We start from the raw sequence: 60,948 nt of genomic DNA on the forward strand, positions 1-60,948 counted from the left end.
TTACAGGCCTGGCATACATTTTGCAGCGTTTTCATGCATTCGTGTGGTCGATCACATTTATTTTACGTCTCCGTCTTTACGACAAACGTTCTGGAAAATATTAGCGTTTCGTGTTCGTTTTGACTTCGTGTGGACGGGGTCTAAATAACCCAGTCCTTCTTTTCACTGTAGACAAGCCATGATCTGCTTATCTGTTCTCCATTTTTCATTTGGATGAAATAATAGCTGCATGAATCATGACAGCAGACAAGATAGAGGAGAGCAGGAGGCGGGGTTACCAATCTACTCGCTCTGGAGAGCAGAGTTCGCTGCTTTTAGATGTTGTCTCCAAAGTCTCCAGTAGCAGAAAAAAGTCTCTAGATTTGGCGCTAGGAGCTTTTTAGAAATCAAAGTGCTAGAGGGGTCTGAAAAGTGGCTAAATATAGCGACTAAAGCGCTAAGTTGGCAACACTGCTCTTTGCATCGTTTTGTTTTCAAATGGTTTGCTGCTGTCTGTTTGGACCTTTCTGAACATGTGCAGCAGATCAACATATTCTCATTATCAGTTCGTATGAAATCGTACGAAAACTTATGCACAGTATTTCGTACGTTTTTTGACGTTTTTCCTCGAAAAAAATATCAGTGCGCATGCGCAGCCAGACAGACGAAAAAATCAGATCGGCGGACGGACGTAAAACTGCGACGGACAGTGCAGTAATTACTTCATGATGTCTCTCACTAGGTTGCTTGCTGTTTTGTATGTTAGGCGTTAGACACTCTCTCGATGACCCCCCCCACCCAGTCCGACGACTAGAGCAGTTGGTTAGGGGATCAAAGGCATTGCACGGGCCGGCGCACGTTTGTTGGTATCTCTCAGATCCATAACAAAGCCAGTTTGTAGAACTTGGATAATTAGGGTTAGCTTTTAAAGTAATGGCTAGGTTTTAGGATTAGAGCAAGGCTTAAAATTAGGTTTTAGGGCAAGTGTCAGGGTTAGGGATCGGCTAAGTGTAATTTTAAGGCAAGGGTCAGGTGTAGGGATGGGAATCGAAAACCGGTTCCTGTTCAGAACCGGTTCCGTATTTTCCGATTCCATGGCATCATTTGGCAGCTCGCTGAACGATTCTTTTTTCGATTCCCGCAGCACCAGAGCCTAAAGCGCCGGCTCTGGGGAGCACGACTTACGTCACGTTTTTTACGTAAGTTACGCAAGTTACGCAAGTTACGCAAGTTGGAAGAACTATTCGAGGAGGAAGACAACGAGCTGCGGTCACTTTGTGAATCAAAGCCCCGTCTTTCCTTAGCCCAGAGGGTAGATCAGGAAATACAGCTCTGTAAAAGCTTGCCCTCCATCCCCTGCAGGGATAGCGCCACACTGTGGTGGTGGAAGAAGCAAGATACGCTGCCCTTGCTATCTGGACTGGCTGAAAACTACCCCTGTGTGCAGGCTTCCTCCACCCCATCTGAGAGGGTATTTTCCACGGCTGGAGACACCTTAAGCCCTGAAAGATCCTGTATCCTTCCAGAAAAAGCAGATATGCTCATCTTTCTGCAAAATAACTGTTCATTTTCCCTACTACTGTTTTATAATTAGTATTTTTTGTTATTTAAAATAGGCTATTATCCCATCATTTGTTATTAGACATTTTTGGTTAATAAGTTTGTTTCTTGTATTCATTTTTCATTTAAACACGGATGTTACTCCAGTTTCACATTTCCTGTGGACATCTTGATCTTGTTGATTTTGTAAGATTGTGCAATAGTTAAGTAAACAAAGTTGATGCTGATAATCAAACTGTTTGTTCTCCTTTTTTCCCCAAATTGGAATCGAAAAAAGAATCCATAAAGAATCGAATCGTTTCATAGAATCGAAAAGGGAATCGGAATCGTGAAAATCTTTTCAATTCCCAACCCTAGTCAGGTGTTAGGTTTAGTTATGGATTCCACTAATATTAGGGTCAGTAGCTAATTGATCTGGTAAGTCGATAGTAAGGGCTAAAGTTAGATTTAGGGCAAGTTTCAGGGTTAGGGGTCGGCTAAGTGTAATTTTAAGGCAAGGGTCAGGTGTTAGGTTTAGGTATGGACTCCACTAATATTAGGGTCAGTAGCTAATTGATCTGGTAAGTCGATAGTAAGGGCTAAAGTTAGATTTAGGGCAAGTGTCAGGGTTAGGGATCGGCTAAGTGTAATTTTAAGGCAAGGGTCAGGTGTTAGGTTTAGGTATGAATTCCACTAATATTAGGGTCAGTAGCTAATTGATCTGGTAAGTCGATAGTAAGGGCTAAAGTTAGATTTAGGGCAAGTTTCAGGGTTAGGGATCGGCTAAGTGTAATTTTAAGGCAAGGGTCAGGTGTTAGGTTTAGGTATGGACTCCACTAATATTAGGGTCAGTAGCTAATTGATCTGGTAAGTCGATAGTAAGGGCTAAAGTTAGATTTAGGGCAAGTGTCAGGGTTAGGGATCGGCTAAGTGTAATTTTAAGGCAAGGGTCAGGTGTTAGGTTTAGGTATGAATTCCACTAATATTAGGGTCAGTAGCTAATTGATCTGGTAAGTCGATAGTAAGGGCTAAAGTTAGATTTAGGGCAAGTGTCAGGGTTATAGATCGGCTAAGTGTAATTTTAAGGCAAGGGTCAGGTGTTAGGTTAAGGTATGGATTCCACTAATATTAGGGTCAGTAGCTAATTGATCTGGTAAGTCGATAGTAAGGGCTAAAGTTAGATTTAGGGCAAGTTTCAGGGTTAGGGGTCGGCTAAGTGTAATTTTAAGGCAAGGGTCAGGTGTTAGGTTTAGGTATGGACTCCACTAATATTAGGGTCAGTAGCTAATTGATCTGGTAAGTCGATAGTAAGGGCTAAAGTTAGATTTAGGGCAAGTGTCAGGGTTAGGGATCGGCTAAGTGTAATTTTAAGGCAAGGGTCAGGTGTTAGGTTTAGGTATGAATTCCACTAATATTAGGGTCAGTAGCTAATTGATCTGGTAAGTCGATAGTAAGGGCTAAAGTTAGATTTAGGGCAAGTTTCAGGGTTAGGGATCGGCTAAGTGTAATTTTAAGGCAAGGGTCAGGTGTTAGGTTTAGGTATGGACTCCACTAATATTAGGGTCAGTAGCTAATTGATCTGGTAAGTCGATAGTAAGGGCTAAAGTTAGATTTAGGGCAAGTGTCAGGGTTAGGGATCGGCTAAGGGTAATTTTAAGGCAAGGGTCAGGTGTTAGGTTTAGGTATGAATTCCACTAATATTAGGGTCAGTAGCTAATTGATCTGGTAAGTCGATAGTAAGGGCTAAAGTTAGATTTAGGGCAAGTGTCAGGGTTATAGATCGGCTAAGTGTAATTTTAAGGCAAGGGTCAGGTGTTAGGTTAAGGTATGGATTCCACTAATATTAGGGTCAGTAGCTAATTGATCTGGTAAGTTGATAGTAAGGGCTAAAGTTAGATTTAGGGCAAGTGTCAGGGTTAGAGATCGGCTAAGTGTAATTTTAAGGCAAGGGTCAGGTGTTAGGTTAAGGTATGGATTCCACTAATATTAGGGTAAGTAGCTAATTGATCTGGTAAGTTGATAGTAAGGGCTAAAGTTAGATTTAGGGCAAGTGTCAGGGTTAGGGGTCGGCTAAGTGTAATTTTAAGGCAAGGGTCAGGTGTTAGGTTTAGGTATGGATTCCAGGGTTAGGGTCAGGGTTAGGTACAGGTTTAAATTGTATGTTATTGAATGTAACATGCGCACGGATATCTTGTCTCGAGGCAAGACGTAAAAATACGACGAAATACGACGAAAAAAACGTCAAAAACGTACGAAATACTGTGCATAACTTTTCATACGATTTCATACGCACTGATAATGAGAATACACTGAGCAAATGGACTGATCCAATATGGTGGACAATGAAGGGGGGGGGGGGGGGGGCTGAGACACACTTAATAATATAAGCGTTCTGATGGAATTTTACTGAAAGGATTTTTATCAAAAACATCACAAAAATAAGGGATTGTTGAATAAACCATACACGTAAACAGTTTTATGGGATTAGCAGGAACTTGGGGCCCTAGGCAACTGCCTGGTATTGCCTAATGGTAAATCCTCCCTCCCAACATGTGCAAAGAAATGAACAAAGTTTTGAAATAAAGCTCAATTCTCCCTTGATTCGACCGATTTTTACCATCTGATTGTGTGGTCTTATTGTTTGTGAAAGGTAAAAATAAAATTCTTTATTTTCTGCGTTAGGCAGTGAGTATGTAAGAAAAGGGGGGGGGGGGGGGGGGGGGCATAAACCCATCCGATGCGCTGGACAGCTCTGGTCGCTCTAAGGAGCTTTAGGTGGAGAGGCGCTGAGAAGAAAACTCTTTCTCGCTTTAATTGCTTTAGAGACGGTGCTCACAAAGAGACAGTGGCCAGATTTACCTCCCGTTTAAGTTCTTATTTCCATTGGTTCACAAGTTAATCCTCTTTCTCTCTAAGAGGCTCGGAGAAAACCCCGAGTGATAGGAGCGCAATGCCGGAGCGACAGAACCAGAGAGGCGCACCACTTTGGGGGTTTTTCCTCATTTTTTTGAAAGACTTTGAAGCAAACATAGAGCAAGCTGCAGATAATATAACGATAAAACTAAAAAAGGAAATATTTTAATTTTTGCATCAACCCAATACGAGAAAAAAAATATTATTTGTGATTTTCACAAAGACATTTATTAAAAGCATAATTATAAATCAAAATATGTTCCAACAATTAAAAAATACAATTTTCTAAATTATCTTAACAGAGTTTTGCCTGAAAATAATTGACTTATAATTAACAATAGATGAATAAATCCACAATATTCCATCAGCATTTTAACTTTTTATAAAGATGTGCGCTTTGACGCACAAGAACTAATTGGATTGCTTTTAATAAATGTTTTAGCTTCTGCTGAGAATGATTGAACATTGGTGGATATTTGAAACTAAAGGTCGATGCACGTTCTCAGGGAATCTCTCACCAAAAAAGAAAAAAATATGCAAGCTTTACATTGAAAGGCTGCTGCGCTGCCCTTAATTCTCCACCTAAACGGTTTTGCTCCGGGAGAAGAAATCCTCTCTAAAAAAACCCTTCAAGAAGAGAAGAGTATTATTGCCCTAATCCTCTTACCCGCAGTCATTTCAAGACAGCCTCTTTTTTCTGCCTTTTTTTAAGGGGGGGGGGGGGGGGTGCGGGGGGGCGTCTTGTCTTTCCCATCCCAGAATCAGTGCAGGCCCCGGCAGAGAGCGGAGAGGCAGCGCCCCGCATCTATGGGCCGAAAAACAAACACAGTGTTCGGTGTGAGCTGCTGCTTTCTGTCCTCTGGCATGAAAAAAAAAAAACAGGGAGGGGGGGCACATTCAGAATCTTATCAGCCTGAAGATTTTTAAGAATTTAGCTTTAAAAAAAATAAATTATTCCGATTAAATGCAGCAACTACACTCAAAAAAGTAAGGCGACCGTTTGTAGACTTAGATTTTGTCATTTTGTAACTACAGCTCTATAGAAAAAAGAAATTTCGTTTAGTACAGCTGTCTAGACTTTTTCATTTTTTAAAGTGCAGCCTTGATAAAGGTGATAAAGCAGTGATAAAAACTAAAAAAAAAAAAAACCTTTTTAGGTTTTTTTTATATAATATATTTTTTTATAACTTTTTTTGGCATTTAATTAATCACATTTAGTTACTTTAAGACAATTGTTTTATATCCTACCCTGCTAACAAGAAAGAATTATGTTAAAGTAACTTAATATGATTCAGTAAATGGCAAAAAAAATGTTTTTTGTTGTTTTTAGTGTATATTTTCGGGTTGTTTGTCAACTTTACACAAATAAATAAATAAATAAATAAATAAATAAATAAATAAATAAATACGAATTAAGGGATAAGAAGTAGAAGGAGGGGGGGTTGGGGGTTATTGAAGATAAAAAGCCAAAATTTATCATGGTTGGAAAAAAAAAATAAAAAAAATCAGTCAGGACGTCACACGCTGCTGACAGGCCGCGGAGCCAATCAAAAGGCCGAACAGCCCTCGTGGGGCTCTCCTTAAAAAGCCACGCGCACCAGCAGATGGCGGTTTCCCACCGCTGACGCGAGACGCGGAGAGATCAGAGGGGAAATAAGAAGGAGCGCGCGAGCCCAAGTTGGACTTGAAGGTGAAAGCGAGTCTGAGCCGCTGATAGGAGCCGGTTTGGTTAAAAAAAAAAAAAAAAAAAAGTGGACAAACGTCGAGTTGGACCGGAAGCTGGACTGTCTCTGTCTCTGAGGAGGAACCAGAACCATCAACCTGTTAAAGGTAACTGCATGAAAAAATTATTCTTTTCTTTTTTTGGTTTATTTTGGTTTTATTGTCTAAAGTATGATCTTTTCAAATAAAGTTTTTTAAATAAAGAAAAATTATGTCGTTTAAAAGCCGATACTCTATTTTTTTTTACTATGTAATAAATAATTTTATTATCAGACGTTTTATAAGAAATAAAGTTATTGCATGGAAACAAAAAATTTAATATTTCATCAACTTGCATAATTGATTCAATTTGCGGCTTATTCTTAATGTAATAATTTAATAACAATGATTGTTTTGCATGTTATATTTATGTTATTTGAGTGTCTATGTTTTAAAATATAACTGGATATGATTTAAATATGTTTAGCTTAGAAAAGAGCATTTAAATTCAATTTATCGGTCATTAATTTGCAAAGCAAATTTAGTACGAAGATGATTCAAAGTGTTTTTCATGAATTAAACAGTAAAATAGAAGAAAGTAAGGATAAACATTTTAATTATTCATTGGATGAATTAAAGCTGCATTTTAGGTGAAGTTTACTAAGAGATAAAGGTAAAGTTTAAACTAAAAACAAAGTCAATCTTTGATTGAATATTTCCTCAAAGCAGGGTTTATTATTTTTAAGTCCAAATATTTAAGATGATTTATCAGTTAAAAATAAACCCACTTATGTTTTTTTTTTTTAACAAAAGTTCAAATTTAAATGTTTCATCATAAACAAACTTCCACATGTTTGCAACCGCTGCCTTTAAATCAAACGACTCCCTCGAGCTCAGTTTACGCTGCATGACGTAGCAAAAAACAAACAAACACACAGATAGTTGGGTCGCCTCGTGCCCCCAGAGGAAGGTTATAACAAATAACATTTTCCAAATTTATTCGGATCAAAGAATAAAAAAAGAAAAAAAAAATCCCTAATGAATGTTTGATGATGGAGGAATGGCAGGAGCCGCCGGGAGCGGGGCCCAACGCAGCGCCTGAAGCTGTGAGCGGCTTATGAATGACAATACTGAGCCTGACAGGCAGCTGTTGTGCAGAATTTGTTTTGGCACTGAAGGATGAGACAGATTAACATGCAGATTAACATGGATGCTGCGTTTCTACGATGCGGGAATATTTATTTTATATCCTTTTTAATTGGGTTTGATTTAGCTTGATTTGTAGAAAAAAAAATGACGGGGTGAAATGCGAGAAATGCACGAGGATCGCGCACTCGCGGCTTGCGCGCGCGGGTCCTGTCCGCGTCAGCGCCGATGATAAATGGAGGGCCCCGCAGTCGAAACCTATTTGCACTTCCATTAGACGGGGAGCCAAATGGGGATCAACATGCAGATTTTTTTTTTCATACCCGCGGAGAAGCCATACATCTCAGGCAACACGCGGCCCCAGGGCTGGGGGGGCACAGGAGGGGGTGTGGGGGTGAATACTGGAATACTACAGGGAGCAAAGTAAATGTTTAGCGAAGCACCTTCTGTCCCGGAGAATTAAACTATTCCCCATTGCCCTCTGATCACATTCATCAGCCGCCGCAGCCACTTAATAGGCTGGAAATGGGCACTGCGGGCGACACGTGCACATGCGCGCGCGCGCGCACGGGCAGCTACTAAGTTTGGGGTTTTTGACGCAAAACGAAATGTCTTATGTTCCCCTCTAGATTTAACTAAACTGTATTATTATTATAATTAGTAATAAACACAAAAACCTATGACTAAAAATGTAATAATTACATAAGATCATGTTTTTAAGCAGAATCTATATGGAGTTTATTAGTTCACTGCAAATAATGGAAATCTAAATAAGTTATTTTTGCTTAAATTAAATGCATTGGTTCTTGATTTGAGGAGTTAAGTGAGACTTTACCAAAAATAAGAAAGAAAACAATTTATTTGTCTTATTTCAAGTGCAGACTAACTAATTATCTTATTCTAGGAGTAAAAAATACTGATTCTATTGGCAAGTCATCTTATTTACCTACTAAAATTAAGGGTAAATACACTTAATTTAAGAAATGTTTTACTTATTTCTAGATGGTTTTTGCAACGTTGAAAAAAAACACATTTGATGTTTAAAATAACCTGAAATGATCATAGTTTTTATTTTATATATGACGGTATCTCAAGTCAAAAAATCCTCTTAAGCTAAAAACAGGCTTTAAAATTAATTATTTTAGTTTTTGTTTTTAACCTAAACCAGTTGGAGTTTTGATAAAAACCTAAGGAGGATTAATGTTTTTGTTTGTTTAAAGGCCCACAAAGTTTTCACACTGGAAAAACCTCTAGAAAAAAAAGTGCATTCACCCTTAATTTAAGCTAAATAAGATGATTTTGGAATAAGGATTATTTTTACTCTTAAAATAAGATAATTAGATAATATGCACTTGAAATAAGGGACTGGATTTGTTTTGTTCTTGTTTTAAAGTTTCTCACTCAGCTCCTCAAATCAAGAAAAAAATCCACTAAGTTTAAGAAGAAATTACTTAATTAAAATTAAATTTCTAGCGTTTTTATGGGCTCTACTTTTTTATTATTCATTTTTAATACAAGTAACATTGATTTATTTATTCGGTCTCTAGAAATGATCAAATCCAGCCTGTTTCATCCAATCGTGTTCTGGTTTCAGTTAATCAGGGGATCAGAAAACTCAACTTAAAATGATTTTTAATACATAAGAAATAAGGTTTGGTTGAATTAAAAATCATGAAAAGATCGAAAGAGAAAAATGATGTTTCTGTCAGAGTCTGAAATGATTCGGTTATCGGGTTCTACAGCCGAGACGCGGAACAAATCAGATTATGTTTTATTTCCCCAACATTTCAGCGGTGCTTTGATCTTTCAGCGGTGCTTTGATCTTTCTGCGGGGATTGGAGCTCTATGCGCTGAATCCGTTCCTGAATAAAACATCCGTCATGGTTCATTACGGAACACAGCGATAATTACAGCAATTAAAAGTCTTTTGTATAATTAATGAAATGAACAAAGCGATAATTGGATGTTAATGGATAACATTGTGCGCACAATAAAATGCGCTGGTCCCTGGGAGCCCCTAAAGGGGCCCCTGCTGTCATTTAGTTCTAATAAAACCGTGACTGTTCGTTTGTTCCTCATCAGGAAATCTCACTGCTCCTCTCCTCCTTTCTCCTCCTCTCCTCCGCAGGTGCAGACCTCCCATCATGCAGCACTACGGGGTGAACGGTTACTCCCTGCACGCCATGAACTCCCTCAGCGCCATGTATAACCTGCACCAGCAGGCCGCTCAACAGGCGCAGCACGCGCCCGACTACCGGCCTTCCGTGCACGCGCTCACGCTAGCTGAAAGACTAGCTGGTAAATGGGCGCATGCTAACACACACAAACAGCCGTTTTTAAACACACATCTTGGCCTTTTTCTGCTATATTGAACATTTGTTTCAAAAGTAAAATAATAATAAAGAGATAGCTAATAATTCAGGATCAATGCTAGTTTTCTTGTTGGAGTTAAATAAAATAAAATAAATGATGCTAACTATCTTAGCGGCTAACATTGCCAGCCGCGTGCTAGCTTCAAATCTTAACCACAACATCTTAATTTAAACTACTTTAAACTGTCAAAAAAATTTTATAATTTGAAAAAGAATAATATGTAGAAGAAGAGAAATGCGTAAATAATTCTTTATTGCTGTAATCAATGGTTCCTTTGCAGTGGCGTCCACTAGGGGGAGCTGTAGGGAAAAGTTCTGCCCCAAGAAATATTTAGATACAAACTTTATCATCAAAGTTAATATTCTTAAACATGCGGTTATTTAGATATTTTCCTCACAAAGCAAAACCAGTTACAATTTAAAGAATTTATAATATTTTAAGACATCAGTGGCAAAACCTTTATATAAGATTTCTTTAAGAAAACATCCCTTTTTAAACGAAGTGTCCAAATATCATGTGGTGTGACTCTCCAGTGCCAATTACTGTTCTGTTAAGGCAATTAAAATGACTTTCAATATACATACATATATTTTCTGCAATTTTTTTGGCATTACTTCATATGCAAGTCTTTAATCTTTAATCGGTCTCCGCCAGTCACCTGAAATTTGTTGCTAAGACGCCATTTTAGGTGGAAAAGGCGTAGTGTAAACAACCGCAGCATAGCTAAACGAAGGACTAAAGGCCCGTTTACACAGCAGCCTGTCCAAGATAAGTCATTACAGTTAATGTAAGCCTGAAAACAGGGGCGGATTTAGGAAAATCGGTCTCCGCCAGTCACGTTACATTTGTTGCTAAGGCGCCATTTTAGGTGGAAAAGGCGTAGTGTACCGCGCCCGAGGTAAACAATTGACGTCAAATATCACCTGGGGCAAAAAAAAAAATCATGTGGCGGAACGTTTGCAGAGAGTTAGCCTTAATAAATATCAATTTCCTTTAATTGGTCGGATGATGATTCCTCAGAATCATTGTTCATATCATGTTTGGGAGCAAATAAAATTTTCTCCCTACTGTTTCATATACTAACTAGTGTTGCACCGATGCCAGTATCAGGTGGGGCCCCGATCCAGCACTAAGATGGTGGTATCAGTATCGGCGAGTACCGATAAATAGGGCACCGATACCATTTTGAGACTTGAAACTTTATTAAACTATTGTCACCCATTCCACTTTGTTTTAGTCTTTTTCCTGCTTCACAAAGGGAGGCAGCAGCTTGACATGAAGCCATGATGGTGATTATTTTACATCCAGGTAGTCTGCAGTTCTTTATAGATACACACATTAATTTTAAACACATGGTATCGGCCAATAATGCACAACCAGGTATCGGGGCCAAAAAATGTCATTGGTGCAACACCATTAATAACCTTACATCTACTTCACCAAAAGTTGCTGAATTCACAATAAATTCAGTGAATTTTGTTTTCCCAGTTTTCAGCAAACAAAATACAGTGAATTGATTTTAACCATTTATATAAAATCTACTCATTTCTCATGGTTTTATGTTTTAATTAAATAGCAGAACATCTTTTTATTCAAACGGGAACAGAAGCTGCTTTATTGCACTTTAGCACCTGCAGTAAAAATCTATCTTCCCTTTTGACTCATCAATCCTCACAGCCAATCACTTTTAAGCCATCTTTTTATCTTTAGAGCAACATCATCCCCCCCCCACTGAGTATTATAGGTGTTACATTAGTAAGAATTGAATAAAAAATGAGATATAATTCTAGTATTTTGACCTCACAGTGTTTTCATATAGATTTATTTTCTAGGATGTTTTAGGGAATATAATCTAGAAGCTGTATTACCATACCAACTGTATTTATGAAGCACTTTATGCACCGGACAGGACAAAAGTGCTGTACACAATCATGAAATACAATAAAATTATAAAATATATAAAAAAAAAACGACTGTAAAGACACAAATTAGTATACAAAGAGAATAAAACAAAGTAAAACCTCTCAAATTGTGCCAAAAGCCAAGGAAAAAAGATGAGTCTTAAGAAGGGACTTAAAAACAGCGAGAGAAGAGGCCTGTATTTGGGATAAACTCCACTGTTTTTGCTCAGCAGAATAAAACTTTCCTGTTTTCTTTTTCTTCTCCAACGGCTGTGCATTTCAAGACATCATCCTGGAGGCACGCTACGGCTCCCAGCATCGTAAACAGCGCCGGAGCCGCACGGCGTTCACGGCTCAGCAGCTGGAGGCTCTGGAGAAGACCTTCCAGAAGACCCACTACCCGGACGTTGTGATGAGGGAGCGGCTCGCCATGTGCACCAACCTGCCCGAGGCCCGGGTTCAGGTACATGAACCAGCAGAAGGGTTTCCAGATGTTACTATTTTAAACTAAAACTAGATTGCTTTTATTCAATGGATTCTTTTTTCGGCTAAAAATTCTCAAATGTCTCAGATCATAGAGAATTATAATAAAATAAAGTTATTTAAGAAAGTTTAAATGAAAAAAATGAAACTGAACATGAATCATTAATTCCTACAGGCTACAAAATTCCTTCCAAGGTCCTTTTTTAGCCTTCAGGCAGGGGCGGAGCTAGATGGGGGGCCAGAGGTGGCCATGGCCACCCCTGTGGCCACCAATACCATTTTTATCTCCCTCTAATACAGACGGTGGCAGCAGTGATACTCTCAAGTGGAAAGTTTAAACTTATTAAATATTGTAATTTTTCTTATATTAACAACTATCTGACAACTAAAACGCTGTGGTTAATTAAGCACATCCAAATACTAACATTAAAGTTGATTAATACAGAATTTATGCTCTTTTTAGAACTAAATTTTGTGTTTTATGAGGTAAAGAGAAAATTGTGTGTCTTCAGTAAAATCATAGATAAATAACTACTTTACTAATAACTTAAAAATCAATTTAATGTAGATTTTAGTACATGTAAATATTAGTTTTATGCATAACAATTTTTGTGAAAAGTAGGTAAGTAATGACAATGGAAAAGATGTTCGCCCCAGACATTTTTGTCCACCGTACAGCATGGTTGTTTAAATTTATACGTCTGTTTGTTAGCAAAGGCTGTAGGAAAATATAGTTTGTCTTTATTTAGAAAATATGGATGTTGTTAGTTCCTGTTAGAACAGTTTTTATTGAACCTAAGGTTCTGCACTGCAAAAAATAAAATCTAAATAAGTCATTTTTTCTTGAATTGAGGAGGTAAGTGAGACACTTTGCCAATGGAACAAGACAATTTACATTTGAAATAAGAAAAAACTATTGCTTAGTCTTATTTTAAGTGCATATTTTCTAATTATCTTATTTTAAGTGTAAAAATACTCATTCCATTGGCAAACTATCTTATTTTCTGCTAAAATTAAGGGTAAATATACTTGATTTATTCATTTTTACTTAATTTCAGATCGTTTTGCAGTGTGGTGCCTGTCCGCTCCCAGCCACCCATCAGCACTAGAAAAGACAACATAGAAATAAGTAAAGATTTCCTAAATTAGGGGTATTTACCCTTAATTTGAGTAGGTAAATTAGATATTTTGCCAATGGAATTAGTATTTTTACTCTTAAAATAAGATAATTGGATAATATTCAATTAATATAAGACAATGCAATTGTTTCTTATAAGTGTAAATTGTCTTGTCTTATAAAATCCATCAAACAGCATTTATTCAAAATATAAGCAATGTTTCCCTTTCCCACTGCTTCCCCCGACATATCTGACCAGAAATACTTGAAACATCACCTCCTGCTCGTTAAATAATGATTGGCTTGGATGTAGATTTGATGATGCTTCAGGTTACACTGAAAAAATCGATCTAGAAATAAGTCAAAATTCATAAATTAAGTGTATTTACCCTAAATTTGAGTAGATAAATGAGGTAGTTTGCCAATGGAATGAGTAATAATTAGATAATATTCACTTAAAATAAGACAAATATCATCTTAGACAAATCTTATTTCGAGTGTAAATTGTCTTGTTTCATTGGCAAAATATCTCCTTTACCTCCTCAATCCAAGAGCAAATGCATTTATTTTAAGAACAAATGACTTTTCTAGATCTTGATTTTTTTCCCCAGTGAGTGTTCATTAGTTACACTGCAAAAACAATCTCAAAATGAGTAATAATGTCATTTACCCTTAATTTGAGCATGTAAAAAAGATTATTTGCCAATGGAATGAGTATTTTTACTCTTAAAATAAGATAATTGGATAATATTCACTTGAAATAAGAGAATGCAATTGTTTTTTTTTTATTTTAAGTGTAAATTGTCTTGTTCCATTGGCAGACTGTTTCACTTAAATCCTTAATTCAAGAAAAAATGCACTTATTTAAAGAAAAAATGACTTTTTTTGCAGTGTCTTGACACTATTAAATCTCTCTGCCTTCAGGTCTGGTTCAAAAACCGCAGAGCAAAGTTCCGTAAGAAGCAGCGCAGTCTGCAGAAGGAGCAGCTGCAGAAGCAGAAGGACGGGTCAGCGGAAGGAGGAAGCGAGAAGGACGAGGCGCCTCCTGCAGCCACTATCCTTCCTGACACCCAGCTGCCTCCTTCCTCCTCCTCCCCTTCCTCCTCCTCCTTGGAAAGGGAGGTCCCCATGGTCCGGAACGTTCCTCTGGACATGGAGCTGAACGTGACCTCAGCGGAGCATTCAGGCAGCGACTCGGCAACGGAGGACAACGCCACGGATAAGGAGGACGAGACCAAATGTGGCAGAGAGGAGCTGAAGTGTGAGACCCCGGGCGACCCCCACCCCGTCTGTAAAAGGCTCAGCCCCAAACCAGGTGAGCTTAACCGGGACAAAGCTGCCATGGTTTGTCCGTAACCCACGGATACTGATGACAAACTTCTCTCTCTGAGCAGATTCTCCGCTGGTCTCCCCCTCGGTGACGCCGTCCTCCTCCTCCAGCCTGGCGAACACGGCGGCTCTCTCTCAGAGCCACTCCTACTCCTCCTCCCCCCTCAGCCTGTTCCGCCTGCAGGAGCAGTTCCGCCAGCACATGGCTGCCACCAACAACCTGGTGCCCTACCCGGCGGCCTTTGACCTGGCCGCTCCGTCGTCGCTGCCTTACCTGGGAATGAACGTGAACATGCCCCCGGCGCCGCTGGGCTCTCTGCCCTGTCAGTCCTACTACCAGTCGCTGTCCCATCACGCCCAGCAGGTGTGGAACAGCCCGCTGCTGCAGGCCTCAGCCGCAGGAGGACTCGCCAGCCACAACCCCAAAACCACGAGCATCGAGAACCTCCGTCTGAGAGCCAAGCAGCACGCCGCCTCGCTGGGACTGGACAACGCCGTGTGAACGAGCCTTCGGAGGACTTTGTAAATAAGGCGAGAGACTCGACCTTCATCGCAGGCACTCATCTGCTCTACGTCTGCAGAGCTGCAGCAACCTGCGCTTCCAGGAGAAGGTCTGACCTGATGAGAAAACACTTAAAGGGGAACTTTTAGATGACTGAGGTTCGATTAAACAAACGATAAGCAGTTAATATCTGACCTGCAGGACAAATTAGACACTTTGAATCATCAGCTCTAATGGCGTCAGATATAGAATTTTATATTTACCCACAACATGAAATTTGATGCACTTCTTAAAAATAGTAAAGAATATCAGAATTAGATTCTTAGACCTTAAAATAAACCAGAAAACAACAGAAAGAGGCTTTTTTTTACTCTGCTGGTGTCTTCATTTTATGACAAAGCATCACAGCTGCACTAAATTGCAAAAAAATAAGAATAAGGTCAAACTTTATGAAAATAAAGCTGTGAAAATATGAAAATATTAAAGTTAAAATTGTAACAAAGCGAGATTACAGTTGTATTGGATAAAACTTGTAACCATATGAGAATAAAGTAACATTAAAGATTAAATTATTAACATTATGAGATTAAAGTCATAGAAGAAATAAAGTCCTATCATTTCCCATATTCTTAGCTAAAAGAAGCAGACAACTTTAATGCAAACTAGGGCTGAAACAAATTAATAAATTATTGAAATAATTGACCAACTAATTTAGTAATCGATGAATCGTTACCCGGAGTATAGAGACTCTAAATCAGACCTTTAGCTGACAGAACGACCCACTTAGAACAGGAATTATACCAAAACTGTAAAAACAATATTAACATTTTGCATTTAAGATAAAAAAGAATCATCTTTGCTCTAATCAGAACTCCTAAAGTGGAAAAGAAAGAGCTTCACTTGTTTTAATTTCGTAAAAAGTCTTTTTTTAAAGAGCCTTTGGCTATCCGATTATTAATCGATTAATCAAATAATTGACGGATTAATCGATTTGCAAAATAAACGTTAGTTTCAGCCTTCATGTAAACTCTGAGAATGAAGCGGAGTTAAAATTCTCAGGCCAGAAAACAACGGAAAGAGGCTTTTTTAGTGCTTCTCTACTCTGCCGGTGTTTTCATTTTATGAAAAAGCATCACAGCTGCACTAAATTGCAAAAAAAATGAGAATAAGGTCAAACTTTATGAAAATATTCAAGTTAAAATTGTAACAAAGTAAGGTTAAAGTTGTAACATTATTGGATAAAACTTGTAACCATATGAGAATAAAGTAACATTAAAGATTAAATTATTAACATTATGAGATTAAAGTCATAGAAGAAATAAAGTCCTATAATTTCCCATATTCTTAGCTAAAAGAAGCAGACAACTTTAATGCAAACTAGGACTGAAACAAATTAATTAAAAGTCTTTTTTTAAAGAACCTTTGGCTATCCGATTATTAATTGATTAATCAAATAATCGGCGGATTAATCGATTTGCAAAATAAACGTTAGTTTCAGCCTTAATGTAAACTCTGAGAATAAAGCAGAGTTAAAATGCTCAGATTTGCCGTTTTAATGATCAAAGCTTTCGTTTTTTTCACCATATTCCGACTTTAATTTCCTAATTGCGGACTTTTATTTTTACAAGTATGATGACTAATTCCCCTAAACTAAATAAATACTCCATCGTATCATTCAGTATAAATGCGCTCTAGTTGGTCCCTGAGGCTAACAGAGGAGAGCAGACTGTTAGCATCCTAAAGCATCCTCAAACCTGGCCATAAACCTTTAAACTATTTATTTAAACAGGGTAAAATCATTGTTACCTCTGGAAATGGGGGTAAAACCTGAGATCATCCAGTTAAACCCAAACTAAGAGAAAAGTTTCTACACTGCAAAAAAAAAAAAAATCTAAATAAGTCATATTTTCTTAAAATAAGTGCATTTGTTCTTCAATTGAGGAGGTAAGACACATCTTGCCAATGGAACAAGACTATTTACACTTTAAACAAGAAAAAAAACAATTGCATTGTCTTATTTTAAGTGCATAATATCTAGATAGCTAAATACTCTTTCCATTGGCAAATCATCTTATTTACCTGCTCAAATTAAGGGTGAATACACTTAATTTAAGACATTTTTACTCATTTTGAGATCGTTTTTGCAGTGTACCGAACAGGAAAGTAGAACTTATTGCTTATAATTTGAGTGAATGCTATTTGATGGATTTTATGTTTTCCCTTTCGCACGGCTTCCCCCGACATATCTGACCAGAAATACTTGAAATATCACCTCCTGCTCGTTAAATAATGTTTGGCTTAGATGCAGATTTGATGATGCTTCAGGTTACACTGAAAAAAACGATCTGGAAATAAGTAAAAATTCATAAATTAAGTGTATTTACCCTTAATTTGAGTAGATAAATGAGGTAGTTTGGATTCAATGAGTAATAATTAGATAATATTCACTTAAAATAATACAAATCAGTTATATTTTCTTATTTCGAGTGTAAATTGTCTTGTTCCACTGGCAAGATGTCTCTTTTACCTCCTCAATCCAAGAACAAATGCACTTATTTTTAAGAAAAAATAACTTATCTAGATTTAGATTATTTCCAGTGTAGAGAAATGGTCCCGATAAAACAGATAATGTATTTATTTATCATTAATATCCCTTCATAATATCAATTTCTGAAAGAATTTGCTGCCTTTCATTAAATAGTTGCATATAAATGATGCTGATCGCATTGCGTCTGTTAGAAATGACAAAGTCTAATGAATGTAACAGAAAACAATGAAGGAGGAATTTTTGTTTAGTATTTCACACTGAAAAAATGATCTAAAAATAAGAAAGTTTTCTTAAATTAAGTGTATTTACCCTTTTTTGAGTATTTTTACTCTTAAAAGAAGATAATTAGATAATATGCACTTGAAATAAGACAATGATATTGTGTTTTCTTATTTTAAATGTAAATTGTCTTGTTCCATTGGCAAGATGTCTCTTTTACCTCCTCAATCCAAGAACAAATGCACTTATTTTAAGAAAAAATGACTCGTCTAGGTTTCCATTTTTTCGAGTGCAGTGCAAAAACAATCTAGAAATAATTTAAAATCTCTTAAATTAAGTGTATTTACCCTTAATTTAAGTAGATAAATAAGATTATTTGCCAATGGAAAGAGTATTTTTACTCTAAAATAAGAGATAAAATGTACTTAAAAAAGACAATGCAATTATTTTTTCTTCTAAATGTAAATTGTCTTGTTCCACTGGCAAGGTGTCTCACTTACCTCCTAAATTCAAGAACAAATGCACTAATTTTAAGCAAATTTAAGCGACTTATTTAGATTTCTATTTCTTGTAGCATAGAGAACAAGAGCTTTATATCTGAATGTTAAAATTTGGCGAAACAGAGAAATCAAATGCAACGGTTTCCAATTAGTAAAAATAAAAACAGTTCTTTAGAAAGAAAGGTTTCCATAAGCCAATGTTTTTTGTTTAAATTTAGACTTTAAAATGCCGTTAGCATCTAAATTCAGTTCAGATGATCCTGCAGCATTAATTCAGTCCACTAGAGGGACTTTAAACAAGGACAGATTTAAAGTCGGTTAAATGCCGCCCTACAGGAAAGATATTAACTGCTTCTTCAACAGAACCTCACTTCAAGCTATGGTCGACTCTCCACAGCTCCTGTTGCAGCTCACCGTCCAAAAGCCAAACCTGTAAGAATATTATTGATTATGCTACGTTCAGACCGCAAGCAGCAGAGGCAGCAGAAGCAGCTAGTTTTCGTGCAAAGTCTATGGTTTAGGTGCATTAAGGTGAAGCAAAGATCCTGCAGCGTCTTTTGAGCAGCTGAAGCACGAGCTCGAGCTTCGGAGGCGCTTCACAAGGAGCAGCTGCAGGAGTTTGAAAAATTAAACTTTAGCTGCTGGACGCGCCGCATCAACCAATCAGAGAAGCTGATCTGGGAGCTGGCAGGGAGTCAGACGCAGCACTGCTGATGCAGAGCGCTATGATCACTCCTCTGAAACGGTTTATTAACGCCTAAATTAACTTCAAATGGCAGAATATGTTAGATTTTATAATCCTGGTGCCTGCAGTTTGGATTAAGTACGTGAAAAATGGCTTCCAGCCGCGAGAACAGCAGCGGAAAACCGCAAAGAGGCAAGCGGGCCTGAGGCAGCTGCTGCTGGGGATTCCCAGTGACAGTGCACCGCCGGTATGTGGGGGTCTGAGCTAACCTGACTCCGCCAGATGGATTTGCTCCGCATATCCATCTGGAAACCTTCCATTGAAGTAATTTTGGGAAGGGGCGAAAATACTGGTTAGCTGATTGGCCTATGTTGGTGATAGACGGGCCAAATAAACCAATCAGATCAACAAAGCATATGACGTACTAACAGAACGACGACGAAGAGGAGCCAATTGATAGATCAAACTCTTGCCGAAACCAGTCGGGAGAAGAGCAAAAACATCTTTTCCTCTGAGAAAAGCCTCCAGATCAGTGTTTTGCTCTTCTTTCAGTGAAGAAATACTCTGTAATTCCCATAAAACTTGCTCGATAGCTACGCTAACGCTAGTTTCATCGGCTGAAGCCGCCATGTTCTTTAGACTGAACTGTCGCGCTTCTCGTTGCATCACACCTCAACCCGCCTCAAAGCCAACGCTGATTGGACGTTCGTTTGGTGAACGGCTCCAAATTCTCTTCAACGGAGAGTCTCCAGACTGATTAGCGAGTGAAACCTTGAAAGCTTGCGAGATCAGGATGGTCTCACGAGGCTAGGTCTGAGCGGCTCCCACAGAGAAATAATCTTTGAAGGCAGGATGGTAATCTGGATGAACTGACTGCACAGACCATGTTTTCAGGAGGACTTTCTCACTTCAACATAGATTCTAACTACTTTTTACCCGCTGATCACAGCTAATGTAGCTGCCATTGTTCCAGGCAAAGAAAGGAGATGGTAGATCTGCCCAACGCGCATCAGACCCAGTTTTCCACTGTGCAGCAAAGATGCTTCAGAAGCTGCACGCGCTTTTTCTGCTGCCTGCGGTCTGAACGTAGCATTATGCTGAGCAGAAGTCCTGGTGAATTTCTGTGCAATGTAACGATAAGAACATGTGATGAAGTTAGCAGGAATGTGAACATCCCAAACAATTAACAAGCCCATCTGAAAACGATGTGAATGCACTCGCTTTCTGAGTGCGAATCACGATTATAAGGGCACTGTAAAAACAATGAGGCACTTTGGAAGGGGGGAGGGGCAAAAATCACTAGAGCGACGATAAGACTTTTCATTTAGGCAGACATAACGCAATAACAAATATAAAACAGGATTTCTGTGCTCATCATGTGCTGCTTTCTGCAGAGGCTGGCTTGATAATGAGAAAATGATTTCAGTGAGTACATTTTAAGAGCTTTTAATTACATCTGGCCCAGAGCTGAGGGAGGCGGGGGCAAATGCAATTATGGGCACGCAAACCGTTCTTAGCAGCCTGCATTCTGCTGCATTCTGGGAAACTCTGGCTGCAGCTCCCACTATGCCAGGATGACTGGAAGCACTGGCTGTGGCCCTCATTTCATTCATTCTTCCATCTTCGGTTCATGTGTACGGAAAGATTTGGTGTTCGATTGTAAAAAAAAAAAAAAAAAAAAAAAAGTACATTATTTTTAAAATATGATATACATGAAAAATATCTATTAATGTTTACTTGTAAGAATCTGTACAACCTCTTATCATCTATAATTAAGGTTGGATTTTAGCTTCCACTTTTTAATGTGACTTTAGATGAGTTTCAGGTTTTATGGAGTGACTTTTGTTCCATCATTGTTTCAGGCAAAGAATACGCCTTTAAATTAAATTTGGAAAAAAAAACATGCTTTGAAGATTTACATTTTAGAAATGCAATTTAAAATAATATATTTTCAAAAATTTAGTTTTTTACAGATTTCATATTTTTTTTTTGTATTTCCTTTTCTTTTTGCATTCTGTTTAAATTCTGTTTTACAGATGACATTCTATTAACTTCAAGCCCAATACAAACGCTCACTCTTGACCAATAAAAATGCAGTTTCTAACGTCTAGCAGACCAATGCATCTTCAGTCTTCTCTCTCCAGCCAGAACCCAGAAATACAGAGAATGTGATCTGGAAAACTCAGCTTTAAAAAAATGCAATTTGTAAAACTCAGTCTATAAAACAAAACAAAAAATAAGTCATAAAAAATCTGTTTTTTTAAATGGAACTTTTTTTTCAGCTCTTAAATTAAAAAAATTTGTTTGCAACGTTGATTTACAAAACATGTTTGCTTGTGAAAATAATGGGGAAAATATAACTTCATATGGTTTTAACATTTTTTTTTTTTTTTTGTATTTTACACACCTTTGCTTGTGGGAACCATGAAGCACATAAACAAAGGAATATAGAAGATATTTCAGAGAACAAATGACCCGTGCCGCATTGTGTTACCTCCGTCTTGTCTCTTTGGGTTTTTCTCGTTGCTTTTGATGCCGTTCTTCCGTTTCGGTCAATCTTGCTGGTTTCAGTGATGAATCGATTCACGATGGTGGAGAGGAGAGACACAGGATCATCTGTATGGATGCTGCCATTGCTTCTCCAAGTACTGTAGACTTGAACTTGTGTTGTTGTAAAGTAAGTGCTTATAATAGTAATAATAAAAACAACTTTGCTTGGAGGTCAGGATCAAGCTCTCTTCTTTTGTTTATGTACACCACACGCGAGTATGGAGTCAAAAAGGAGTCAAAATGTTTGTAATTTTAGTTGAAACTGAAAAAAATAAAGTTGATATTTGTTGTTAAATTTTTCCTTATAATGTGAGAAACTAAAAACCAAACATAAAATAATATAATAAGAAATGAATCTAAATTCAGTTTAGTATTTTAATTACACTTTTTTAACATTTTAGATTTTCGGATTCAAATAAATTTCTTCATTTTCCTTTTTTTAGTTTGAAATTCCTTTTTCAGTTTTAGGATTTTTTTCTTTTTTTTTATACTTTTAAATCAGTTTTTCTCACGTTCAGATTTTGACCCCAATGTGACGGGAGTGGGCGGGGAAACGTGATTGACAGCTCGCAGCGGCGTTGAAGAGATGTCCTGTTCCGTGTCACATTCACTGACTGTGAGAACTCCAACTACTTGGTGAATGCATTCTCTGCAACATTTATTTTTGTCAAAATCCTGCGAAAAATATTACTGAAAGACATTTTCAATGGACATCTCTCGAGTGCTGCTGCGAGCTGTCAATCACATTTCCCCGCCCACTCACGTCAGATTGGGGTCAAAATCTTAATGTGAAAAAAACTGATTTGAAAGTGTAGAAAAAAAATCTGAAACCGAAAAGGAAATTTGAAACTAAAAAAGAAAATAGAAACTGAAAAAAATGGATATGAATCTGAAAATATAAAATGAAAAACTTCAAAAGGAAAAGAAAGTGTAAATAAAATAATAAACTGGATTATTAGTTTTTTCAAGCTGAGGCGAAGAATTTAGGCCCCGTCCACACGAAGTCAAACCCTGGCCTAAACGCACAAATTTTTCACCAAACCAGCCTCTCATCCATACGAAGCCGGCGTTTCGGGGGTCTGTAAATGATCTTTTTTTGATTAAGCCTTCAGAGTGGGAAGATTTTGAAACGCCGTTTTCGCGTTTCCATCTTTAAGCTCTAACCGCATTTTTTTTCTTACACGCATGCGTCATAGCGTCGCCTCTAAACACGCATGCGCGACACAGTATCACAACAACAATGGCGCCGTACTGTGTTGAATGGTTGCTGCTCATGCTACTCACCCTGCTGTCGGGCTTACAACAGAATCTTCTTCTTCTGGAATATCTCCAGGAAGAACAGAGCAATATCGACCACATAGTTCAGCACCTGAATTTGACTGAACCACCAAAATGGACCCGCAGGGCAACCATGTATAAATATTAGTGCGCATGCCCAACATTTCGTCGCCTATTTTTGCTTTGGCACCACAGCGCCACTTACAGGCCTGGCATACATTTTGCAGCGTTTTCATGCATTCGTGTGGACGATCACATTTATTTTACGTCTCCATCTTTACGACAAACGTTCTGGAAAATATTAGCGTTTCGTGTTCGTTTTGACTTCGTGTGGACGGGGCCTGAGACTCAATTCTTATTATTTTATGTTGGCTTTTTTAGTTTCTCAGATTATAAGGTAGAAATTCGACATTCAATGTCAACTTACATTTTTTTCAGTTTTAACTTTTATTTTTTCAGTGTCAAATAAGATTTATACATTGACAAACATTTTGACCCCTTTCTGACTCCAGAGAAGAGCTCCAGATGCACTATCCTTAGTCAACTAGTCAGGGGTTATACAGTTTAAAATGGCATTTTCTGAATGTATCAGTACACAAGTAGAAATTTACGGAGCCCCTCTGATGACATGGTCAAAAAAAATTTTAATTGTGGCCACGAAGTAGTACTTCGTGGCCACGCAATAAGTATAACATGCGAACCAAATACTTATTAATAATATTAATATCATTCCTGGACAACTGGGTAAGCAAATCGAGCGCGCCTTCTCTAAGGTCTAAGGCGCGCTCGATTTGCTTACCCAGTCGGTCTCCACCAGTCACGTGACATTTGTTGCTAAGACGCCATTTTAGGTGGAAAAGGCGTAGTGTAAACAACCGCAGCATAGCTAAACGAAATACTAAATGCCCGTTTACATAGCAGCCAGAGATGGGAAGTAACGAAGTACAAATACTTCGTTACTGTACTCAAGTAGATTTTTCTGAAATTTTTACTTTACTTTACTACTTATTTTTATGGCGACTTTTTACTTCTACTCCTTACATTTTTACACAAATATCTGTACTTTCTACTCCTTACATTTTAAAAAATTGGCTCGTTACTTTAGTTTTGAATAATTTCAATGGAGTTACCGTTATTATTTTTCACGTCATCAATACCAAATTCAATCTAATTGGATGGGAATCTACGTTGCATTTGACGCACCACTACAAGATGAATCGACAGATTCGGCGGTATTCATTCACGGCAAATCATTGCAGCTTGGTGGCGGTGGCGTTAGCATAGTAGCATGGACGACGAGATGATTGAAAATGAACACAACGGAGATCTAGACCTATTGGCAGACATCCATTTAAAATGTAGGCAATGGCATGAAAAAAGTGGTTTCTACTTTTACTTTTATACTTTAAGTAAATTTATAAGCCTGTACTTTGTTACTTTTATTTGAGTAAAGAAGTTTAATCAGTACTTCCACTTTTACCAGAGTATTTTTTAACACAAGTATCTGTACTTTTACTCAAGTATGGAAAGTGAGTACTTTTGCCTCTCTGATAGCAGCCTGTCCAAGATAAGCCATTACAGTTAACATAAGCCTGAAAACAGGGTTTTATTGATATTATTAAGTATTTCGTGCGCACGTTAAACTTATTGCGTGGCCACGAAGTAGTATTTCGTGCGCACGTTAAACTTTTTGCGTGGCCAAGAAGTAGTATTTCGCGCACACGTTAAACTTATTGCGTGGCCACGAAGTAGTATTTCGTGCGCACGTTAAACTTATTGCGTGGCCACGAAGAAGTATTTCGCGCACACGTTATACTTATTGTGTGGCCACGAAGTAGTATTTCGTGCGCACGTTAAACTTATTGTGTGGCCACGAAGTAGTATTTCGTGCGCATGTTAAACTTATTGCGTGGCCACGAAGTAGTATTTCGCGCACACGTTATACTTATTGTGTGGCCACGAAGTAGTATTTCGTGCGCACGTTAAACTTATTGTGTGGCCACGAAGTAGTATTTCGTGCGCACGTTATACTTATTGCGTGGCCGCGAAATACTACTTCGTGCGCAAGAAATACTACTTCGTGGCCACAATTAAAAATTTTTTTTGACCATGTCATCAGAGGGGCTCCGTAGAAATGTACTTCCTAATTTAGAAAAGATAAGAGTAAACCACAGGCGACTCTATGTAGGAAAGAAACATGGTAATCAGATGAACTCTGTGTCAGTTTTTATGTCAGAGGGATAAAACAGAGCACATCTAGTTAGTCACAGTAGAAGTTGATTCCATAGTATTGTCTAGGAGAGAAACAGGACTAAACACTGAAAAAAAGGCCCATGTTTAAAATGCATTCGCCAACACTAGGTTGTTCAAAACAGGTTTTTCTTTTATCAGTGTATCGGCCTGCTGGGGGATTATTTGTAATTTCTTTCCTTGAATTTTAAACCAGATGAAGGAACCTTATTCTGAGAATTTTTAAGGACAATGAAAACAAAGTTTTAATCATTGAAATGAGAAAAAAAAGGCTAAATAACAAGGCTGTTAAACTGCAATACATTTAGTATGCAGTATTGCAGATCAAATTAAGAAGTGTGTACCACTGACTGCCATCTAAAGGATTAGTTGGCTGTGACCATGACCACAGCCACAGAACCTGAAATTCAACTTCATGCAATAAAAACAAAATGTATTAAAAATTGTAACTTCACAAACAAATTGTTTAATTTGATAACAGCAGAGATACATCCATTAGTGTACAGAAAAAGTAAGCCAGTGGGGATATACAGTATGTACCTGGCAATCCTGCTGACAGATACTTGGACATACTGCATTTCCCCCACAAGTTTACTTTTGTCCTTCACTGAAAAATTGGGAGATTAACAGAAGAAATTACTGATCCCAAACTCAGTGGGAGTTAAAATTAAAAACAGAGCCTCACGCATAAATGACCATCATAAAGTTAGGGATTGAACGAACAAATAGTGCAGAATAAATAAACCAGAATGATGAAAAAGGGGTCCCTATGTCCTCCAGCAGTCTAAGCCTATAGCAGCATAACCTGAGCCACTCTAACTATAAGCTTTATCAAAAAGGAAAGTTTTAAGCCTAGCCTTAAAAGTAGACAGGGTGTCTGCCTCACAGACTAAAACTGGTAGTTGGTTCCACAGGAGAGGAGCCTGATAACTAAAAGATCTGCCTCCCATTCTACTTTTAGAAATTCTAGGAACCACTAGTAAACCTGCGGATTGAGAGCGAAGTGCTCTGTTAGGAACATAAGGAACAATCAGATCTCTGATATAAGATGGAGCTTTGTTATTTAGGTGAAAAGGAGGATTTTAAATTCTATTCTGGATTTAAAGGGGAACACTGTTTTTTTACATTGGGTCCTTGATTTTACGTTATTACATCATGTTCTATGAGTTTAGTGTCATTTGGAGCCGTTCTGAAGATATTCCGTAAGGTTATATCCAAGTAACGTCTTCCTTTGGGCAACGACTTGAAGGCACAAACTGAACTGTTCATTTATTCTTTATGGTACGCCAGCATTCAGAACATGTAGGTGAACAGTGTTGGGTAAGTTACTTTAAAAATGTAATCCGTTACAGTTACAAGTTACCTTGTTTAAAATGTAATTGTAGTGTAACTTTTTCGATTACTTTTAAAAAGTAATGTAACTAATTACTTTTGATTACTTTAAGGTTTTAATGAGTATTGACCCATGTTCAACATTTAATTTTTGAGAACTGAATGTGAACCTTAAAAAAGCACTAAGCTGAGAGGGAACTGCTGACAGGCGATCACAGGATGTCCACAAGAAGAGATGCCAGCAACACCAGGCATGGAAGATTTTCTCAGACTCCTCTCATCGGGCCATACTCTTTTCTGTTCCTCCCCCAGGCTCTACCATTTACGCAGTTTGCAGACCAACACAAGCAGGTTCAGGTTGATAGCCGACAAACACTTCTTGCACTGCATGGTTAAATTTGAGCCATTTTCACAGATGTAAATGAAATGCTCCTTAAATTTCCAATGCTGGAAGGCTGTAATTTTTGATGCGCTGCTTGAGCTGAAATAGAACCGTCCGCTCGCTCGCTGTTCCTCAAGGAGGCTCCACCAGCACAGGATGGATCATCAGAGTGGCAAATATGATAGAGACAAGGAGCCGTAGCGCGAAACGGCGATACAGGGAGCAAAGCAATAAAAATATCATTACATATTTCGCAAAGGTTTTTCTTTATATTTTTTTAAAAATGTAACTAAATTTGTAATTCTTAATATTTTTGGAAGTAACTGTAACTGAATTACATATTTTCTCATTGTAACTGTAATGAATTACAGTTACTCTGTTTTTGGAATTAAATTACGTAACGTCGTTACATGTAATCCGTTACTCCCCAACACTGTAGGTGAATGACTGTCCCTCAGACATCCGCCGTTATATTATTTATATTTCTATTTTTTTAAAACAAAGCAGAGTGTGTATGATGTCATCAGCGCGCTCCGGCAACCGTTCATTCTTCCTGTCCGCTGAACTGTTGCTAGTTTTCCTCACATGTCTGGAAGATGTCTAGTGCTGCTACCACAGATGATCTCGCTCTCCAAATGAACGATTCAGATTAGCTACAATGAATAGAAGGGGTAGAGCGTAGCCGCCTGTGGCCCGGGCCGCCTGTCACAACTCCAGTCTGGCACGCGGATGATGTCATACACGCTCCACTTTGTTTTTAAAATATATAAATATAAAAAATCTAACGGAATATCTTCAGAACGGCTCCAAATGACACAACTCATATGGGTGAATAGAACATGATGTAATAACATCAAATCAAGGGCCCAATATAAACGGCTTTCCCTTTTAAAGGTATACTATGCAACCGGTGTTGATTTTCCAGCGAGGCTCCCCCTAGAGGGCGAAAGTAAAAGTGTGCTGTCATAAAAATATGCTCAGCTGTTCTCCTGGTTTCTCCGTCAAGCCAGGCGCGGTTGTTTTGAGCTTAGCAGACAGGCGAACGCAAAGAATCACCATGTCTACTGCGGTAAGTGACTATTTTGTTCCAATTTTCGAGTTTGAAAATTCTCGCTGGTTCCGCCATGATCACTGCACAAATATCACCACTGCGCTAGCAAAGAGCATGCCTTTCACTGGGGGCGTGTAGCAGTTCTCACCGTAAAGCAAGACCGACTCTCGCGATGCACGAGACTTCTGAGCCTGTGGGTGCGGGCCGAGGGCTCCTGCAATTACAAGTACGGTATTTCCCCTACAGACCACCAGGGCGGCCGAGAAAACCTTTGTTCGACCTGAAATGACTCATTTAATCATCCAAAACGTTATAGAACACTTTAATTAACTAAAAAATGTTGCATAGTGTGCCTTTAACAGGAAGCCAATGAAGAGAAGCCAGGACAGGAGAGATTTGATCTGTCGAACCCTCCCTTATGCACATTGACCAGTGGGGGAGTCCCACCCTGACACTGACGGATCAATGGATGGATGTTTTCGATCAACTGAAAGCTTTTAGCTAAATTTAGTGGACATTCTGATGGTAAAGAATAATATTCAACATAGCAGTTATCTATAAAAACAGTTATGACGTTCATAAACAATAAGTTCCTAGATGTGTGGGGTCCTTTTAATAGACATATTCAAAATAATGGGTTAAAATGAATTGATTTTATAATTTATTATTATCTCAATAATATCATCCTTTATTGTACTCTTCTTTTTATTGATATCCCATGTTTTATGTTGATCCGCTTGACACAATGTGTGCAGAATTATTTGTTGTCCTCTCTGACTCTGCCTCGTGCTTTAATATGCTCTAATAATATAATAATAATATTATTATTCTATTATCAGTTCTTCAGTTTGCTGACACTGTTTTGTCTTGTTTTTTGTTTTTGTTGTACTTGTTTACTGTTTTGCTGTATTTTTTTCTTTTCTTTTTTGTCTTTAACTCTGAAAATGCATAAATAAAAAAAATTAAAAAACAGTTAGAAAAGTCAATAGTGACACAAAAATTAGGTAATAAAACAATGTTATTAAGAAATGTCTCTGGTCAGATGAGATACAGGAAGTGGCTGTTTTATTTAGCCGTACAGGTTCCTTATTTTACAGTTTTTACCAGAATGCAAACCAGTTCAGATCCCCTTTATGTTTTTCTTATGAGAACATCATGTTTGCAGCGGCTTAAAGCTGATGGAGATGCATGAACACCTACAACACAAACATGTTTTTTTTTTTTAAGTGGTAAATTTAAAAATCCTGGGCGTTAGAGATTGAAGCACCTGATCCAGCATGGAGGGCTCAACACACTTGACCCGGCAGCACTACAATCAGCAATCCCTGTTCACCCCCTAGGGTGTGTGTATGTTTGGGGGGATGGGTGTTAAGAATAGAGAGAACATTGTTATGTTCTCTGCTCCAGACCCCCATGGGAGAAAATCCTGCCATGTACCCGAACAGATTCCTCCTCTGGATAACAAGGACACACGCTTCAGATGTATATCCACTCTGCAGCCCTATCAGTCACATAGACGGGATGCCCTTGGCTGAGGACGCACGCAGAAACACGCACCCACATGCTTCTGGTGTAATGAAACACAAGGTTAGGGTGAGAAGTTACACCAATGTTAATGCTGCTAATCTGCTGAGATCATTATCCTCTCCTCATTCATAACGGTCGATAAAAGTAACCCGGACAAGAAGATTAGTCATCTTCACACACGCTGAATAGAAAAGCTGTGCTTTAGGCTGATTAGAAAACCACCAGAGCAACGTCCCACGGCTGCAATTTGGCACTAATAAGGAAAGTTTATTGTTAGAGGAGAAAGGGCTGTTTTACAGGCTGTTTTACAGGCTGTTAGGTGAACAGTTTGTGGGTGAGAGAGATCTGTGGTGTGTACGTTTTGACAAACCGTGCTGTTAAAGATATAATAGCAGCATAATCACCGCCCCGGGCCGTCATTCTTCAGGATAATGGCCTCCCTATTCATTGGGGATATATTATTTCCAGCCCCCCCTCCTCTCCTTTTTTTAATTCTTGAAATATTTTAAAACTGTCTCCTTTGGTCACATGCTCCGCTGGGCTTGGAAAATTTCCTTCTAGTGAATGTTGTCTATTTACTACGGTGGCCCTGAAGTGCAAACTGCAACTACAAATCTAAAAGCGCAACTACATTAAGAAAAACAAAACTACATAAAGCAAAGCGCAACTACATTAAGAAAAAGACAATTACATTAACCTACCGGAAAAGGTAGGTACCAGTGGGAAACATGAGACATCGCTGATTGGACCACGGCGCCGTTTGACCCTTGAACCGGAAGTTGCGTCGGCTGAACAGTCCAGCTTCTTTTAAGTGTGTCTTCAGTGTACGCAAACTAACTGAAATTTGGTAATTAGTCTTGAGCATATTCAGTATCACCTCGTACGTATGCCCTGATTCAAAATATTCCTGGATAACGGCAGCTATGTTTGGGGCGCCGACAATATCCATGTTTTCAAAAGCCGCAGCAGGCAGAATGACTTCCGGTTCAAGGGTCAAACGGCGCCGTCGTCCAATCAGCGATGTCTCATGTTTCCCACTGTTACCTACCTTTTCCGCTAAGTTAATGTAATTGTGTTTTCCTTAATGTAGTTGCGCTTTGCTTTATGTAGTTTTGTTTTTCTTAATGTAGTTGCGCTTTGCTTTATGTAGTTGCAATTTCCTTAATGTAGTTGCACTTTTAGATTTGTAGTTGCAGTTTGCACTTCAGGGCCACCATAATTTACTCTCTTTCTCACAGATGTCCTGATTAGAAGAAAAAAATGACACCGATCCAGTTTGTTTGTTTCTTTTGACCTGCCAGTAGACTGTAGAAAAAACAAATGTTACGGCTGCAGTGGGTTTCTCCACTCTTCCTTGCAGGGTTCTGGATGCAGGCCTTCTGCTTTGCCCTAATTGGTGCTTGTCTGCTTTAAAAGCTGTCATGCAAGCAGCAGAAAGGAGGCTTCTCTCTCTTACCGCCTCAGAACCCCGTTTGGCTTGGTTTGTATCCTGTCCTATGGTTGAGTTTTGTTAGGTTTGGTTGCATTTGCTTATTTATGTTAAGTTATTGGTTTTGCATTAAGCCATTTCCTATTCTCCATTTTATTTATTCCTTTTCAGGTAATTTTTCTTTAGTATAATTTAATAAATTCAACTTTCACTTTAAAGAAAATCTTTGTGTGGTCTCCTTTAACGTTACCCCCACCAAACAAGCCTGGTGGACGTAACACAAAAAAATTCAAAATTACGGTAAAACACCGGCAGAGGTAGTTGCCAGGAAAGTACAAGACAATACGGTCCATTGTTTGGTAATTATTTTCTTTTCACTGTAAACCATTGTAGAAAAAATCAATTCCATAAACCCTTGAACTGCAATGTCCTGTGAAAAAAATAGCAATTTTCTATAGATTTTTACATTTGTCTGTTGTAAAACAACCAACATATTACAGTTATTTTAACAGTTATTACTTGTTTTGTTTACAATGTGGAATAAACGTTATGATAAAAAAAAATTACTTTTAAAACAACTGAAATGTGGTTAACCCTTTTTAAAAAGCTGAGATAATAAAAAAAACACGGTAAATTGAAAAATATTTTATTTTGACAGTTTAATTACATGGTAATTTCCTGCCTGCATCAAAGTCGTAGGGAATTCATAATTAAATGTCAAATCATTCTGGCTTAAACAGGTATATAAATGTACTCTTTATCAGACCATATTGTGCCAAAAATGTGAGAATTAGAAAAAGTAAAGCCTGTCTTAAAAATTTGTTGTTTTTTTCGTTATCTTCTGCAGACCAGTTAGTTCTACGTCAGCCTGAACACCTAAATTCGGCCAATCATATATCAACGGTCATCTGTCAATCAAATTTTTTCAGTCATAGCATCTTGATTCATATGTCGCAGCTAATATACGCAACGGTTGAAATCAGAATCATTTCCTTTCCCATTGAGTTCCGTCCCAGTGTTCACGGGGATGGACGTCTGTGTCTTCAGCAGGCGTAGAGCTAACAGAACTGGCAGCGTTGCGAGGCAAGGGCTCAAAATGTGGTGGAAGCCTTTAACCCCAAAAAAAGTTTGGCCCTGGGCCTTTTCCCAACATCTTATCCCCCCTTTTCCCCCTCTAAATAAAAAAATGGATGAGGAGGAGGGTATCCACGCCCCGACACTAAAAATTCCCCCCTTTATGTTTTGCTGTCATAGATTCCTTGACAGGCGTTCTAAGGGCCCAAATTTAGGCTCTTGGTCCCAAAGGAATTTCCATTTGGACCCTAGGGTAAGTTGAAAAAGGTTAGTAAGTTTTGACAAAGGCCCCTCAAAATTGCTGCAAAAACCTTTCCCCAAACAATCCCCCTCTACACACTTTTTGCACCCCTCGAGGGAATTGGATATGTAAGGTTTTCAAAAGTTTTCCTTACGATTTAAAAAATTCCACCCCTTGGTTGTAACAAAAACTTTATGTCTAAGGATTTAGAGTCATTCATTTTCTGTAAAAATCTGATTAAAATAATTTTTTTTAAAAGTTGAAGTCGGAAAAAATTAAATATTTTTTCCTGAAAAAAAAGAGAGAAAAAAAAAGGGCAATTTGAAGAAATTTTAAAATTAACAATTACTTGGGTTTTTGTGTCCAGAATGGAGGAAACTAGGTGAATTTTGTTTGATATAACAGGACATGAACGGGTTAAGAAGGGGGTGTTTTCCCCCCCCGGTTGAAACTGGGGTGGGTGGGATGGTGGGTTGGTCAGTTGTAGTGTGGTTAGGAAGGGCGGCTGTGAGCTTTATGGGGGATCCCGTGGATGCGTGAGCTGTCTGAGCTTACCGGGCCTGGGATGGAAGCCGCTTGGAAAAAACGGTTGAGAGAAAACCTTCCATGATGGCAGATGGGGGACGTGGAAAGGGGAAAAAATCCCCCTTTGGGAAGAAACCTGGGAGGAAACCGGTCAACTGGGGCCCTTCTGCCGGACCGTTGAAAAAGAGAGCTGATCAGGTTCACTGCGATTTTTTGGGTGACTTTTCCCTCTGCGAGAACTTTTCGATTGGCTGGACTTTCAGCCTAGCCTTGCACAGGGGGTAACGAGGGGCGATCAGCCTCTCACGACCACCTCCCCATCAGGAATCGTAAGTTTGGGAGAAAATCAAATATGTTTGAATGTTGTTTATGTTTGTGTAAGTTCTCGTTGTTTGGGAAGGGGAAAAAAAAAATATGTTTGAAAGTTTTTTTATGTTTTTGTGAAGTTGTGAAGTTTGGGAGAAAATCAAATATGCTTGAATGTTGTTTATGTTTGCCATCGTAAGTTTGTGAGAAAATCAAATATGCTTGAATGTTGTTTATGTTTACCGTCGTAAGTTTGTAGAAAAATCAAAAGCTTAATGTTGTTTATGGGCCATCGTTGTTTGTGAAGAAAAAAAATGTTTAAGGAAAATTTACCGGAAGGTGAATTTTTGGGGAAAAAAATTTTCTTTTATGTTGTTTTTTTGGCTTTGTAAGTTTGAGAAAATTGTGGGTAATGCGGGGTTTATGTTTTTTGCCGTGTAAGTTTGTGAGGGTTCAAAACTTGATTTGGTTTTTTTTTTTAAAGGGGAAGTTGCGTAAGGTTTGGGAGGGAAAAAAAAGGGGGAAGTTTTTTAGGGCGAGGGTTTTGCGAAGTTTGGGGGGAAAATCAAAAATGTGAAGTGTTTAGGGGTTTTGAAAGGGGGGTTTAAAGTTTGGGAGAAAATCAAATATGCTTGAATGATGTTTATGTTTGCCGTCGTAAGTTCGTCGTAAGTTTGGGAGAAAATCAAATATGTTTGAATGTTGTTTATGTTTGCCGTCGTAAGTTCGTTGTAAAAGTTTGGGGGAAAATAAATATGCTTAATGTGTTTTGTTTTCCCCATTCGTGGTTTGGGGAGAAAAATCAAATATGCTTGAATGTTGTTTATGTTTGCCTTCGTAAGTTCGTCGTAAGTTTGTGAGAAAATCAAATATGCTTGAATGTTGTTTATGTTTGGTCGTAAGTTTGTTGTATGTTTGGGAAAAAATCAAATTGCTTGAATGTGTTTATTTTGGTTGTCAAGTTTTGGGGGAAAATCAAATGCTTGAATGAGTTTAGTTTCCGTCGAAGTTCGTGTAGTTTGGGAGAAAATCAATAGTTTGGGAAAGTTGTTTTGTTTGCCGCGAAAATTGTGAAGTTTGGGGAAGAAAATCAAAATATTTAATTTGTTTTTGTTTTATCGTAGTTTGTGAGGGAAAAAAATTTTTTTGAAGGTTGTTTGTTTAAATGTAAGTTTGTGAGAAAATCAAAAATTGTTTTTAATGTTGTTTATGTTTTCGTGTAATGTCTAAGTTTGGGAGAAAATAAATATGCTTTAAGATGTTTTGTTTGTTTTGTAAGTTCGTGTAAGTTTGGGAAAAATAAATTGCTTTAATGTTTTTGTTTGCCCTGAAGTTTGTGTAAGTTTGGAGGAAAAAAAATTTTTAATGGTTTATGTTTGCCTGTAAGTTGTCGTAAGTTTGGGGAAAACAAAAATGTTTGAATGTTTTTTTATGTTTGGTCGTAAAATTCGCGTAAATTGGGGGAAAAACAAATATGTTTTTAAAGTGTTTAAGTTTGCGTGTTAAGTTCGTCGTGTTTGGGGAAAATCAAATATGTTGAATGTTGTTTTTGTTTGTCGTAAGTTGTCTTTTGTTTGGAGAAAATAAATAGTTGAAGTTTTTTTATGTTTTCCTCGTAAGTTTTGAGAAAAACAAAATTTTGAAGTTTACCGCTAAAATTCTTAAAAAAATTTATTAAAAAACAATACTTTAATTTTTATTTTTGCATCGTAAGGGAAAAAATCAAATTTGAAGGTTTTTATTTTGAAAACTAATTTAAAAATTAAATACTTAATTTGTATTTTACAGTAAAAATTGCTAATTTGGGGGAATAATAAATATGTTGAAGTTTTTTTGTTTCCTCGGGAGTTTGTGAGAAAATCAAAATGTTGAAAGTGTTTATGTTTCCTTGTAAGTTGCGTAAGTTTGGGAGAAAATCAAATATGCTTGAATGTTGTTTATGTTTGCCTGTAAGTTCTTTTGTTTGGGGAAAAAAAATAGTTTTAAAGTTTTTTATGTTTGCCGTGTAAGTTGTGTAAGTTTGGGAGAAAATAAATGTTGAATGTTTTTTGTTTGCCGTAAGTTCGTCGTAAGTTTGTGAGAAAATCAAATATGCTTGAATGTTGTTTATGTTTGCCTTCGTAAGTTCGTCGTAAGTTTGGGAGAAAATCAAATATGCTTGAATGTTGTTTTGGTCGTAAGTTGTCGAAGTTTGGGAGAAAAAAAAATATGTTGAAAATTTTTTATGGCTCGTAAATTTGTGAGAAAAATAAATATGTTGAATGTTGTTATGTTTCCCCGGGGGGTTAAGTTTGGGAGAAAAAACAAAAGTTTGAATTTGTTTTTGTTTTGCGTGTAAGTTGTGTTTAATTTAGGAAAACAAAATTGCTTGAATGGTTTAGGTTTGCCATCGAATTCGGGTTTTTTGGGGGAAAATAAAAATGCTTGAATTGTTTTTGTTTGCCCCAACCGTAAGTTTTGGGGGAAAAAACAAATATGTTTTTGTTGTTTTTTTCCGTCTAAGTTTCGTAAAATTTGGGAGAAATCAAATATGTTTGAATGTTGTTTTTTTTTTGCCCTCGTAAGTTTTTGTTTGGGGGAAAAAAAAATATGTTTTAAAGTTTTTTTGTTTGCCTGTAGTTCGTTAAGTTTGTGAGAAAATCAAATATGTTTTTAAAGGGTTTTTTATGTTTGCCGTCGTAAGTGGTTTAGTTAAAAGTTATGGAGGAAAGAAAATCAAAAAATGTTTGAATGTTGTTTATGTTTGCCGTCGTAAGTTCGTCGTAAGTTTGGGAGAAAATCAAATATGTTTGAATGTTGTTTATGTTTGCCGTCGTAAGTTCGTCGTAAGTTTGGGAGAAAATCAAATATGCTTGAATGATGTTTATGTTTGCCATCGTAAGTTCGTCGTAAGTTTGGGAGAAAATCAAATATGCTTGAATGTTGTTTATGTTTGCCGTCGTAAGTTCGTCGTAAGTTTGGGAGAAAATCAAATATGTTTGAATGTTGTTTATGTTTGCCGTCGTAAGTTCGTCGTAAGTTTGGGAGAAAATCAAATATGCTTGAATGTTGTTTATGTTTGCCGTCGTAAGTTTGTGAGAAAATCAAATATGCTTGAATGTTGTTTATGTTTGCCATCGTAAGTTTGTGAGAAAATCAAATATGCTTGAATGTTGTTTATGTTTACCGTCGTAAGTTCGTCGTAAGTTTGGGAGAAAATCAAATATGTTTGAATGTTGTTTATGTTTGCCGTCGTAAGTTCGTCGTAAGTTTGGGAGAAAATCAAATATGCTTGAATGTTGTTTATGTTTGCCATCGTAAGTTCGTCGTAAGTTTGGGAGAAAATCAAATATGCTTGAATGATGTTTATGTTTGCCGTCGTAAGTTCGTCGTAAGTTTGGGAGAAAATCAAATATGTTTGAATGTTGTTTATGTTTGCCGTCGTAAGTTCGTCGTAAGTTTGGGAGAAAATCAAATATGCTTGAATGTTGTTTATGTTTGCCGTCGTAAGTTCGTCGTAAGTTTGGGAGAAAATCAAATTTTGTTTTAATTTTTTTTGTTTCCGTGTAAGTTGGAGGGGGGGAAAAAAAAAAATATGTTTTAAATTTTTTTTATGTTTGCCTCGTAAATTCGTGTTTAAATTTGGGGAAAATCAATATGCTTTAATGTGTTTATGTTTGCTGTAAGTTCGTCTAATTGGGAAAAATCAAATATGTTGAAAGTTTTTTATGTTTCCTCTAAATTGTCGTAAATTTGGGAGGAAAAACAAATATGTTGAATTTTTTTGTTTTTGTTGCTCCCCTAAGTTTGGGGAAAATCAAATTTTGAATGTTGTTTTTTTCCCTGTAAGTTTGTGAGGGGGGAAAAAAAAATATGTTTTTAAAGTTGTTTATGTTTGCCTGTAGTTTGGGGAAAAAAAAAATTCCAAATTTTGTTTTTGTTTAGTTTCCCCTAATTTTAAGGGGGGAAAAAAATAGTTTAAATTTTTTAGTTTGCCTCTAAGGGGTTTTTGAGAAAAAAAATAGTTTAATGTTTTATGTTTGCCCTGAAGTTTTTTGAGAAAAAAATTGGGTTGAATTTGTTTTGTTTAAGGTAAATTGTCGTAAAATTTTAAAAAAAATCAAAATTTTGAATGTGTTATGTTTGCCGCGGTTGCGTTTTAAATTTTGGGAAAAATAAAACGAATGATTTTTGTTTTTCCACGTAATTTGAAAAATTTGGGAAAAAAAATTGTTAATGATTTTTTTTGCCCCCCTTTTAATTCGTTGAAGGTTTGGGAGAAAAAAATTTGTTTTAATGTTGTTTTTGTTTTCCGTGAAGTTTTGTAAGTTTGGTGGAAAATCAAATAGTTTGAATGTTTTTTTTTCCTGTAAGTTTTTGGGGAAATCTTTTTGGAAGTTGTTTTGTTTCCCACGGGGGAAATTTGGGGGAAAATTTAATATGTTGAAGGTTTATGGCCTCGAAGTTCGTCGAAATTTTTGGGGTCTTGTTTTTGTTGTTTTTGTTTGCGCTGTTTTTTTTGGGGGGGAAATAAATTTTTTTAAAAATTTTAAAAAAAAAAAAAAAAAAAAGTTTGGGAAAAATCAAATATTTTAATGTTTTTAGGTTTCCTCTAACTGAAATTTGGGGGAAAATAAAAATGTTGAAATTTTTTATTTTGGTGTTAAGGGGTTCGTTTAAAAGTTTGGGAGAAAAAAAAATTTTTGAGCTTCATATTCCTCTTCTACTGGTTTGGCTTCCTGATAGACGAGTCTGAGTAGCGCCATCTCACTGCGGAGCTGAGTCCCACCTGGTTTTTAGACGTACAGTGTGAGCAGGTAGATCGCATCAGAGCGTCAGGTCGCACAGTGTGAGAACAAACATCGTGAGCTTTGAACTTTTAAACACTGTGGTTTCGTCCTACAGTGTGAGCTGCAGCTGCGTGCAACGATTGAAAAAAAAAAAATCGCACAGAGTATGCCTGACTTAAGAGCCTGGGAGGAATGACACGGATGAAGTTTTAGGAGGGGCTGGGGGTGGGTTATAGTGCGTCACTATAAAACGAATCGATCTCTTTCCCTACGAATCAATTTTGCAAAATTTAAAGGAAATCGATCCAAAATCGATTAAATAGATTTTTTTGCCCAGCCCTATTAACCATACATGTAAAAGAAGGTTTATGGTGGAGTAAAAGATGCTGAGGTATGTCTGTTGTTAGCCTCACAGGCTCCGAACAAAGGTCATGAGAGATCTGACCAGTGAGAGATATATTAACCCAACAGGGAACGACCTTGATGAACTAAAGTTGTTTTTCCTTCAAATGTTGAAGTGTGAGAAAGTTCTTTATGCAGGGGGTGGGTTGGTTCCCCCGGGGGGAGTTTGGTTTGGGATTTTTTAAGGTATAAATATATAATGGATGGAACGGTTTATGAAAACCGTCCGAACCGTTCGGTTCGACTGTCTCGGTTCGGTTTGCGTGTGTTGCGTTCGGTTCATGCGCTGCTCCTTTTTCTCATAGGCGAAGCGTTTACACTCCAGAGCAGAAGGTGGCCAAAAATACTACATAAAAGAAAACCTAACACCACCACTGATGGTCAAGGATTAGATTGGCTACAAATCATTTTAATTATTAAAACATGACAATTAAATAGGATTCTCCTCTTACTAAACATGAGTTTGATGAAAACTTTGTGACAATATTGCATTTCCTAATATTTGGAAGTATGATCCAACTGAGTAACAAGGCTGTTACAGTTTCACCAGCAGATGTCACTAGTGAGTGATGAATGAAGCATCGAGTAATGAACTTTTTTCAACACTTTGCGTTGGAAAGCTTCATTGCTTCATGAGGCTTCACTTGCCCATCACTACTTTTAATTGCTTTTATACAGACACAAACAACGTGAAATATACACACAAACGAACTAAACTAATTCTTGGCCGAATACAGATATATATATGGCGATTTACTAACCTGTTTAAAGCAGGTGAAAGAGGAGAAGTGAGGAAAGGATGGAAACAGTTTCTCTTCCAAATCACGTCTGAAGAAACGGCGGGAGTGCGCGCCCCTTTACCGCTCCCAGCGCAACAGGAGAAAAACAATAGTTCCGCCCCCCACTTTCAAAGGGAAAAAACTACTGAAACCTAAATCGCCAGTTAATCAAAAATAAAATTCAAAATAAATTTGGTCACCCTATTGTAGGTTTGCACACAAGCATTGTGCAACACGTTTTGTTTATGCTAACAGCAACATGACCAACATGTCAGGCTAACAATCAACATATACCGAACCGAACCGAAAACCGTGACTACGAAACTGTGAACAGAACCAACCCGTGGATTTTGTGAACAGTTCCACCCCTAAAATATATGTACTGATGTTTCCTCAGTCAGAGCTCTATCTCTCCGTCGGAGGATGTTAAATAAATTTGAACCTTTTTTTCCTGCGAGAAATGCCTCTGCCTCAGCTTCCTAACTTCACAGCGGCCCGCAGGAACTCGGCACCCTGGGCAACTGCCTAGTTTTGCCTAAATCCGCCCCTGATCCTCAGGCACACAGACATCCTCTGGATCAAGAGCCCCACACAGAAATCTCAGTGTACCATTCAATCAGTGCTTTTTTTATTCTTTCCCTCCTCTCCATAGTTCTCTTAAAGGTTTTAACGGGAGCAAGAAGTGCCAGCTTTGGAAACCTCAGCCAATTGAGGAAGTGACAGGCTCTGCCAGAATATGATCCTAATCTTGTTTCCAGCATTCTTTTAGCACAGCAGCATTGCCATTTCACAGCATATTCTCTGAGCTGTCAGGCCTGGAGAAAATCCCTCTAATAGTTGCATTGCTCAGATACACATCAAAGCCCTCCTGGAAACCAGCAGCAGGAACTTAAAGGAAGGGAAGCATGAGTACGCACACATGCAAATGAAATTGCACACATACAATTCCTTTTTTTTTAAGTTATTTTGAAGATTTTGAAACCTCTTAAAGTGGCAGCAACTATCATCCTGTTACGTGTTGGAAGCAACAGAAAACAAAGCAGATCTCAACAAAGAAGGCAGCGATATAAAGAGGCAGACAACAGGTGGCTAAAGCGAGCATCCAGGGCCGCCCTCCTTTAGTTACGCTTCATCTTCAATTCTCCTCTTGTCCTTTTCTCTCACTGCCATCTCACCCCTCCCTGAGTAATCTCCTTAGAGAGGAGAAAACTCACATTTTCCCTTTTCTTAATCTGGCAGCAGCTTAAACCTAATGCAGTCCTCCAACAGAGAGCCTGATCGGAACCACAGAAAGGATGCCACCGAAAAAAACCTGCTGATCAATATTAAGGTTGCGAAATTAAAGGAAAAGTTCGGTCATATTCAGAATGCAAACTTCTAATAGTACTTTAAATATGAAATGATTCCATCCTGTTCAATAAATGATAAATGTTTTTTATTCAGAGTAATTTTCATGTGAATGTGCTTTACTGGAGGCATCCATGTTTGTCAAAGAACACTACTGCCACCTACTGGTTTGTTAGCCTCCTGAGACCATCCTGATCTCGCGAGCTTTCAAGGTTTCACTCGCAGATCAGTCTGGAGACTCTCCGTTGAAGAGAATTTGGAGCCGTTCACCAAACGAACGTCCAATCAGCGTTGGCTTTGAGGCGGGTTGAGGTGTGACGCAACGAGAAGCGCGACAGTTCAGTCTAAAGAACATGGTGGCTTCAGCCGATGAAACTAGCGTTAGCGTGGCTATCGAGCAAGTTTTATCGGAATTACAGAGTATTTCTTCACTGAAAGAAGAGCAAAACACTGCTCTGGAGGCTTTTCTCAGAGGAAAAGATGTTTCTGCTCTTCTCCCGACTGGTTTCAGCAAGAGTTTGATCTATCAATTGGCTCCTCTTCGTCGTCGCTCTGTTAGTACGTCATATGCTTCGTTGATCTGATTGGTTTATTTGGCCCGTCTATCACCAACATAGGCCAATCAGCTAACCAGTATTTTCGCCCCTTCCCAAAATTACTTCAACGGAAGGTTTCCAGATGGATATGCGGAGCAAATCCATCTGGCGGAGTCAGGTTACTGGTTAGTGACGTCACGGTGCGGTATCGGCTGTTGATCAAGTCCCAGTGCTGTATCTGGTGTTTGTCACAACGCACTATTATCCAAGTCATCTTGAAAACATTCTTCTTCCAAATGTTGGCTACATATTATGTGTTCAAGTTGGCGATCCAACGACCAACCCTGTCCGTGGAGGATCAGGAATCAGAAAGGTGAAATAACTCCTTTTTTTCTCAACATCCAGCTGCCATGCACGTGGGCATGGCAGCTGGACTCACTAAAGCACATTAATCATTGTTATGTTTTTGTTGTATACCCAGGGGCGGATTTACCATTAGGCATAACTAGGCAGTTGCCAAGGGCCCCAAGTTCATGGAGGCCCCATAAAACTAATTTACATGTAAGATTAATGCAGCTATTACTTATTTGTACACATTGTTTTTAATAAAAAACCTTTTGTTAAAATGCTATTATTTATTTCTATCATTTCATTCAAATGAAAAATGGAGAACATATAAGCAAATCATGACCTGTCTATAGGGAAAAGGACTTTGTTATTTACTTTTGAGGCATGAAAAGTCAGCTCAGCACATTGCCAATATAAAAATAAAAAGGGACAAAACGAAACAAAGAGGAAAACAACAAGAAAAGGGACAATAGAAGAGAGGGACCAAACGTAGAACAATTATGGATGTCTATTCTATTAACATTTCTCTCTCTGTAGAATGGGTCTGTTTTATGTGTTGTCTTCTCATTTCAGAGGGCCCCCTGCCTTTCTTTGCCTAGGGCCCTACGTTTCCTAAATCCGCCCCTGTGTATACCTATAAAAAATCTATAAAAAAAAAGTAAAAAAAAAAAAGAAATTAAACAAAGCTAAGGAGTCTATTTTTTAAAATGTAAGGAGAAGTAGTCAAAAGTTATCTAAAAATAAATACTCTAGTAAAGTATAGATGGAAAACATTTCTACTTAAAGGAATAGTACACCCAAAACATGATTAGCCTTCATTTTCTACTCACCCCCATGCTGAACAACACTCTGGAGTACTTTTTTGATATCTCAAATGCATCTGGAGATCTGGGAGGCTTCTTGCTGTCTGCTGACATTCAAATAATGGAGGTCTATGGCGCCCGAGGCAGAAAGGTCCATAAAAGTCCACAAAAACGTGTCAATATTCCTCCATACTGCTCGTCCAATGTATTCCAAGTGTCCTGAGTGGGTAGCGTCCATAATTTACTGGAAACGAAGTCATTTAGAATGTTTTTAGAGCATAAACAGTAGTGTATAGGATTTCCTGAAAGCGCGTTCACGAGTCTACGGAAACCGCGGCAGACCAAACCAGATGAAAGTGCGCATTAAGCTCGGCAAAGAACTCATGCTCTTCCTCAACATTGAAGTCCTCAGACATTTTTCTTTCGTTGTTTCTTTCTTTGCACAGGTAAACAGCACATTTCTTCTTCTACGCTTGCATTATCGGCAGAGCAGACGCTGAATGCGCACTTTCATCCGGTTTGGTCTGCCGCGGTTTCCGTAGACTCGTGAATTCGCAGGCGCGCGCTTTTAGGAAATCCTATACACTACTGTTTATGCTCTAAAAACATTCTAAATGACTTCGTTTCGAGTAAATTATGGACGCTACCCACTCAGGACACTTGGAATACATTGGACGAGCAGTATGGAGGAATATTGACACGTTTTTTGTGGACTTTTATGGACCTTTCTGCCTCGGGCGCCATAGACCTCCATTATTTGAATGTCAGCAGACAGCAAGAAGCCTCCCAGATCTCCAGATGCATTTGAGATATCAAAAAAGTACTCCAGAGTGTTGTTCAGCATGGGGGTGAGTAGAAAATGAAGGCTAATCATGTTTTGGATGTACTATTCCTTTAATTAGGGGAACAAAGTATTTGTACTTTGATTTCAATCAATAAATTGTCGATCAGGGTCTGTTTTACCGTTTCTAAAGTTAAGTCCAGATGCTTGATAGATCATACAGCAGATCAGGTTGACGGAAACTAACCCATTAGTCGTTTTTACATGTTTATTGGACGCTTTGCATCCGAAAACAAAACAGAAGCAAGGCTGCAAAGTCAAATCCATAATATTCATCTTTTTAATACACAGCATGTCTCGCTAACACAGGCTTTACGCCCGTCGACACAGAATGCGGAGCGCTTCATTGGCTCATTCGATAATAAAGCAGGCAGCCAGACGAGTCCGCAGAATAGAGAGTAACTCATCTCTAACTGTCTGCCGTCTCCTGAGTGCTAAAACATGTAAATTTATGGAGGAGCCCATCGGAAACACATATTTACAATACGTTTAGGTAATCACAAGATGTGCGAGGAGCCATCCCAGGGGCCCCGGGGACGAACGCGGTCGGCACAAAAAAATAGTTTTTATGTGTCATTAATTCCCTCTGCATTCCCCGATACATCCCCCCTTTCGCCACAGTAATACAGTAATCACTCACAATCGCCCAGAAAATTATCTGCACTCATCTGTGGAGTAAGAAAAAAACAAAAAAAAAAGAGCGGGAGGGGGCAGGAGAGGGCGAGCCGTCCCATTCTAGCTCTCCGCTGCCTCTTTAATGTTCATCTGGAGCCGCATGGCTGCCGCCCGGCTGGCTTGGTGCGGAGCAGCTTAACGACAATGGGATGTGGATTCACAAATATACAGTATTAGATGTACATTCTCACACATAGACACCTTTTTCTTTACGCTACATTGCCCGGCCTGGACAACATCCAGGGTCATCGGCGGCTTGATGGCGGAGGAGGCCCCTGTTCGCTCACATTAAGGAGGCGCCTCACCTCTGCTTGATACAGAAATGGAATCAGCGCCGCTGCAGTAATGGAAGCTGCACAGATTCAGATGTGAGGAGCCAAATGGTCAAATGAGTTACTGCCTGCCTGCTCATTATCTTCTGCTTTCCGTGGAGGAAACCTGCAGCATTATCAGGCAAAGCCATCAGACCCGATGAACGACCGTCGGAAAAGAGACCAACAGCTTCCACATCAGCAGCAGCAGCAGAGAGGGAAGGAGTTTGAGGGGAGCAGGACCTCCAGCCTTGATGCTATGTAGTGCCCTCTAGTGGCCACCAGATAAATAATACTTATTTACTCTTTGGCTACTGGGGACATCTACAGGCGAAAAATGGTACTACTACTGCAGAAACCTCTAAAAATAAAAATAAATCCATCAAAGCAGCAGAATTATGGAGTCAATTTCACTCAGGGGTGGAAAGTAATTAAATACGTTTGCTCAAGTTACTGTAATTGAGTACTTTTTATGAGTAATTTGTAATTTTCTGAGTAGTTTTTGAAATATGTAATTTTTACTTTATATATGTAATGTAATTTGTATTTTTTTTTATTGATAATTTATTTCGAACACTTAATAAAAAGCAAATATAAGTAAATTAATAAAGTCATAACAAAACAAAAAAGAAGAAAAAGAAAAAACATACGTACATACCATCATGTTCGAAAAGGAGCAGGAAGAAGTAATAAAACTTATTAAATCCTACCCCTGTTCGAGTAAATTTTACCCTAAGTAGTTTTACTTTGCTACATTTAAAACCTCCTCACGTTACTGAGTCAAAAAATAAAATAATAATACTGATGGTGAAAAAATTAAATGTGGTCCTGCCTTGCATTTACCCTTTGCATTGTCTCATAATCCAGTGCTGCGCTTCGGAAGATGGCAGTTGCTAATCACAACGTAGGGAGTATGGATGAGGAAAGGCCTGAAGAGGAAACACATTCTGGAGACGAAAGCCAGAAAAACCCTCGGCCATATTTAGAAGGATTATTTGTTTTCAGATGCACAAAAGGGAACAATGTGATAATGCAGTGCAACATGTGCCTGCCCAGCAAAACGGAGCTTTCGGCTTTTAAAACATCAACATCCAATTTACGAAAAAATGTGGCGGTAAGTTAGTTATCATGGTGTTGTCTGTTGGACAGACACTTTATGGTTCAGGTTGTGACTGTCCTTGTGCTGTGAGGAAGTATGTTCCTTAGCCCAGCTGATCTTTTGCAAGTGTGGATGTCCACTGAAATACGCCTTGAAATCGATTAAAACACCTTGTGCTCAATTCGATTCATGACTCATCCTTTTTTGCATTAAATAACTCAAAGTAACTAAGTAACTTTTACTCAAATTACATTTTAAATGAAGTAATTTTGTACTTTTACTTGAGTAAATTTTGAGATGGTAATTTTACTTTTACTCTGAGCAGAGTTTAGGCAAAGTAAAGATACTTTTACTCAATTACTCTTTCCACCTCTGATTTTGCTTCATTGTTTTTGCTAAATATTTCTGTAAATGTAAATTTGAAAGAAATGCAAATCATCTGCTTTTTTTTTATTGAGATTTTTTTAAACGTATTTTTTTTTATTTTCATAATTTTTTTGACACATTTGTATTTCCTTTTTTTTTGTCAAATTAGATTGGGTATAAAATAAAAAAAAAAAAAAGGATTTTCTCCATTTCATGCTCAATAGCAAAACTACTAACGCCTGTAAAGACCAATAGGAATGTGTCTTCATTTCTCACTCCGTAGAATGAAGACAGTGTGATCTGGAAAACGCATTTTGAAAAAAATGAAATTTGTAAAACCCAATTAAAAAAAAATAATAAAGAAAAAATTTCATAGGACAAAATTTTTATATATTTCTTTAAACAATCTAAGAAAACATCAAATTGCTTCTCAAAACCCTTTTTTTAATGAAACACTTTTTAAAGTTTTACTAATGGGTTGCCTTCCTTTTTCAAATTTGGACGCACTTCTAACTTGACTTATTTATTGTAAAAGCGAAAACAAAAAAAGACAATTACAAAAAATATCTTGAAACTTAGTAGATCATCATTTTTGCTAAATATTTCTGTAAATGTAAATTTGAAAGAAATGCAAACCATCTGCGTAATCGTTTTTGAGATTTTTTTAAACCTATTTTTTAAGACTTTCATAATTTTTTTGACACATTTGTAGTTTCATTTTTTTTTGTCAAATTATATTGAGTATAAAAATTTAAAAAAATGTATTTTCTCCATTTCAAGCTCATTAGGAAAACTAATAATGCCTGTAAAGACCAATAGGAATGTGTCTTCATTTCTCACTCCGTAGAATGAAGACAGTGTGATCTGGAAAACACATTTTGAAAAAAAATGAAATTTGTAAAACCCAATTAGAAAAAAAAAAAAACTATTTAATAGGACAAAATTTTTTTTAAACAAGCTAAGAAAACATCAAATTGCTTCTCAAAACCTTTTTTTTTTTTGAATGAAACACTTTTTAAAGTTTTACTTATGGGATGCCTTCCTTTTTCAAATTTGGACAAACTTCCAACTTCACTTATTTATTGTAAAAGCAAAAACAAAAAAAGACAATTACAAAAAATATCTTGAAACTTAGTAGATCATTATTTTTGCCAAATATTTCTGTAAATGTAAATTTGAAAGAAATGCAACCCATCTGCGTAATCGTTTTTGAGATTTTTTTAAACCTATTTTTTAAAATGTTTTCATTTATTTTTTTTTGTCAAATTAGATTGGGTATAAAAATAAAAAAATAAATTGTATTTTCTCCATTTCAAGCTCAATAGCAAAACTGCTAACGCCTGTAAAGACCAATAGGAATGTGTCTTCATTTCTCACTCCGTAGAATGAAGACAATGTGATCTGGAAAACACATTTTGAAAAAAATGAAATTTGTAAAACCCAATTAGAAAAAAAAAAAAACTATTTAATAGGACAATTTTTTTTTAAATGATCTAAAAAAAAACATCAAATTGCTTCTCAAAACCTTTTTTTGGATGAAACACTTGTTAAAGTTTTACGTATGTGTTGCCTTCCTTTTTCAAATTTGGACGCACTTCCAACTCTACTTATTTATTGTAAAAGCAAAAACAAAAAAAAGACAATTACAAACAATATCTTGAAACTTAGTAGAAACTAAATTTAATGTTTGAAACTCTAAAAAAAAAGTGGTCAAAAAATAATTTTTCAAAACCCTCCAGTCCGCACCAGACATTAACCGACCCATCCATCAGCACCGGTCTGCTCTTAATCACTCAAATTAATGGAAGGGTTTAACAATTCAGAACCTAAACTATTCCAAATATAAAAAAATTATAAAAAATGTTTCTAAATTAACATAAAAATATATTTTACATACCACAAAAACTGAAGTGGTATAAATAAATATTTGGCATAAATGGCCACAACAACTGACAGTATAAAATCTGTGTCCTTGCATCTTATCTAAACGTTTACGTGAGTCTCCTTATCTTGCACATGTAAATGGGTCCAAAGTTAGCGGCCAGGTGCGGGACGACCATCTCACCCAGGTGGAGGTCAGGAGCAAAGTGAAAAGTGTTCCGGAACATCCGCACCAGAGGTCTGAGACTGACCACCTGCATGGAGGCGAGAAAAAGGAAAGAGGTCAGGACGTCGGTGGTCGCTGTGACTCAGCCGCCGCCCGGCGATCTACGGTACGGACCTGCAGCCGGATGCCGTGGTTCTCCTCCGCTAGCTGGACGGCTCGCTCCACCACGCCCAGGTTCTGGCTGGGACAGAGGGTGCAGGTGGAGTACAGAACCTCGCCTCCAGGACAAGCAGCTATGATTCCCGCCCTAAAAGGGAGGCGGAGGTGAAAAACGATCCAGAAATAAGTAAAATGCATTACATTAAGTGTATTTACCCTTAATTTGAGTAGATAAATGAGGTTATTTACAAATAGAATGAGTATTTTTACTCTTAAAATAAGATAATTAGATAAAATGCACTTGAAATAAGACAATGCCATTGTGTTTTTTTAATTTTAAGTGTTAATTGTCTTGTTGCATTGGCAAAATATCTGTTTTACCGCCTCAATCCAAGTCTAAATGCTCTGATTTTAAGAAAAAAAATGACTTTTCCAGTGCAGAGAAGCAACAGATGAGATGAAAAATGCTTCAATGGTGAAAGGCTTTACACTTTAGGGAGAGCTTCTACCTTTAATCATATTACTAACCAAAAACATCGACCGTGTGATGCAGGACATGAGAGACGCAGCCACCCACTTTCAAAATAAAAGGTTTGTAAAACGAGTGAACAGAAGAGGGAAGGTCCTCCTCTGGTCCGCTGTGGTTCCCTGGAGTCCAGAACCATCAGAAGTAAGGATGTCTCCCTCCGATCACGACATCGGCCCGATCTTTTCTTATTTTCCGGTAATCTGAGCTCGGCTACATCAGCTGACGAGTCGCGCCGATCTTCACAGCGACCGCCGTAAAGAAGCCGCTAGTTATGGTTGATGGCAGCTGTGTATTAGGACCCTGTCACACCTTGCCGATTTATCCAGCGTCTGCCTAACGTCCTAGAATCTCCTAAAACGCCGGCATACCATGAACTTTCTATGGATTTATTCAATTTTGGTCGGAGTATTCATAAAGAGCTCAGAACTTGTGTCCAACGACAGCCGAACTTATGCAAAACGCACAGCAGCGTAATGCCCAGGAAATGATGAACCACAAGGTGGAAGATAAACATGTGCAGAAGTAGTTTAACATACATGCAAGACCTGAGTGAAGTTGCCCCCCCCCCCACCTTCTTCAAATCAGACAAAATTGTTGTCAAACGTTTGTGCAGCAAAAATTTTCGTTTGTGCCGCTTTCGTTTTAAAGATATAAAGAAATATTTCTAGAGGTCATCAAAGGTCAACCAGCCCCCCACCTTTTTCAAATCAGACGAAATAGGTGTCAATTACCTCAGCTCTGTTTGTGCGGCAAAAAATTTCGTTTGTGCTGCTTTGGATTTGAAGATTAGAAGAAAGACTAATTGTGTCTGATTTGAAGGAGGTGGGGGGGGCCAACTTCACTCAGGTACATGTGAGCCGTTTTTTTTTGCACGCGGGGGTTTTGAAATAAATGTGATGCCATATTCCCTTATAGGGGTGGAACGGTTCACAAAATAGACGATTCGGTTCGGTTCACGGTTTCGTGGTCACGGCTTTCGGTTCGGTATATGTTGATTGTTACACCGAAAAATAAAAAAAAATTTATAAAAATGTATGAAAAATAAAAATTTATGAAATTAATGAAAAAAATCCCCCAAAATTAATGAATTGTAATTATTTTTAATGAAACCCTGGATAATTTCCGCATGTTTTGCTGCTTTGAATTTAATCATCTCTGCATGCCCTCTACGATCTCCAAGGAACTCAGAGCGGAGCGGACGGGAGCCACAGTGGAGGCTGTAGGCTTTGCTTTGTGCAGGCGGTCTAGAGCGCAGCGGGGCGGAGCGCTGACGGAGTATGAGGGATTTCGGGGTTAGCATGACATGTTGGTCGTGTTGCTGTTAGCATAAACAAAACGTGTTGCACAATGCTTGCACACTGTTGCACTTTTATCCACAACTTTCTTTCCGCCGTCATCGTAGGTCACTCTAAATGCAAAGAGGTCCCATACAGCAGACCTATAAAGTGCTGCTGGCGCGTCTTCCAACTCCTGTTCTTTCCCACTCGCCATACCCACACAATTCTCCACAACAACTGATTTTTTTCTGCTACACCCGGCTACGCTGCTTCGCTTCTTCTTCTTCTTGTTTACTACTGGTGGTTGGCTTTGGTCGCAGTACCGCCACCTTCTGCTCTGGAGTGTAAACGCTTCGTCTATGAGAAAAAGGAGCAACGCATGAACCGAACGAAACACACGCGAACCGAACGGTTCGGAGGGTTTTAATAAACCGTTCCATCCTTAGTGGACGGTGACGTGCGGAGGAGTAGCGGTGGATGTGGAACAGTTCTCATTGATTAACATCACAGACAAATACTCCGCACGGCGTACGTGAGTGGGGTGGGGCGCTGGCGGGGTATGTGGAATCTTGCGGTGAAATGCTCAAAACTCGCTGCAGGACCTTTTGCTGCGCCTTGACGCACATCAACCATTAACTTTGCATGTAAACTAGCTGCTTCTGCAGCTCAAAGCGCGTTAGGTGTGAACGTAGCATTAGTCATCGATAAGCCCCGCCCCCAGAGCAAGGGCCCTGCAGCGTGAAGCTGAACAAACTTTTCTTTTGGTTCATGTCATTCCATGTCTGGTTTAGTGTCTCCATCTTTCTTACAGCAGAAGCTCCTCCTGCAGCCGAGGCAGGCTCCGCCTTTCTCCGACTCGGCTCCTGCTGAACATGTTGTTGTCGTCCTCCATGAGCGAATGTCTGTCTGTAGTGCAGGGAACGTCGACAAGAACCTGAAGGCAGACAAACAAACCGACGAGGTCACCTTTTTAAATCACATCAGCTATGTGGGGAATTTTGCTTCCTTGTTGTTGCAAAGAACACGTTTGGTAAATTGAAATTTTAAAGGAAAGAATTTGAAAGAAATGAAAAAATTGTGTCACGAGTAACTTTGCTGTTTTTTCAGATTTTCTTTTTTTTTTAAATCAAATTTTGTTTTCCATATTTTATTTATTTACCGTATCATTTTAATAACTTAATTTTTTTTTTATAATTTATCACAATTTAAATACTAAATTTGATTTTATGTTTTTTACAAATGTCTCTTTTTCTGGTTGACTCTAATGAATTTCATTCTTTTAAATCATGTTTCCACATCATGTTCACCTTTAGGGGCGGGCCTTCCTGTGGCGTGAGGAGAAAAGATGCATTTCTATTGGTCGAAATGGACGTTAGTAACAACATTCTTATTGGTCTTAAAAATAAGACTGATCTGCAAAACATAATTTGAAAACACTGCAATTCTTGCAACACAATTTGAAAGAGAAATAAACAAAAATAAAAAAAATTGAATATGAAAATTAAAAAATGTGATTTAACAGTAAAGTTAGAAAACTTATTAAAACCTTTTTCTAAGTTTTATTCCTGGATTGCTTTTTAAAAAGTCTTTTTAAATTTGTTTTTTGCTTATGAGAATTTTGGAACAAAATTCTCCCCATAGTAAGGAACAAGTTTGGTAAATTTAAATTTAAAAAGAAAGAATTTGAAAGAAATAAAAAAAATTGTGTCAGGAGTAACTTTGCTGTTTTTTTTTCAGATTTTCTTTTTTTATATTATCAATTTTTGTTTTCCATATTGCATTCATTTATTCTTTTAATAATTAAAATTTCTATAATTTATTACAATTTTAAATACTATATTAAATTTTATTTTTACAAATGTCTCTTTTTCAGGTTGACTCTTATGAATTTTATTCTTTTAAATCATGTTTCCACATCATCTTCAGCTTTAGGGGCGGGCCTTCCTGTGGGCTGAGGAGAAAAGATGCATTTCTATTGGTCGAAATGGACGTTAGCAACAACATTCTTATTGGTCTTAAAAATAAAAGACTGATCTGCAAAAAACAAAATTTGAAAGAGAAATAAAAAAAAATAAAAAAAATTGAATATGAAAATTAAAAAATGTGATTTAACAGTAAAGTTAGAAAACTTATTAAAACCTTTTTCAAAGTTTTATTCCTGGATTGCTTTTTAAAAATTCTTTTTAAATGTGTTTTTTTGCTTATGACAATTTTGGAACAAAATTCTCCCCATAGCCAGAACAAGTTTGGTAAATTTAAATTTAAAAAGAAAGAATTTGAAAGAAATGAAAAAATTGTGTCAGAAGTAACTTTGCTGTTTTTTCTGATTTTCTTTTTTTTTAAATAAATTTTTGTTTTCCATATTGAATTTATTTATTCTTTTAATAATTTAATTTTCTATAATTTATTACAATTTTAAATACTATATTAAATTTTATTTTTACAAATGTCTCTTTTTCAGGTTGACTCTTATGAATTTCATTCTTTTAAATCATGTTTCCACATCATCTTCACCTTTAGGGGCGGGCCTTCCTGTGGGCTGAGGAGAAAAGATGCATTTCTATTGGTCGAAATGGACGTTAGCAACAACATTCTTATTGGTCTTGAAAATAAAAGACTGATCTGCAAAACACAATTTGAAAAGACTGAAATTCTTACAACACATTCTGAAAGACAAATAAAAAAAAAAAAGAAAGAAAAAAATTAAATATGAAAATTAAAAAATCTTAGTTAGAAAACGTATGAAAACCTTTTTCAAAGTTTTATTCCTGGATTGCTTTTTTAAAATTCTTTTTAAATGTGTTTTTTGCTTATGACAATTTTGAAACAAACTTCTCCCCATAGTCGGAGCGACAAACCGCCGCCATCGCGTAACGCCATCTCACCCTGTCGAAGGAGTTCCGTTCGATCTCGCCCCACATGGTGCCGTCAACAGAGGTGATGCGCAGCTTGTCGTCGGTGAGAAGCTCTTTGGGAGCGTAGCTGTGCAGGACCCTCTTTAACCGCGACGTCTGCGACACAGACGAGTCATTTAAGCACAGAAACCCTGCGACAAAGAAGCAGCGTTAGCGGACGGTTAGCAGGAGACGCGGAGGATGGGGGCGGCGGTGGATGAAGACCCCCCCACTCACTGGCTGACTGCGTCTGTAGCAAAGCCAGGGCCTTTCCACCAGGAGCGGCGCAGAGATCCAGAACCGTGTGATTCGCCTGGACGTCCAGCGCCAGAGAAGGCAGTACGGACGCCGCGTCCATCAGGTAGTAGCTCAACAGTCCAAACTTGTCTGGCCTAAAGGGGACAGCAGAGACGGATTATCGAATCACCAATAATCGATGGTTCTATTCAACAATTCACATCCTGTCATCTCGAGGCACTTTCCAGTTCACCAGATCATCCAGTCAGATTGATTCAAAGTTTCTATCCAAGGAAAACCAGCTGATTGCATCGACTCATTGACTCTTCAGCAATCCCTCACACTAAGCATGCTTGTAGCGACAGTGGAGAGGAAAAACTCCCTTTGAACAGGAAGAAACCTCCAGCAGAACCAGGCTCAGTGTGAGCGGCCATCTGCTGAGGCCCACTGGGGTTCAAGGAGACAGAAGCAGACATAGAAAAAGAAGCATAGATACAAAAGGCAGCTGTCAACCAGCTCCACAGGCGGCCCCGTCCAGGAAACACACAGCCAGGCAGACGAGCTCCGAGCCAGCTCCCATGTCAGAGGATGAAGAGAGCACATCCAGTTAGTCACAGCCAGAGAAACAGGACTACACTGGAAAACAGGCCAAGCTCCAACATCTAGAAACAAAGGTGTTGATGGCAGCAGCACAGCTGATATTTCTCTCCAGGATGGAGTCACAGCCAAACAGGAACAGACCAGATGAAGCTACTATGAGAAAAAGCAGAGAGAGCAGAACGTTAGAGATTGAACTAACAGATTCTGCAGAGTGGGAGAATAGAGATAGAATGAAGCAGAATGATGAAAAAGGGGTCCCTATGTCCTCCAGCAGTCTAAGCCTATAGCAGCAGAACTATAGAGATAGCTCTTATATTTTCTGTGCTGTTTACTGATAATCTGAAGTAGACCTTTGCTCACCTCGCAGGCTTAAACCGTGTGACATCTCCTCTAGGAAACACCAAACACTTTATGTTGGGACTGAGCCTCACAGGAGACTCCACCTTCTCCTCCTCTTCATCAGTCACTGTAGACACCCTGCTGGAGTCTTCCTCAGCTCCTAAATCAGAGCCCTGTTTGAAGGATGCTGAGGAAAACATGAGGTAGGAGCGGTTAGCTTTAGACCGAACTGTTTCTTCTGTTTTTTTTTTTTTTACTGATTTTATGTAAAGCACTTTGAATTGCCCTGTTGCTAAAATGTCCCATACAAATAAAGCTGCCTTGCCTTGATGCACGTCAACCATTGACTTTGCATGTAAAGCAGCTGCTTCTGCTGCCTCCGCTGCCTGCGCTCTGAACGTAGCATTAGAGAGGGCCGAATCATAAGTGACTCTCCTGTTTTTAATTTATTTTTTATTTTCTCTTCATATACATTTATATTGCATTTCCAAACAGTTTTTATTTTTTATGTTTTTCTCCATTATTTCAATTTTACCTCTTAAATTACACTTTCAGATTGTTTTACAGATTGTATTTTATTTTTTTCACCTTATATTTCTATTTTCATAGTTTTACAAATTTCGTTCTTTTCTGATTGCATTTCATGGATCACATTCTTTTCATTTCAATCCAAAGGCTCATTAACCAATCAAAATGTTAACGCTAATGCTAACGCCCAGCAGATCAATAGAAATGTGTCTTCACTCCTTATTTAAGAGAAAATTCAGCCCCCAGAAATGAAGAGGCTGTGGTCTGGAAAACTACATTTTCAAAATTAGAAAACTAAAATCTAATCTGCAAAAGAAAAAACAAAGTGAAAACAAAATCTGACAACGCAGCAAAGTTAATCTCAAAACCTATTTTCTGATTCAAATATTTTCCAAATTTTTTATTTCAGGGTTGTATTTTCTTTGCTTGCAACATAATGGACCAAAATTCACTCCATATTTTTTTCCCCTGTGGAGCTTTATTCACTGCAGCTAAAGGCCATAAACTATCCTGATGCAGACGTAGCGGAACCGCTCACCTACCCTCTCCACTGTTAATGAAGTCTCTGCAGCCCTGAGCCTGAAGTTCCTCCAGATCTGGATTATGACAGAAATTATTGAGGAGGGCTCCGTACTTCCGCTCTGACAGCAGGGCCACTCGGACTGAGGGCCACAGGTCCCCGAGCTGGGCGCTGTAGGTGGCATCAAAGTGCTGAAGGGCCAGTCTGGTGGGAGGATGTTTGGGAAGTGTGGTAGCCTGTAGGAGATTATAGACATTTGTTATCAGTTGGTGGCGGTAATGCACTTTAAACTGGTTTGCAAACAATAAAACCTCACGAGGAGGAGAAGAAGAACCCTTTCTGACTCCATACACTCTTACTTTTATTTGTTATTCAAGATGTTTTTTCCTTCTCTTCCCTCTTGAATAACAGATGAGGTTCTGCCAGTATGGAGAGAAATGTGTTCGTTTTGAAAGTAAAAAACACTTTACGTATCAGGACATTTGTAGAAAATAGGTTTTTTTTTAAATGAGAAAATTCTCATTCAAAAAAATAAATGTTTAGAGGGTAATTTAGAATAATATAGGTTTTATATGTTCAAATAACTTTGTCCAATTTTACCTTATAGTTTATATTTTTAGTTCTCATTTATTATTATTCCGGTATTTCATTTTTATTCTCTCCCACATATGCCAATTTTTTAAAAGCTTAATTTTGTACTACATGAAGATATAACTATAATTGCAAAAGAACAATCACCAGAGGTTTGAACAAAAATAGTAATTATAGATTAAAAAAAAAGAACTGAATAAACGTAAAATAGCAAAGTGAAGACATAGAATCATATAAGTGGATTACTTAATATTTTGAATTTAGAGCATAAAGTTTTAAAAGCATTTTTGTTATTGCAAGAGGATGATATATAGAAATAAATTAATTCATTTAAGAAAGAAATATATGAGGGTTTAGTCATAGTAATCTTAAATTTATGGAAATAAAATTTAGCCTCCCATATATCCCAGTTACATGTTCGGTTTTCCGCCGCTCTCGCTGTGGAAACTCCACCCGCCCGGTATAACGCTTCACCGGCTGGTAAATGGTGCGCACCCACCGACTCGCTTCTCCTTAACTGTCTCTCAAACCAAAACAACAAAAGTTCGTTCTTTCTCGCCTTTCGGTGACCTACCCATTTGCCTTTAACTCGGTGTCGTTTGGCCGTGAACGGTCTAATGTCTTTAATTCTCCTCAGTAAAACTGTTGAGGTCTCCAGGAAGAGCGCCATCACGAAGTGTGCAACAGCGTTTTCCTCCGGTTCCCTCTTCGTCCTCCAAAGAAACAGTTCCGCTGTACTGAAAATCTCTTGGGTGGGGCTTAGGCAAACTCTGCGTGTGATTGGACTAAATTGACGTCGATAAAACCTTTGACCAATAGAAAGCTTTACACGGAGGGAAGCGTTCTAGTCGTTTCCTGGAGTGTGACCGACCTCACGTCCTCGAGCAGGGACATTAGCGCAGCTTTAACTGAGCGGTTAGCTGGTTTAACAGTCACAGAAATGGTTTTTGAGAGGAAAATGCTCACATATGGAGACCCTGAGGAAGAGGTAAAGAACATATGAAAACCTGTGTTAAAGGAAGTCCGGTTGTGTTTCAGCTGTGGACTCCATGAGCGAAGGGTCAGCCTGAAAACATGGTCAAACTAACATTAAAGCTACTAAACACTGATTCTATTAATCAAGGCTTGAATGAATGAAATAAATGTAATAAACCGGGATGTACACATTTTTTTATGTTTAATTCTGAATAATTAATGAAGAGCTACTGCCAATTTTATTTAAATACGATTTCCCACCCTGTACTCTTTGATCATTGTTTAAATTTTAACTTTATTAATTTTTCCTGCCATTGATCAGGAGGAGGATGCTCCAGAAGAGGAAGAGGAGGAAGAAGAAGAGGAAGATCTAGTGGTAAGTCGTATGGAAATCATATTTAAATGTCAAATCATTTTTTGGGGGGATGTTTACCATTAGCCAATATTAGGCAGATGCCCCCCCAGTGTTGCCAAGAAGGACTGGGTTATTTACTTTGGCCTTTTTGGAAACACAGGAAGGAGCAATCAGCTAAGTGAGCTTAGTGCTTGGAAAAAATCTTTCATTCCTTTAGAGACAGCCTGAAAAGTCAGCTGAGTACAAAACATAGAGAGGAAAACAAGAAGAAAAGGGACAAGAAGAGAGGGACACTACCTAGAACAGATAATGGATGTCTATTCTATTAACATTTCTCTATCTGTAGAATGAGTCTGTTTTATGTCTTCTTCTCAATTCCCCCTGCCTGTTTTTGCCTAGGGCCCCAAATTTCCTAAATCCGCCCCTGCTCACTGTAGTTGAGTTGAAGTTCCTCAGGCTGGGAGGAGAAACCAGAAGGTTTCCTGGATCTCCTGGAGAATAAAAACCTGTTTTTAAGTCAGACTTGGACCTGAACGGCAGCGGCACACAGACGATTAAAAAACAGCTGCAGACTTGAAAATACAAAAAAATTACAGCCTGTATGAATAAAATAAAAATAGAAACCTTATAGAACCACCCAGAATCCAAAATGTTCTGATGTTTGGGTTATTATTTTACCGTCCTTCCCTCTGGTTTTCCTTTCAGGACCCCCTGGAAACGATACGAGCCAAATGTGAGCAGACGGAGCACTGCGTTCACCTAAAGGAGCGTCTGGAGGCGTGTGAAGCCAGGGTCGGGTCCAGGTCCAACACCGAGGAGGAATGCACAGAGGAGCTCTTCGACTTCCTGCACGCACGGGATCATTGTGTGAGTCTGAGTGACGCGCAGACGGGAGGGAGGGGCGCCACTATTGGCTGAGAGGAAAAAAAAAAATGTTTTTTTTTTCAGAGCTTAAAAATAAGAATTTAAGTTGTTAAAAATAATTAATCACATATTTAGAGAGATAAAAACAGGACGTAAACATTTTAAACAGGCTAAATCTTCTTGGAGGGAATTTGGTTCCGTTATTGAAGCGAGCAAAGAACACGCTATGCCGCGTTGGCGTTTCCATATAGAAGTAAAACAGTCTCATTGAAATCTGACTTTTTTTGTACACCGAATTATAAATACTGAATATTTTTAGCGCCGAATTTTAAACACTGATTGTTTTTTTTTTTTTTTTTGACATTATATTCCTTACACTGACTTTTTATCTAATGAAATTTCAGCTGCAAAAAATTCAGCTGCAGATGTGTCGACGTTTTGGTGAAGTCAAGCCAAAGCAATCTACACTGGGTGCAGCCGAGCAGCTTCACAGACCATGTTTTCAGGAGGACTTTCTCACTTCAACATAGATTCAAACTACTTTTTACCCGCTGATCACAGCAAATAGTAACCTGACTCCGCCAGATGGATTTGCTCCGCATATCCATCTGGAAACCTTCCGTAAAAGTAATTTTGGGAAGGGGCGAAAATACTGATTAGCTGATTGGCCTATGTTGGTGATAGACGGGCCAAATAAACCAATCAGATCAACAAAGCATATGACGTACTAACAGAGCGACGACGAAGAGGAGCCAATTGATAGATCAAACTCTTGCCGAAACCAGTCGGGAGAAGAGCAAAAACATCTTTTCCTCTGAGAAAAGCCTCCAGAGCAGTGTTTTGCTCTTCTTTCAGTGAAGAAATACTCTGTAATTCCGATAAAACTTGCTCGATAGCCACGCTAACGCTAGTTTCATCGGCTGAAGCCGCCATGTTCTTTAGACTGAACTGTCGCGCTTCTCGTTGCGTCACACCTCAACCCGCCTCAAAGCCAACGCTGATTGGACGTTCGTTTGGTGAACGGCTCCAAATTTTCTTTAAAGGAGAATTCCGGTTTTTAACACTTTTAGCCCATTTTCTGTAGTGTCCAGGATGAAATCGAATGATCGACACCAAAATTTTGACAATTGGTCCTGTCTCTGCTTTTTGGCTCATGCAGAATCCCCCCCTGGCTGCTTCAGAATGGCTTCCATTGTGCATCTCCGATAATGTCCTTAAAACAACCTTAAACGTTCTTTTTTTAAAATATGCTACTCACCGTGTCGTCAGCGCTGTTCAATGACGTTCCAAAAAAAGTTTCGTAAAGAAAAAACGTTCCTGTAGTGTTTTATTTAGCATTTTGTAAATCCCATTGAGTTCTGTTGGAATAGTCAATATCCCTCCGCCACCGGAAACGGAAATGGGGCCTGTTTACACAGTTGTAGTCTTTTCGCTTCACTCTGTGTACTCCGACGTCGAGAATCAAGAATCCACCTTTCGTATTCCATTTTCAGAGTTTTTTAAAGTGTTTAACAGAGACGTTAGCACCTCGACGTCGGAGTACACAGAGTGAAGCAGAAACACTTGGGCCTTGCGAAAAGACTACAACTGTGTAAACAGGCCCCATTTCCGTTTCCGGTGGCGGAGGGATATTGACTATTCCAACAGAACTCAATGGGATTTACAAAATGCTAAATAAAACACTACAGGAACGTTTTTTTCTTTACGAAACGTCATTGAACAGCGCTGACGACACGGTGAGTAGCATATTTAAAAAAAAAGAACGTTTAAGGTTGTTTTAAGGACATTATCGGACATGCACAATGGAAGCCATTCTGAAGCAGCCAGGGGGGGATTCTGAATGAGCCAAAAAGCAGAGACAGGACCAATTGTCAAAATTTTGGTGTCGATCATTCGATTTCATCCTGGACACTACAGAAAATGGGCTAAAAGTGTTAAAAACCGGAATTCTCCTTTAACGGAGAGTCTCCAGACTGATCTGCGAGTGAAACCTTGAAAGCTCGCGAGATCAGGATGGTCCCACGAGGCTAAGCTAATATAACTGCCATTGTTCCAGGCAAAGAAAGGATAGGGTAGCTCCACAAAGTTTGTGAATTCAGTTAAATAATTGTTCAAATATATCTGTCATTTGTGTGTTTTTAACTTTCTTCCTGTATGGGAAGCTTTTCAACATTTGAAACATTAGTGCAGTGGTTTATGTTAAATTAAACCTTTGGGTTAAGTTGGAGCAAGCAGGTTTATCTTGTGTTTCTTGTGAATTTGGTCTGAAATTTTTACTTCAAGTGGCATTAAAAAGTCTTGAATTTAACTTTCCTTATGCTGTAGGAACCCTGTCTTTAAGGCACATGTTAAAAAATGCATCAAAAAAGATCTCCTACTGCACCTTTAAGTCAAACATGAATTGAAATAAAATAATGAGCAAACTGGAGTGCAGTGAAATCCTCGCTCCGGCCCTTGAATTGAAAACCGCTCTGCGCTCCACCATATTTGGTCAGAAAAAAAAAAAAAAGGAAATTTGCCGCCGGCGGCTTCTTCCGGGTCAAACCAAAACCCTTGGCAGATTATTAGCTGTGATCAGCTCAGTTATTTCACCCAGTCTGATTAGATTAAAAAATTGTTGTCTATTAGTAGCTACCTGACGTTTTTGTAATCATATCTATTTAACAAGAAAAACTCATCGGATTCATTTAGCCGGGAACTACGGAAGAGGATTAGGGCCACTGAAAAAAAATAAGTTTACCGTCTTTTTTTTTATTTTATTTCAGTTTAATATGGAAAAAGTCAGAATTCAGACTTTTTTTCTAAGAATTCTGACAGCTAACAAACATGTTAGCATCAAGCCAATAGCCATGTCTGTTTTAGAGACTAGCTCTCTTGTTTTAATGACCTGAGAAAAAAGTAAAAATTCTGACTTTTTTACCATATTAAACTGAAATAAAATTTTAAAAATCAGTTAACTTTTTTTTTTCCCTTTCAGTGGCCCTAATCCTCTTCCGTAGGGAACAAAGCTATGTCCACACCCACAAATCATTGTTAAAGCTTAGATTTTTTATTTATTTTTTTATTGTTTCAGTAAAGCCTCTGACTGTTGCTCTGTTTTCAGGTTGCACATAAGCTGTTCCACGATGTGAAATGACCCCCGCCCCCTTGATCACCCCCCCCCAGCAGCTGTAGGACCCCATCTACTCCCAGTCGCCATGTTTCCTGCTCTCCTTCGTCCCGTTGAACTGATCGCCCGTCTTCACGTGCTCCTTCTCCATGGACACCTGCTGCTGCAGCGGAGCTAGAAGTTTCTAGCCAGACTAAATGGGTCAGATTAGAAATGTTTACCTCAGGTTTGGCCTTTATTCACTGTTCCAACTCTCAAATAAATATTTTCTCTTACTCTCTGGTTGTCTTGTGTCTCACGGTTTTACTGAAGCCGGATCAGCTCTAGATCTGATGCGATGCGACTTGGATTTTTACTCTACACCCCAAAACGGCCGTTATTGTTATGCAGCTTCAGCAGAAATGAGCTGATGTGGACCGAATCAAGCAGAACCTCTGAAGTACCGTTCGATTCTGCAGTGATGCTCCATCAGTGGAGCCTCCAGGAGATCCGCTTTTCATCCATGTTTTTTCTGCGGCGTTCATCATTCCTTCTGTCTCCCTCAGGCTCCATTTTGCCCAGAGTCCAGCTTGTGGAAGCATGTTTTTCCTCGGCCTAATTGGGGTGAAAGGAAGGCTAGGAGTGACAAAAGTGTTAAAAGTTTCCTCATCCTCCTTCATGCCGTAAACAGACACCTGTTCTGAAATGTTTATCTGGCCGGTGAAATATACTTTAACCTAACGGGGAACGTCCTTGATGAACTGAAGTTGTTTTCCTCCAAATGTTCAT

At 38.2% G+C, this 60,948-nt stretch overlaps 3 protein-coding genes across 5 annotated transcripts; 2 read left to right on the top strand and 1 right to left on the bottom strand.

Moving 5' to 3' along the window:
• The first annotated feature begins 6,034 nt into the window (after positions 1-6,034).
• Positions 6,035-15,272, top strand: dmbx1a (diencephalon/mesencephalon homeobox 1a). 2 transcript variants are annotated; one of them, XM_038272118.1, is made up of 5 exons: positions 6,035-6,261; positions 9,407-9,575; positions 11,821-12,015; positions 14,077-14,467; positions 14,547-15,272. In XM_038272118.1, the coding sequence occupies exons 2-5, from the start codon at positions 9,423-9,425 to the stop codon at positions 14,981-14,983; spliced, it is 1,176 nt and encodes a 391-aa protein (XP_038128046.1). In that variant the 5' UTR covers positions 6,035-6,261; positions 9,407-9,422; the 3' UTR covers positions 14,984-15,272. The 2 variants fall into 2 exon arrangements, with proteins under 2 accessions (XP_038128046.1, XP_038128048.1); XM_038272120.1 differs by having other exon boundaries at positions 6,036-6,261; positions 9,407-9,576; positions 11,837-12,015.
• Positions 15,273-46,872: 31,600 nt separating this feature from the next.
• Positions 46,873-55,615, bottom strand: nsun4 (NOP2/Sun RNA methyltransferase 4). Its single transcript, XM_038272112.1, has 8 exons — positions 55,452-55,615; positions 54,309-54,522; positions 53,260-53,455; positions 52,300-52,454; positions 52,054-52,214; positions 49,978-50,102; positions 47,378-47,510; positions 46,873-47,291 (listed from the first exon to the last, which is right to left on the bottom strand). The coding sequence occupies exons 1-8, from the start codon at positions 55,545-55,547 to the stop codon at positions 47,148-47,150; spliced, it is 1,224 nt and encodes a 407-aa protein (XP_038128040.1). The 5' UTR covers positions 55,548-55,615; the 3' UTR covers positions 46,873-47,147.
• An 89-nt stretch (positions 55,616-55,704) lies between these two features.
• LOC119774571 (cytochrome b-c1 complex subunit 6, mitochondrial-like) lies at positions 55,705-60,456 on the top strand. Of its 2 annotated transcripts, none has more exons than XM_038272110.1 (4): positions 55,705-55,865; positions 56,175-56,228; positions 56,913-57,074; positions 60,175-60,456. In XM_038272110.1, the coding sequence occupies exons 1-4, from the start codon at positions 55,818-55,820 to the stop codon at positions 60,205-60,207; spliced, it is 297 nt and encodes a 98-aa protein (XP_038128038.1). In that variant the 5' UTR covers positions 55,705-55,817; the 3' UTR covers positions 60,208-60,456. The 2 variants fall into 2 exon arrangements, with proteins under 2 accessions (XP_038128038.1, XP_038128039.1); XM_038272111.1 differs by having other exon boundaries at positions 55,851-55,954.
• The last annotated feature ends 492 nt before the right edge of the window (positions 60,457-60,948 follow it).

This window comes from Cyprinodon tularosa, unplaced genomic scaffold (assembly GCF_016077235.1).
Source record: "Cyprinodon tularosa strain WSP-4 unplaced genomic scaffold, ASM1607723v1 ctg819, whole genome shotgun sequence".
Taxonomy (NCBI): domain Eukaryota; kingdom Metazoa; phylum Chordata; class Actinopteri; order Cyprinodontiformes; family Cyprinodontidae; genus Cyprinodon; species Cyprinodon tularosa.

Bases quoted from the DNA above. Each gene is read 5' to 3' on its own strand.
- LOC119774571 (XM_038272110.1), top strand. From the start codon at position 55,818: ATGGTTTTTGAGAGGAAAATGCTCACATATGGAGACCCTGAGGAAGAG. The intron at 55,866-56,174 runs GTAAAGAACATA...GCCATTGATCAG, and splicing joins ATGGAGACCCTGAGGAAGAG to GAGGAGGATGCTCCAGAAGA. The intron at 56,229-56,912 runs GTAAGTCGTATG...TTTTCCTTTCAG, and splicing joins AAGAAGAGGAAGATCTAGTG to GACCCCCTGGAAACGATACG.
- dmbx1a (XM_038272118.1), top strand. From the start codon at position 9,423: ATGCAGCACTACGGGGTGAACGGTTACTCCCTGCACGCCATGAACTCC. The intron at 12,016-14,076 runs GTACATGAACCA...CTCTGCCTTCAG, and splicing joins TGCCCGAGGCCCGGGTTCAG to GTCTGGTTCAAAAACCGCAG. The intron at 14,468-14,546 runs GTGAGCTTAACC...CTCTCTGAGCAG, and splicing joins AAGGCTCAGCCCCAAACCAG to ATTCTCCGCTGGTCTCCCCC.
- nsun4 (XM_038272112.1), bottom strand. From the start codon at position 55,547: ATGGCGCTCTTCCTGGAGACCTCAACAGTTTTACTGAGGAGAATTAAA. The intron at 54,523-55,451 runs GTAGGTCACCGA...AATCTCCTACAG, and splicing joins ACCGAGTTAAAGGCAAATGG to GCTACCACACTTCCCAAACA. The intron at 47,292-47,377 runs GTCCGTACCGTA...GCCTCCATGCAG, and splicing joins ACCACGGCATCCGGCTGCAG to GTGGTCAGTCTCAGACCTCT.